Raw genomic sequence first — 60948 nt, forward strand, 5'->3', positions numbered from 1 at the left:
AAGGTGTTTTCCCATCCAGTGTGTTAGCTTTGCCTGGAGCAGATCAGATAATATGCAGATGCTTGTACACAATGGATTGAGGGTTAGCTGAGTGTTTACATAGAGAGATAACAGACCTGGCTTTCTCAGAACCTGAGATAAGCTGCTGCCAAGAGCAGTGTAATATAGTATTTGAACATAAATTCATAACAGTCGTGAAGCCATGTCATTTACCGGGATAAAAGTAGCCTATGTGTTAATCCAGGTTACAAAATATCTGTGTGCCGAATTTTATTCAAATCTGTTCAGTCGTTTTTGCGTGATTGAGGAATTAGTAGGATAGGATTAGTAGGATAGTAGGATTGGAAGTAGGATAGGATAGGATACTATGCAACTACATGTTATACTATATGACTATTATATCACATGACCATTATACTATGTAACTACATGTTATACTATATGACTATTATATCACATGACCATTATACTATGTAACTACATGAATATTAAGACTTAAACTGTATCTTATATTACATGAAAAAAAAAAGATTGTAAAATAAAAATAAAGTACATGTACCCCATAATAGTTCCACAAAAACTGCAACAGGTCCTATAAAAAACAAGCCCCACACAGCCTAAAAATAAAGAAAATAAGTTATGGCTCTTGGTATGTGACAATGAAAACATGAACTTAAAATAACTCAGTCCTGTAGCCCCAAACTAGGGTGGTCTTGGAGGGGTTATAGGAGCGCTGTCATATGTCCAGCATGTACTGGCATAAATCTACACTGCAAAAATTCTCATATTTTACCTAATATTTTAAGGATTTTTTTGCATGGTTTGGCCACACAAAAAACGTCGCCATGTATCTTCTTTGCTTTGGACAATCCATGATTGTTAGAAGGGTCCTCTCAAAATCAGTTGAACATTGGGTGTCTTTACTACCTTGACTACCCTCAATCTAAATCACCCTCAATATTCAGTTTCCCTGCAGCGCCACCCCAGGGGAGATGGAGTATTACACAGTTTCAGTTGAAATCATTAGGTTGACTATGTATGACACTGCTTGGATGGAAGATATTCCAGAACAGAGACCCCCTCCCCTTCCCTCAGTATTTCCTAATAGGGCATTTAAAAGGGATTTTTGTGGAACCAGGCATCCCCCTTAATAGCACAAGAATTAGAACCACATTACAGATTTACAGCCAGTCCTTTTTATGACAATTCAGTATCTGAATTCCAATGTAATTCCAGTGTTACCATATGAAGAAATGTACAGGGAAAGTAATAAAACTGCGCAAACATCCATGTGAACTGCCAACAAGACTGAAGCATCTCGGTAGGGTGATAAATATAGACATCTGCAAATATTACAATCCACGGACTGTAATAACACTAGAACGGAAATATATATTAAAAAGACACTTGAAAGGAGTCTGCCACCAGAAACTAGAATATCAACCCAACCCTGCAGATAGATAGGTTATAGTCACCAAAACCGAGTATACCACCCCAGTCCTGCAGATAGATAGGTTAGTGTCACCAAAACCGAGCATACCACCCCAGCCCTGCAGATAGATAAGGATATATCCAGCAGTTGATCCTATACGTAAAACTTAACTTTTATTTAAGAGATTCGGGAACAAATACATGGCAACAAAAAATGCGTCTGGCTGACGCGTTTCGGAGCTGATTAACGCTCCTTACTCATAGCTCCGGGCTGCTGTTCGGTATATAATCCCATTTTCGTTGGTACGCAAATGAGTTCTCTCGCAGCACTGGGGGTGGGGTCCAGCACTCAAACAGCACTGTGGACATCCCTAATGCTGCGAGAGAACTCTCCAGCGCCACCTCCATCTTCTTCAGGAACGGCCTCTTCACGCGTCTTCTTCCGGCACTGGCTGCAAACTTCTAGGCTACGGGCCTAGGGCAAAGCCGACTGTGCATGCCCGCCGGCCACAAGAAAATGGCCGCTTGCACAATATTGTAAGCGGCCATTTTCATGTGGCCCGCGGCCTAGAAGATTGAAGCCAGGGCCGTAGGAAGACGCGTGAAGAGGCCATTCCTGAAGAAGATGGAGGCGGCGCTGTAGAGTTCTCTTGCAGCATTGGGAACGCCCCCAGTGCTGTTTGAGTGCTGGGGACCGCCCCCAGTGCTGCAAGAGAACTCACTTGCATACCGAAAAAAAAAACAGATTATATACCGAACGGCGGCGTGGAGAAGACATCTAAAGGTAGGAGAAGAATAGTCTTTCTTAAGGGTGTTAGGGACAAAAAATTGACTTTTAATGATAGGATCCCTTTAAATTAGAATAATTTTACTGGCATATTATTAGTGATTTTTTTCTCTTTTTACATTGTGCCCCCCATAAGGTCATAAGGATTGCCATAACACAAGTTAACTTCCATTGCTCAGGAATAGGAACAGTCACGACTGATATCAGCAGTCCACATGACAATTCTGACAAGGGTTTGTGCCCAAAAATCATGGTAATCGGTTCTCGGGCACACTGCGAATTCCCTATACTGTCTCGGGACCAGCGTTGCTTCGCGTTGACAAGGGTTGGACTGTAGGAACAGATGTGTAGAGTTGCGAGTGACAGGTCTTCTCTAACACCTGCCTACAGTACAGTATATTAAATATAGGTTCTTTCATTTCAGGTATACTGACCGTGCTAGGTAACGGAGCCGTACTCGCTACAGCAGTCAAATGTTCTTCACACCTGAAGTCACCAGATCTCCTGTCTATAAACCTGGCCATAACAGACTTGGGCATGGCCGTCAGCATGTACCCTTTGGCCATTGCCTCCGCTTGGAATCACGCATGGATCGGGGGAGAACATACTTGCATGTATTACGCCCTCATGGGATTCTTCTTTGGAGTGGCGAGTATGATGTCATTAACAGCCATGGCGGTGATCCGATATCTAGTGACCAGCACGACTACAACCAACCGTGAGTAACATATCCAGCTGAGATTAGTTTTTTATTCAGTGCAGGTATGAAAAAATAAGCTACTGAGATTCAGAAAGCAAGTCATTACCCCAAAACAGTGCCCCAAGAGTGTGAAGAGCGCCCCCAACTCTGGAGGACTCGATATGACCATGTATTACATCATCTCAGCAGGTTCCCATGTAATACTACATTTCTCCTATAGTGGTCACTGCAGGGGAGTTGTGTGGCTATCAGTAGTTCAAAAATACTGCCAGTTTTTCAGACCATTGTTTTGATCCTATGATGGATCAGAACAACAGACAATGCCAGTGTGAACATTACATAGCTATGACTGTAACATTTTATATAGATTAACTCTTTGTTTACCTTCCCAGGAAATACAATAAAGAAGAAAGCAATCTACATAGTGATCATGTGCATATGGCTGTACGCACTGCTCTGGGCAATATTCCCATTGGTTGGATGGGGTCACTATGGCCCGGAACCGTTCGGCATTTCTTGCACCATTGCTTGGGCTGAGTTCCAGAATTCCATGAATGGATTGTCGTTCATTCTCAGTATGTTTATCCTGTGCACCATTACCCCGGCCATGACAATCATCACTTGTTATACAGCCATAGCCTGGAAACTTCATAAGGCCTACCAGGAGATACAGAACTACGACAAGATACCGAATGCGGCCAAAGTGGAGAAAAAGCTAACCCTGGTGAGTGATGGACCTTGTCTTATTCTTGTCTTGTTCTGTGCAAGCCCCGCACCAGTCACTCAAAATATCAATGACAGCATGACCCCGAATGGGAACCCAATGGACTCCTTTATAGCCAATGGGACCTTCTGGGCTCTGTTGGTGTCCTTCATTTTAAACTTTCGGCTATATTATATACTCACCTCTCCATTAAGCCGAGGATCCACCACAGAGTCTCCATTTTGGGGGCAGTAATACAGATGCAAACTATGGATCTGACTCCTAAGTAACAGACAAGGACACTGGGGGCATCGCCAACTAAATGGGTGGGGGGGGTACTTACTTTTCCAGTGTCCGGGAAATGGGGATATGTTATATTAAAGTTGTTTTCTTCCATTGATATAATTTCCATCTGTAATATTATACGATTAGTGTTGACCCCCCCAGGTCACAGGGCTTCAGTGTTTGCAGATGTATCTATGACAATAATTAGTCCCCCATGTAATACGATTAGTTGTCTGCAGTACAAGCATGATATCAATTAGGGCTGGAAATATTCTGAAGAATGGCAAGAAAATAGACCTCCCACCTCCCTCCACACAGACCAAAGAGTAGAGGGCTTACATGGTCTCCATAAGCAGCAGATCAGGCGGCCATGATGACGTCATAGGACAACGAAACCCCGGGAGAATTCAGAAAGTCATCTGGATCCAAACTCATGAGGATGATGGTCTGGATATGTGTTAGCTAAATATTGGGAGAGATGAATGTTGTGTAACTGAAGCTGTATGAGCCGGTATCTGTGACTATACTAAATTCAAGGTGGGCAGTGTAACTTCTAGATGGAGGAGGACAGGATCTGAGGAACAGAGGAAGAAGGATGAAGACAGTTATTGGTCTACACCTCGGGACATTTCACGTGATCAAGTCACATGATAAACCTGACCAAACAGATGTGACTTTAAGGCCGTTATGAAGTCGCTGTAGTTGGGGATTAATCGGATTGTACAGGGTAAAGCAATCCAGAGCAGCGGTGCAGCTCGAGAAAAGTCTCAGAGACTGGAGTGGGATGTGCGGATAACAGAGGATGCAAGTCTAAGGTCATTGGTAGAACGGAGAGGACGTTTAGGGTGAAAGACAGTGACTAAGGTTGAGCCGATCTTGACTTTTCAGGATCGATTTTGAAATCCGATTTCCAATCATTTTTCATTCGAACCCGATCTCGATCCCAATGCAAGTCAATGGGATTTTTTTTCTAATCAGAGATCGGATTTTAAAAACGATCCTATTCACTACACAGCATGGAATCTAACAATTGAACGCTTTAATTGTTAGAATCCATGCTGTGTAGTGATTAAAAAATCCCCCGGCTACCTAAGTCCCCCCTGTTGTCTACTTACCAGCTGCCGCTACCGATCCGCGCTGTTCTCGCTCCTCTTCTTTCTACTGCGCTTGTCTTCAGAGGATACAGTACCCGCCCACACTCTCCTAAGCCACAAGCCCCGCCTTCTTCCTAGGTCTGTAACAGTAACCTGGGAGCTAGGGGCGTGCAAGGACCGAGAAGAGGCAAGAAGAGAACAGGCGGGGAGTGGCAGCGGTAAGAGGACTTGTCTATAGACTCTTTATTGTATACTCAGCTCTGCTACATCTGAGATGTAGATCTCAGATGTAGCAGAGCTGATGAGTATAGGAATGAATGGATGCCGCCGGCACACAGAAGAGTTTCCTCCCTGCTATGCCATAGGAATGAATGGACGCAGCCAGCGCGCAGGGGGATAAGCGCTAGATGCCGGCACAGACTCTGTGCCGGCGGCATCCATTCATTCTTAACATTGTTCGCCTTTCCTACAATGCTTGCAAAGCATTGTGGGAAATAACCTCTGACCTTGATCCTGCCTAAAACGATCGGGATCGGAATTCCGATCGCGATCGTGAAATTTACTCGATCTCCGATCGGAATCCGATCTTTTCCGATCCCGATCGCTCAACCCTAACAGTGACAAGAGAGAACATATAGGGCGGTGCAGCGCTATGGATGGATTTGTGGGTCAGAGTCATCATTTTATATTGTATTTTGTGTTGATCGGGCAACCAATACATCGACTGACACAAGGTAGATGCGTCTGTGTACCGGTATGACAGAAGGATGAATCTGGCGGCCGCGTTCAGGACAGATTGTAGTGCGGAGAGTTTAGTAAGAGGAAGCCCAATTAGAAGAGAACTACAATAGTGAAGATGAGGGAGAATCAGAGCGACAATGGGGGGTTGGGTGAGTAAAGGGCAAATTCTTGAGATGTTTTTGAGGTGCAGGTGACAATAGCATGCAAATGTCTGAATGTATGGGGTCAAGGCGAGATCTGAGTCAAATACAACCCCGAGACATCGGGCATACCTCCTCTGTGTAATAGTAAGGCCACAGGCAGTGGCGTCTGCACGAGTTATGCAGAGAGGAAAGTAGTTCATGGAGTACATTTGTACGGCCAGCAGGCGGAAGACACACGGACCCTATTATAGTCTATGGGGTCCGTGTGCTTTCATAAGCTCTCTGCTTGTCAATGCCTTCGGTATTCCGTTCAGGGGGTCCACTTGGGGACTCCCCGAGCGCAGATGTGAACCAGGCCTTAGAGCAATATAGCTATTGGTTGCAAAAGTATACACCCCCCCGAATCTGAATAGTCCAAACACTTTCCCATGAGAATAAGTTCTCTTTTTATCCCCGTATTTCAAGGTCAGAATTAGTTTTATTATTTTTATGTGTCGATGATTTGCTGAATGGAAAACAAAGCCCCCGATTCAACGGAAAACACATAAAATTGTAATGTAAATGACTCGTGTCAGTGGTTAAACTTTCTGAATAGAATTATATTCGTTTAAAGAGCTCATTCATAACTGAGGCTATTTATGGGGATCATAAGTGTCCGTGACAAGTCCCACAGAGTGGTGGACATCTGACATAGGGTTCCCACAGGCATCATACATTTTCTGGGTTTCTTTCCTGTTTGGCCACGTGAAGGATAATCTAATAATCCTGAATCTCATCATCACCGGCTGTGCGGAGTCACCGGCAAGAATTCATCCAGAAACTTCTAACAATCTAGAATTTCGGCTGATCCAATAGACACGCAATTGCATAATTTAACTATTGTCAGAATCTTATCACATATTGTACGTGGTCCCAGATATCTGCTCTGCACCTTCCATATCTTCTCACGTTAATACTCTCTACTAGAGATAAGCGAGTAGTACTTGATCGAGTAGGTATTCGATGGAATACTACGGTATTCAAAATACTCGTACTCGATCGAGTACCACTCGCTATTCGAATGGAAAAGTTCGATGCAGAACCAGCGTTGCTTGGCCGAATGCTATACAGTCAGCCAATCAACGCTGGTTCTTCTCCTACCTTTAGAAGTCTTCTCCGTGCAGCGTCCCCGTGGTGTCTTCCGGCTCTGCATTCACTCTGCCAGGCATCAGGCCTGGGCAGAGCCGACTGCTCATGTCCGCTTGTAGTGCGATAGGCCCGATGCCTGGCAGAGTGAATTCAGAGCCGGAAGACGCCGCGGGGACGCTGCACGGAGAAGACTTCTCGGAGGATCCAGCCCGACCCTCACTCGTGGACTTGGTAAGTATAATTTGATCGAACGTTACCTACCCCTGAAACGAGCATTTTCCCCTCATAGACTATAATAGGGTTCTATATTCGATTCGAGTAGTCAAATATTGAGGGGCTACTCGAAACGAATATCGAACCTCGAACATTTTACTGTTCGCTCATCTCTACTCTCTACCCCATCCTTTACGGATATATATACATTTGCAACAGTTACTTTTTTTGTGTTTTTATCCCTGTCTTCTGAAAGACATAACTTTTTTAGATTTCCAATGACTTGATTTTTCCGGGACAAGTTATATTTTTTCAATGGAAACATTTTGGAGCTCATATTATGTAATAATAAAATTGCATTGGTTTAAAGAGAACTCGCCCCATTCTCTTTATATCAAGTGATGAGGAGCGCTGGTCAGTAGGGCGTATCAGATGTATGACCCCTACCAATCTCGAAAATCCCTTTACGGCCAGGGCCCCATGGGACAATACGCAGCACTTTAGACAGAAAGTTCGCAGAGTTTTCTTTTGCAGACTTTCTGTTACAATTATATATATTATAATTAACCCCATCACATGTGTTAGGCTTACTAATGTTTACCCTATCAAAGGTGGGGGACAAACTGCCATCCTTGAGCGTATTATGAAGGCACTTACTGGTGGGCGTACATCCGTGCTACAATACATGTTACAGCAGCCTTGTAATAGCTATATACCCAATAGCTGTATACAATCTTTAGAGAACACAGTGACCTCCTACAGTTCTTCCTGTCAAGCTCGGAAAGTTTCAATCTTCGGTAGTTAATGGGTCACATTCCTTGAGACGTATAAAAATGTAAATGTGTTTCTTTGCATTCTGAGGATGAGTAATGGATTAGACTATACCTAGAAGGTCACCTATAAATGCACCCAAGTCTAATGCAATCCCTAGTGCATTGTTCACACAGTAAACAATCCAAACATAGCAATATAACGTATGTAAGTGCACGCTGCCGGGGTGCAAATGCAAAAGCAAACACAATGGATGCAAAGGTCGCCTTGAAAAATGTATGCCATACTGTACTGCGTTACCTGTTGACTAAAGTCATACCAAGGGAAGGGATATGTCCCTTCATGACCCTCTTCTAGTACCCCAAGTAGAAAGTAGCTAGACAGAGAGCCCCTTGCTTTGGAGGACTTGACTTGTGCATGCATTACAGACATTGTGTAATACTTCTTTTCATCTGCGGAGGCACTGTAGGCAAGTTCAACACCTTTTATTTGATTCTCTCAGATTACAGTAGATCACTAGTTGGGTTCACTGTGATCCAATATGACATAGAAGGATCTTATTAACAAAATGGGATTGTATAAAGTGGACAACCCCTTTCACCACAGATAACGCTTCATATGGATAACGTGTGTGGTATTTTTTCTTCTTCTTCCAGATGGCGGTATTGGTGAGCTTTGGATTTCTGGTCTCTTGGACACCCTATGCAATTGTTAGCTTTTGGTCTATATTCCGTTCAAGTGCGAGCATTCCCCCAATTGTCTCTTTACTCCCCTGCCTCTTCGCCAAGTCCTCCACGGCCTTCAACCCCATCATCTATTACACGTTCAGCAAAACCTTTCGACAAAAAGTGAAGCAGCTCAAGTGGTGCTGTGGCTGGAGGATCCATTTCTTACAGCAAGAAACCTCAGGAGAAAATCCAGCTGTGTCCGTCATCTGGTCGGGTAGGGACAATGTACAGATCTCTTCGGTTCTTAAGTTCAATAAAGCTCAGTCAAGTTCAACGTTGACCCAATGAAGGGAATCTGTAACTGGACCAATCACGTTCACCGAGCGTCGGCGGTTATATCGAGAACTGGACAAATACATTGGCAGATAGTGAAGGACAATCATGGAACTTGCGTCTCATGGACATCTGCTGGTGACTCTCGATGTAGTAGTGTCTGATGACTAGTCATGGGACTGTAATATAAAGATCTGCCCCAAAATGGCTGCCTCCAGAGCATGTTGGGTATATTTAAAGGTGAACAAAATTTGTAACTGGACCAATCCCATTCACCGAGCAACAACTGGACGAATACATTGGCAGATAGTGGAAGTGCCACCATCGATCTGTAATAAGCAGAGAGGGATGTGCCTCAAAATCGCAGCCAATACACTACCTCCACAGTGTATTGGGTCATAGGATAAATTGGAAGTTGGACCTGTCACCACCTCCGTCAATTCTTTTTATCATTTTGCTGCCTCCGCTCCACTGATTCGGGCACAGTTGGAATATTTCTTTCTAGCCCCCACCGTACCTGAACAAAAAGTGTTGCTAGCTTTGGTGCCTGATGTGCTTTAATAGACTCTGGACTTTCAGCTGGGAGGTACCAGACAGAAGCAGGCTGGGGGTGTGTGTGATTCTGAACTCAGACACTGTCCACCCCTTATTGGAGCTGTCAATCCTGCCCGATTTCCTATTCCTGTCTGACACCTCCCACCTGACAGTACAGAGCAAAATAGTATATAAGGCACCAAAACTAACAGCATTGATTGCTCAGGAATGGTGGGGGCTAAAGAGAAAATTCCAACTGGGTCAAGAGCTAAGTCAAGTCCTACTCAGAAGAACCAATAGGCCTCTTCCATGGGCACCTACCCAACCTAGAGACTCACTTCAAGTAAGAATTGTTTCCAATTAATCTTATGTGACTCACATGAGGCCCCTCACACCATCTTATAGGTTGGGACAGAGGTTAGGGCAACCGGCGTCCAGTCTAGATGCCCCGCTTTTGCAGTTTTCTCCCTAGACATGAGCTACGAGACCCTTTGTGACTTTGAACCTATGCCGGTACTGTATGCTGCTTTTGCTCCTTTATTTCTCTATTCCAATTTTTGCCTTTTTTGCCAATTTTTTTCATTCATTTTCAATTTTTTTTTTTAATTCTGTTATTTTTTTACCTTATTTTATTTTTGCTTCTTTTTGTAGAAAAGTAAGACAATTATTTTTTATGACCCTTTAAAGACTGACACCAAATGAACCCCCCCAAAAAATGGTGGCACTGCCGGTAATAACATTGACACTGTATATTATAGAAGAAGAGCACAAATTCTGTAAATATTTTTCTGCTTTCACTTGTTTCGAGAGATCTCTGGGATTGATAATAAAAGATATTATACGGGCTCGGATTTTTAGTATATTGTTGTTTCGGCCATAAAGTTGTCCAAAAGGGGCTTCACCGTGATGGTTTATCATTAGAGGTGACAATTTCACTTATTTAGGAGAGGAAAATTATCAATCCCTCTTCTCCAATTTTCTGGACTAGATGGATCATATTGTGGTGCACATTTGGCCCTTTCTTGCACCAAACCCTACAACCACCATTGTGCGAATGTGGGCAGAGCTGGGCGGAAAGGGCCAGGGTATGGGTGCGGAGAGCCAGGGCTGGGAGCTAGGGGGCAGAAAATAAAGAGAAATTCGGGGCAGATGCTTTGTATGGACGTATGCGGTCCAAATAGGACCACCAGGTGAACCTCACAAAACCAATCTCACGTGGTTCACTCAACAAATACTCTTGCGGGCTCTACTTACGGATCCCAGTTCCTGGTCGTAGCCGCCTTCACTTCCGCTTTAGCCCTTCAAGGGGGCCCTGCATCTTATTCAGCAATATCCTAATGCTGTTCAGTGTCAGTAACAAGATATGGGAAGGTCAGGGCCCCCTTGAGGGCTGAAGTGGAAGAAGAGGCTACCGTGAGGAATGGGGATTGGTAAGCAAATAGGGCCTATTACCTACTGGTGAAACAAAAACAGCAGCCGCAGTGCCAATGCCAGTCTTGGTCATTGAAGAGAGGCCGAAGCTTGAGCAGGGAGTTGACCGAACCTCTGAAATTATTATACTCTGTGATATTATTATTATCTGGGGTCTCTTCACCCCCAGGGGAGGTGTAAAATATAAAAAGCATTTATACTTACCTTCCCTTACCTCTTATAGGTCTCCTTATGGCACCCGGGGTCACCGTTGAGGCCTGTGATTGGGCTACAGTGTTCACATGGGCATGCCAAGGGTCATGACATCACCCATAGTATAATACTTTACAGCGTTGCATGTATCTCTCCATCTCATATCTATGTTATCTAGACAGTTTTACATCACATACCCTCTCCGTGTTGGCAGGAGTTTACCAAGTCTTTGCAGTTTTGGCCCATTATATGTGATTGTGTAAGTTTGGGCCTCTCCCCATATACGGTCTGGCTATACACATGAATAATACTGCAATAAGAGGACGAGATATCTGGATTCTATCATATTGTCGTATTATCACAGGCCAGGCGCCTCCACGCACAGCATGCATCCGCTCATCTGGCGAGGACTAACCCCCAGCACTGCCTAAAATGGATCGAAATGTGGAAACTGAAAACATATGGAAACCGACAAAATACAGTAATTCATGTTTCCTGCTAGAAAAATTACCAAAACCGTTCATTTCCTCCCCCGATATGTAGAAGTCTGTGATTTATCTTCTATTCCTTTCAACCTTCCAATCTGTTCCATGGAAAGCTGAATAATGAACTAGTAGGTCTCCACTAAAGAGGCTACAGCAGCAGGGCATGCTGGGAGTTGTAGTTTTGCAACAGCAGGTCACATATAGGTTGGAGAACAATGCTATAGGAAAGGTGCATAGGATGGAGTTACGAGTGGGTGATGGTACATGAGGAGCCCCTCTCTATATATGGGGGCTAGATTTATAGGACATATTTATAGGATTTATCTCCAGTTAGAAACACATTTTTTTGTACACAAATAGTTCAGGTTAACATATTAAACTTTGTAATATATCTTAATAAATAAATAGGTTTCCATCTCCACTTTTCAGGCAGTTACTTTCTACATATTACTCTAGATTAGAAAAGACACTCAAATAATTGCTGCACCTACACTCTTCTACTCTGCACACTTTTAACATTGCTAGGTTGTAGATAAGAGGCTACTAGTGCACAGAGTGAAGATATAAATCAATGAACCAGCCGGCAGTAGAAGCTATTCCACCCCTCCCTTCTCCATATGTGTGAGGCTGAAGATGGAGACAGATATAATGTAAGCAAATGGTCAGATTGTAGATAAGAAGGAGAATATCTTAATAAGTGGAGACGGAAACAGATCTCCTTATAAGATATATTGCGTTTTCTATAGTCACCTGCTCTGCTTTAGCAATCTGCTACAGGAAGCCAAAAATGAAGAGGAATCGTATCCATGAAAACTTCTCGAAATAGCATGACGCTTCCAATGAAATGGGGAGAGTGGCAGCACCCAATTCTGATTTGCAGATCCATTCAAAGTGGGATGCAAAAAAGTCAGATTTTTATGATTGGTGGGCGTCCTAGTGGTCAGACCCTCACCCCTTTGGATAGGGGGTAACTTGTACAGAAGAAGTCATATTAGAATTGGATGGAGCCTTATGTATCAATTCTCTAGATTTCAATGAAATATCTGCACCAGGGCCCCACCTAAGTAACTCTGACTACAACTCCTACTCCAACTCCTTCATAAATGGCTGACAGCTATGGTCATACAGAAGCAGTACAGATGCTCATGAAAAACCTACAGCTCTGAGCATGTATGATTTTAATACCCAGGTCTTGTTATATGCCAGAGGGGTCTCAGTGTGACTGCTCCCTCTGCACCTCCTATAGCTACAATGGCCCTGATGGAAGCCATATTACCTAGACTCTACACCAGCGGTTTTTAACCAGGGTTCGATCGAACCCTAGGCACGGTTCATTTTGTGTACCAGTAAAAAAACATATACCTATTAGAGATGAGCGAACAGTAAAATATTCGAGGTTCGATATTCATTTCGAGTAGCCCCTCAATATTCGACTACTCAAATCGAATATCGAACCCTATTATAGTCTATGGGGGGAAAATGCTCGTTTCAGGGGCAGGCAACGTTCGATCAAATTATACTTACCAAGTCCATGAGTGAGGGTCGGGCTGGATCCTCCGAGAAGTCTTCTCCGTGCAGCGTCCCCGTGGCGTCTTCCGGCTCTTCATTCACTCTGCCAGGCATCGGGCCTGGGCAGAGCCGACTGCGCATGCCCGCACTACAGGCAGACATGCGCAGTCGGCTCTACCCAGGCCCGATGCCTGGCAGAGTGAATTCAGAGCCGGAAGACGCCGCGGGGAAGCTGCACGGAGAAGACTTCTAAAGGTAGGAGAAGAACCAGTGTTGATTGGTCGACTGTATAGCATTCGGCCAATCAATGCTGGTTCTGCATCAAACTTTTACATTCGAATAGCGAGTGGAACTCGATCGAGTACTACTCACTCATCTCTAATACCTATGTCTTGAATTTGGAAAAAAATCATATTTGATTTATCACTAAAGAAGGGTTTGGTGAATGTGCATATGAAAGTGGTGGGTTCGGTACCTCAAACAAGCTTAAGAACCCCTGGTCTACACCAATATATGATAGGACTCAATTGCATCTTATTGGAATCTAGAGATGATACCCTAAGCAATCATATTATTAAAAGCCTAATCTTGGAGGAGAATGGTCCACGTCCTAAAGAAGACCTTACATTGCATTTGTTAATCTGTAATTTGTTAAATGTAAATTTGAAATTTCAATTTATTGATACCGCAGCAATCTTGTGCCACTGCTACCATGTCTGTGATTGGATGGGAAGGTCCCATGTCTGTGCTGCAATGTCATCACTCGAGTCCAAAATGCAGAGATGTGGGAAGAGGCAGAATATCATCGGCAGGAGATTGGTATTAATCGGTTCATTTTTTTTAACTAAATTTTTGTACAAATTTTGGTAAAATTTTTCCCTAATCAATAACTTTAATTCCTATTTCCTGTTTTATATATAATGAAGTCCCATAATGTCGCCTCATGCTCAGGCTGATGCCAAACAATGGAATATTATAATATTTGCTTTTGATTCTTATGATGACCAAAAACGGATTTGCTTTTGTTGCTGCTCCTTGGCATTTTTTAGGTCAATTCCTAATAGTAGATTACAGGGGGATTACTAGACTGATTAGGGCACTAAGTTCAAAGAGGTGTTAAAGGGGTCACAAATTTAGTCAACCCCTTTAAGAACGTCCTTTGTACTGATGTCAGATACTCAAAACTACTCTTTAATAAGACCGGCTATTATTATATAAAATTGGCCGATACGACCGCTGTGGTTCCCGTTCCTCATAGCTTGCTATTACATATACCCCGGGAGCAGGAAAAACATAAATAGCAAAAGAGAACATTGAAATTAGCACATTCACCCGAGGACAAGGTGTGAACAGGTGGTAAGTGGGTTCACATCGGGTGACAGCATTAACAGAGCCATTTTCCATTCTTCCAGCATTTGCGAATGTCATGACGTTGATGTGATTATTGTGATAATGGAATCGTTGTGCGGCCCTTCTAGTACAGACTCTTCTGCTTAAGTGTTACATCGCTCGATAACACTTCACATTTTATAGCTGTCCTTCTTTAATATCTGACTTTTATCATCAGTTTTTAAGTTCCATATTTTGTGAATATTTTCTTAAAATATCTTTATAAATGTCAAAGTTCTGTCTTTCTCATCCAGAATTCCAAATCCCCAGCCATGAGGTCATGACTATCCCCATCTATTGGATAGGTGATAAATGTACAACTGCTGGGTATTCAATCATTGGGATTGTTGGGTATTCAATCATTGGGTATTCAATCATTGGGATCGTTGGGTATTCAATCATTGAAATCATTGGGTATTCAATCATTGGGATTGTTGAGTATTCAATCATTGGGATCATTGGGTATTCAATCATTGGGATCGTTAGGTATTCAATCATACAGGATCACTATATCTTGGCTTCCTTTCACATGCGGACACAGTATCTGCCCCTACCTACCCTTCAATTCCATTTTGTTACAATGTTCTGACTTTGTCCTTTGCATAGCATTCTACTAAGACCATTAGTAATTTTCCTCCATATTTTATGTGGTGGTCAATCATGTGCCCCCCCCCAAATATAACCATAATTGTTGCCCTATGGCCGTAATCACTAACTGACCACATTGAGAAGTTCTTACCAGAACCCAGCGTATCAACCCAGCCCCGTGGGTGTGGGGTCATACTAGACACCATGACTACATTGGCAGCCTGATACCTGGGGAAATCTCTGTATGGAACAAAGTAAAAATCTAACTTCTAAGCTATGTCATAATTCATGTTTTATAATCATCGGCGTATAAGTATATGGCAAGGGAACACATAGGCTTCTCTGGACCCAAGTACATGGACTGATAACCTTCAGAACCATCCCAATATACCTTTCTGCTGAAAGGGTTATGATTTCATCTTAATGTTTGCTATGCCTGGACTTGTAAAAACATTCCTATAGGACATATAATTTCCATAGGTTGGACAGATTACAATCTTGGTTGCATCTCCAAGAGTCTAACCATTGATGGGTTGCGACATCTGTTTGTGTGTGGGTGTGTTGGGTTCAACTAATGTGATAGGTGCGTGTGGAATCGGAGTTCCCCTTTTACACCATTGTCACATGTGCATATGTGGCTGGGGCTTCTTTGGATTCCTCCCTGGTCCAAAGAACTCACTTATTTATGGACAAAAATGGCGATATGTGCACAATGGAGGCGTCGATTCAGAAGGAGAAGACACCGCTTGATTCAGGTGACCCGAACCTCCCTATATGTGGGCTGGCTTTATATGCTGGATTCTGGTGGCACACTCCCTTTAAAACCTGAATATTTTTGGATTGCACCATAAGAAACTCGTAAAAATTTGATATTTACAAAAAAGTGTTTTATTTTAAATTAACATTGTATATATAGTGAAAATCTCGTGAACACCGCTCATCTGATCACATTTGACACCATAAGGCTAAAAGTCTTTTGAGATGGAAATCCTCTTCCCAACTATTTTGAAGAGTTCTCCACCTTCTGCAAATCACGGATTGCCAACGCAGGAGGTTACAATGTGGAGTCAAGTTACAAGGACTGTTGACGCTTCTCCAGGCTCCTTTCTATGTCATCGATGACTTGTACTGCAGCTTTGGGGATTCGGGTTCCAGGTCCGAACACGCTTGATACTCCAGAGTCGTACAAAAATTCATAGTCCTGCCGAGAGAACAGAACGTAAGAAACACAACCAAGACATTTCATGAATGGAGGAGACACGTCTCTCGTGAAAGGTTGTATCTGGGGGTTCTTGTTCAAAAAGTTACGGCAGTGCTCAACATGGAAAGACATTTGTCCTATATTATGGGGTGATCTACGATGAGGCCGAAATCATTTGACATTACAGACCTGAGGCTGCACTACTGCAGGGTTTAGCATGGCCACTTCTGTGTAAGGTCTTCAGGTAGACCTTTGGTGGATTTTTTTTATATGAATTTTCAGCACAATAAGTTATCCAATCCATCTAGTAAATTGCTTCAGGTTCCCAATTCCCAAAGTGAACGAACAAAAGAGAAATGTAAATTCCATCGATATTCGGTGTGACCCTTGCCCTTTGCCTTCCATCAGATTCTTCTCGGTACTTGCAGACAGTTTTTGAAGGACCTCTGCAAGGAGTTTGTTCCCGCCATCTTGGAGAACTAAGCACAGATCTTCTGTTGTTTTAGGCTTTGTCCAATCCGTCTGTCTCTTCATGTCCTCCCAGACAGACTGGATGATGTTGAGATCAGGGCTCTGCGGGGGCCGGATCATCACTTCCAGGACTCCGCCTCCAAAGAGCAAAGGTCACACCAAATATTGAAGGAATTAACGTGTCTCTTTTCTTCATTTTGTTAATTGACAAATATAAACTATTAACCCTTCCACTGCTGCACGCATTCTTACTTTGCAGCATAAAACTGGTGTATATATATATATATATATATATATATATATATATATATATGAGAGAATATGTGATTTCTGACAGTGTGAATGTCTCGGCTTCTATTTTGCACCTCCCGCCGTCTATGACAGGTTCTCCGGGCACTGGATGAAGCATCATGGGCTCTCTTGCCGTGGGCTCTGCTTCTCATACATAAATGCAGAGTTACATCTCACATATTAGATCCGCAGTCTCTGGCCGTGTCACAGATAGTTTAGCATGGGGTCACCTTCCTTGTCAGTGAAGCAGCAGCCACCCTGCGCCCTGCTCTCTGTAATACTGCTATACAGAGCCGCGTCCAAGCAAAGCTACATAGAGCACAAGGAAATTGTAATAATCCGGCATCTGATGGCACGTTACCCAATAATGACTGCACATATGACACAAAACCAAACAAATAGTCCAAGGGGCTCAAGTGCATTGTCTAATGGAGCCTAAGGTAGTCTTCAGGATAACTCCTGTCTTATCTGAGGTGGCTGCTCTACGCTTCCAAAAAATTGGATATTGCAGCTCGGCCTGTTCTGATTGTCTGTTCTTTATAAGCACAAGCCCACCACAAGCTAAGGTGGAAATTAGGGCATAAGCGTCTATGCCCCCCACAGTGAAGAAGTTCAGGTCGCTGCTTAGCACAAACTGAGGGCAATGATGAAATTGTCTGCTCTCCCAGGCTGATGTGTCTGAATTATTAAGAGTCAGTAGATATGGCGTGGATTATAGTAAATTTTTTGGGCCACGCTTCCTCTACCTCGGCCTGACTTGGCCTTCTCCCTACTCTACCTACTTACATAGGAGTGGTGAGGGTGGCGCAGAAGGACAATATGGCGCAGCATTAGCACAAAAACAGCCTGCCTAGCATAGATGTGCCGGTGTACACCAATGGTGTAACCCTAAATGGCGGGGCCCCATGGCAAACTTTTGACATGCCCACCCCTTCCTGACCAACACCGAAGACTTCGACCAACCCCCCGCCGCATTCCTGCACGCTCTATTATGCCCCATAGTGGCCCCTGCATACAGTATTATGCTACATAGTGGCCCCAGTACACGATATTATGTCCCATAGTGGCCCCAGTACACTGTATTATGCCCCATAGTGGCCCCAGTACACAGTATTATACCCCATAGTGGCCCCTGCACACAGTATTATCCCCCATAGTGGCCCCTGCGCACAGTATTATGCTACATAGTGGCCTCTGCACACAGTATTATGCTACATAGTGACCCCAGTACACTGTATTATGTCCCATAGTGGTCCCTGCACACAGTATTATGCCCCATAGTGGCCCCTGCACACAGTATTATGTCCCATAGTGGCCCCTGCACACAGTATTATGTCCCATAGTGGCCCCTGCACACAGTATTATGCCCCATAGTGGCCCCTGCACACAGTATTATGCCCCATAGTGGCTCCTGCACACAGTATTATGTCCCATAGTGGCCCCTGCACACAGTATTATGTCCCATAGTGGCCCCTGCACACAGTATTATGTCCCTCAGTGGCCCCTGCACACAGTATTATGCCCCATAGTGGCCCCTGCACACAGTATTATGTCCCCATAGTGGCCCCTGCACACAGTATTATGTCCCCATAGTGGCCCCTGCACACAGTATTATGTCCCCATAGTGGCCCCTGCACACAGTATTATGTCCCCATAGTGGCCCCTGCACACAGTATTATGCCCCATAGTGTCTCATGCACACACTATTATGCCCCATAATGGCCCCTGCACATAGCATTATGTCCCTCAGTGGCCCCTGCACACAGTATTATGCCCCATAGTGGTCCCTGCACACAGTATTATTCCCCATAGTGGACACCCATGAACAATTATTATACTCTGGGGTCTTTTCAGACCTCAGAGTATATTAATCGGAGACCCGGAGGGATACCAACATAAAAAAACACTGTTACTTACCTATTTCTCGCTCCGCTGCAGTCTTCGGTGGTGTCGGCCTTCTTTAATGACGTACTCACATCACATGACCCGGGACGCAGGCCACAGTCATGTGACACCAGGGACGTCACACAACTAGGCCCGAAGCCTGCCCGGAACGTGGAAAGGTAAGTAACACATTTATTATGTTCCTTTACCTTTCCGGGCCCTCTGATCATTATACTCGGGGATCTGAAAAGACCCCCGAATATAATGATAGTCTTTGTGGAGCTCGCGGTGTCACTTACCAATCCCAGCCCCTGCCAGGATCGGTAGATAAATAGGGCCCATTACCGATTGGAGTAACTCCAGCCAGTAACGGCCTATTAAATTTTTTTTTTAAAAAACACAGGGGTAGTGGCTGTCGCCAGGCCCCCTAATGTCCCAGGCCCTGTGGCAGCCGCTGCCCCAGTAGTTATGCCCCTGGTGTACACCCATCTATACCAGAAAACTAGTGTTCATGGGCTTGTAAATTCCCCCAATATGTGTAGACGCTGCTGTACAGATACCTGGGGTGGGATGACTCCTCCGCAGATCACCAGTATATCTGGTCGTCCTAAGGCACCTAGCTCTCTGATAAGCTCCGGGACGAGGGTTTTGTGCCCTGCGGCGAGTGTGCTCACGCCAACGCTGTGTACATCGGCGTCCACGGCCTGCTGTGCCACCTCTCGAGGAGTCTGTTGGAGGAAGAAGATAAAGGAAAGGGTCATTAGTGTTTATGCCTATAGGGCCTTCACCATCACAAGAACATGATGAGAAATGGAGGGGAAGGAGGTCACATGGTCCGACTTAAAGGAACATTCCATTCCGTCCTAAAATTCTAAAACTTAAAAGAACATTCCAGGCAAATCTGATCTGCCTAGTGCAGGGCCTGGGATGGGGCGGGGGTATAGCATGTAAAAAGGTTTATCAGGAGCGCAGGGTAACAACTAAGATGGCGGTCATAACAGCCATATTGGTGGTCACCAAGCATTCCTGGACAAATAAGCATATAACTAGGACAAGTGGAAAATTATGAGTGAATGACACCGGACAGAGATGAATCCGCCATTAGCACTTGCGTCACGCCATTAACCCTAACAACACCTCGTATTAAATAATAATTACAGTGTTAAAATCACAGCTGAGTCCCCCGGGGTCCGACAGCTCGTCCACCCCACGATATACACAATAAAAGATCTATTACAAACGTACGTGTGACTTTTTTAATGTTTTTATGGGAAAAATTAATTTGCACTTTCACAAATGAATGACTTTGGCATTTGCGATAATATAAAGAGCGTCTCCAGGTTCTTAGTAATTTGCGGTAAAATATTTATGAAATCAATGGTGCTCAGGTATACGTGACGCTTAATGGGACTCTTCATTTGGATGGGTCATGAATCGAAGATGGACAGGGGTCTCATGTGCTAGATCAGCTGACTTGAAACTGTAGCATTTGGATTGGTGCTGCAGCCTCTTCACTGGAGACCAAGCATTGCGCCATACATTATATAGTGGCTGTGTTTGGTATTGCAGCTCAGCCCCACTCACTTAACGGTCAATTACTTAGTCTCATTTCATACTGCATGTGCTTCTTGACCACCATGTAATGCACTTTAAAAATGTGTCTGCTTTTTGCCTGAAAAACCTCTTTAAAGTTCCTGCCACTAGGTGTCTCCCTTTTAGCTGATTTGTAGTTCACTCCCTGTTACTACTGAAGGTCTGTCCATAGATACCTTAGATAAGATGAGATCACAGTGAGTGCGTGGGGCTTGGATTTCTTCACACAGTAAATGCAGATGGGAGGGGCTGATTCTCCTTACAGACGTTACACAAATTGTTCTGTGCAAAGGACTGAACATTCTGCACATCTACATATTTGTATCTACTTCTGGCTGCTTGTGTAATTACAGATGGGATATTACTGACAGATAGTAAGCAGTTTTCCTGACTGTACTCAACTAGATTGTTCTTTTGTTCCTGTGTTTTAGCTGCTTGCTTCCATGTATTTGCAGTGCAATGTTTCTGGCTCTCTCGCATTATGGCCACTTTGGCTTTTCTCAGCTATTTGTTTGCTATAGTACAGTTACTCCTGGCATTATAGCAGAACAGTATCAGTAATGGATAGCTCCATTAATGTCTATGGGGCAGCATGCAGGCCATTAGTACAACGTCTTGCATAAGGCCGGGGAATCCTGCTGTGTGAACAAGTACATACAATAGGGACATGGAAATGACTGCAGTGTCCGAGAGGCTAAACTTCTGGATGGTGCAACTGTAATATACAACTGATACCCACTGCATTTGGTGGGGTATAGCTTATATGGCCGCAACATCTCTGTATATACTGTATACACAGCACTTTACACTAAGAGGTAAAACGTCTATCCCATAAAGGTAACCATCATGGTATATGGATGCTACATAAGTAACATCCCTCCATAGTAACTCGCTCTAGAGATGGAGTCTATGTATAATACGGATTCTCATCTCTGAATGGCTAACATGCTAATATATGAGGCCAAAAATAACTTCCCCTGGTAATAACAGCTGACTGCCGGGGGTCCGTGAATCTGGGACGGCTCCTGAAAATCTGGAAATTTATGCACCAAGATAAGAGAAGCATCAAAACTGTTCTCTGCATTAAGATATGACAAGACAAGCTGTATTATCTGTAATTTCCCTTGGGCTGTATTCCTATGTGATACAGGTATAGTATATATTATAGACTCCATGTGTATAAGCCAGGAGATATTATACAGAGTAATCGCCTGAGGAAGGTTATTACAAGGAAAGATTTCTTATTCATCACAGATGATAAGCTCGATGAGATGGATTATTCTATACATAATGAGGAAGGTAAATCCTTATCTACAATGTATCCATAGTCATACTCTATAGGTTACCAGCTATGGTTTGTACTATGCTAGAATGAAGCGTATAAAGTTCACTGAAAATTTATAATATGCATATTAACAATATGCAAATGAGCAGTCGGGAGCACCGAGGGCGGCTCCATTGCACCGTACTACCCAGGAACGACCTCTTTTCCCCTTCCCTTCTTTGAGGGCCGGGGAGCTAAGCTGAAATCTCACCTGGTCCTGTGTTCTTGCATTGACATATTAGAGCACCAGCTTACTGTGTAAGCGGCCACAAGAAAATGGCCGCTTACACCAGCTTACTGTGTAAGCGGCCAAAAGAAAATGGCCGCTTACACCAGCTTACTGTGTAAGCGGCCACAAGAAAATGGCCGCTTACACCAGCTTACTGTGTAAGCGGCCAAAAGAAAATGGCCGCTTACAACAGCTTACTGTGTAAGCAGCCATTTTCTTGTGGCCCATGCATGCGCAGTCAGCTTTGCCCGAGGCCTAGAAAATTGAAAACCCAGGACGGAAGAAGACGCAGGGAGAGGCCGTTCCAAAAGAAGATGGAGGCGGCACTGGAGAGTTCTCTCACAGCATTGGGGACGCCCCCAGTGCTGTTTGAATGCTGAAGACCGCCCCCAGTGCTGCGAGAGAACTCATTTACATACCGAAGAAAACCCGGATTTCTACCGAACGGCGGCGCAAAGAAGACATCTAAAGGTAAGAGAAGAAGGGCCTTTCTTAAGGCTATTCCTACATGTTAGTCAGAAAATAAGGGTATCCAATGATAGGATCCCTTTAAGAGTCCTAAAAAGTGTCCTCAAAGGAGCTGTATAAATGTGGTAGCGGTAAAAAAATGCTACCAAAACCACCTAGTGGTCGGCCAACCATTGATCCAACAATTCATCTATCCAGGTGGACCTTTGTTTGTCCCTGGGCTGTCATCTAAATGGGACTCTCAGCATCCCTGGTGATCAGGTGACTGAAGAGAATGCCATGCACCAGTTCCCTGGTGGTTGTATCTGGTATTACACTCCACCACTGACTGGCTCAGGGTAGAGTAGCAGGAACGGTTCCTACTGACGGTAGAGCAGCGTGCCCACCGGAGCAATGAGACCCTTTCAATCGACTGATCGTGAGGGTGCTGGGAGTCAGACTCCAGCTGATCAGATACTGATGCCCTATCAAAAAAAAATTGCAATCTTCATATACTCATCTTTCCACGGTTAGGATGAAGAAATAATGTACGCTTATGAGATGAGGCTTTGTCTCGTGCAGTTTGTAGAAAATGAATAAAAAAAAATAATAATAATTTCCCACCAATAAAGAGAATGGAGCGACTAAGTGAGTCCACATGTACAGGATTGTGTTAATGATCTGGAAGAGAGTCCATTATCACAAATGTGTCTGCACCTCCGGGGGATGGAGGGCTGCCCCGTATGTGACCTGCTATATGATCACCCTGCTAATGGCCACATCATAAGCAGCCGCAGTGTCATAATCTGCGCTCTAGATTTTCCTTCTGTTCCTGTCCAGTCTTATTATTAAATGGTCCATGTCTAAAACATATACAGTCCTATGAAAAAGTTTGGGCACCCCTATTAATCTTAATCATTTTTAGTTCTAAATATTTTGGTATTTGCAACAGCCATTTCCGTTTGATATATCTAATAACTGATGGACACAGTAATATTTCAGGATTGAAATGAGGTTTATTGTACTAACAGAAAATGTGCAATATGCATTAAACCAAAATTTGACCGATGCAAAAGTATGGGCACCTCAACAGAAAAGTGACATTAATATTTAGTAGATCCTCCTTTTGCAAAGATAACAGCCTCTAGTCGCTTCCTGTAGCTTTTAATCAGTTCCTGGATCCTGGATAAAGGTATTTTGGACAAACAATTCAAGTTCAGTTAAGTTAGATGGTCGCCGAGCATGGACAGCCCGCTTCAAATCATCCCACAGATGTTCAATGATATTCAGGTCTGGGGACTGGGATGGCCATTCCAGAACATTGTAATTTTTCCTCTGCATGAATGCCTGAGTTGATTTGGAGCGGTGTTTTGGATCATTGTCTTGCTGAAATATCCATCCCCGGCGTAACTTCAACTTCGTCACTGATTCTTGAACATTATTCTCAAGAATCTGCTGATACTGAGTGGAATCCATGCGACTCTCAACTTTAACAAGATTCCCGATGCCGGCATTGGCCACACAGCCCCAAAGCATGATGGAACCTCCACCAAATTTTACAGTGGGTAGCATGTGTTTTTCTTGGAATGCTGTTTCTTTTTGGACGCCATGCATAACGCCTTTTTTTATAACCAAACAACTCAATTTTTGTTTCCAAAATGAAGCTGCCTTGTCCAAATGTGCTTTTTCATACCTCAGGCAACTCTATTTGTGGCGTACGTGCAGAAACGGCTTCTTTCTCATCACTCTCCCATACAGCTTATCCTTGTGCAAAGTGCGCTGTATTGCTGACTGATGCACAGTGACACCATCTGCAGCAAGATGATGCTGCAGCTCTTTGGAGGTGGTCTGTGGATTGTCCTTGACTCTTCTCACCATTCTTCTTCTCTGCCTTTCTGATATTTTTCTTGGCCTGCCACTTCTGGGCTTAACAAGAACTGTCCCTGTGGTCTTCCATTTCCTTACTATGTTCCTCACAGTGGAAACTGACAGGTTAAATCTCTGAGACGTTTTGTATCCTTCCCCTGAACAACTATGTTGAACAATCTTTGTTTTCAGATCATTTGAGAGCGGGCTGTCCATGCTCGGCGACCATCTAACTTAACTGAACTTGAATTGTTTGTCCAAAATACCTTTATCCAGGATCCAGGAACTGATTAAAAGCTACAGGAAGCGACTAGAGGCTGTTATCTTTGCAAAAGGAGGATGTACTAAATATTAATGTCACTTTTCTGTTGAGGTGCCCATATTTTTGCACCGGTCAAATTTTGGTTTAATGCATATTGCACATTTTCTGTTAGTACAATAAACCTCATTTCAATCCTGAAATATTACTGTGTCCATCAGTTATTAGATATATCAAACTGAAATGGCTGTTGCAAATACCAAAATATTTAGAACTAAAAATGATTAAGATTAATAGGGGTGCCCAAACTTTTTCATAGGACTGTATGTAGCAGTGTGTGAATTCACCCTAAGGCTAAAGCCTCACACAGTCAAAACACATATTCCACCACCCCATCCAGTTTGCTACAGTTGCAAATTGGAAAAGGTTACCTCCTCTGGCAAATTTGTGGAAGCTACACACAGCGATTTTGTGCGGTGGGGTCAGCCCTGCACCTCTAATGAGGCGAGGTGAGGCGACGGCCTCAGGCGGTGCTCCGGAGGGGACGGCAGCTGAAGTGATTTTTTTTTTTTTTACTTTTTTTTCCTAAACTAGCGCAGGAGAGCGGCCGCTCTTAAAACAACCCGAGTGGCTCCTCTCCTGCACTGGTTTGGACCCTCTGCGTCTCAGTGCAGGCGGCGTCATCATGCCGCCTACGCTGAGACGCAGACATCTTACTGCCGGGTGAATAGGAGGCGGCAGCGGAAGCAGCGGCGAGGTCGGTAAGTAAATTAACTTTTTTTTTTGTTTCATAATAGGCTGCTACCTGCTGGAGTATCACCAGCAGGTAGCGGCCTATTTACCTACCTGCCCAGGCCGCGATCCCACTACCGCTATTATTATACTCGGGGGTCTTTTCAGACCCCCAAGTATAATAATCGGAGCCCCAGGGAATGTGAGGGAACATAATAAACAGTGTTACTTACGTCTCCAGGATCCGATGTTAATCCTAGCACAGGCTTCAGGCCTATATGGTAATGTCCTAGACGTCACGTGGTCTGGGATATTACCATATAGGCCCAAAGCCTGCTGAAAATCTGCATCAAAAATCAGCACTCAGCATATACTGGACATGCTGCGGACCTTAAACCTGCACCATTTTGGTGCTTATTTTTTTCTACAGCATGTAGATGAGATTTCTGATTTAGAATAATATTGTTATTATACAAATTTCACCACCTTCACCCACTCACTTATCTAATTTTTTCTGAACCCCACCATTCCTGAGAAATAAGTGCAGGTAGTTTTGTTCCAGTATTTAAGCTCTGTATTGTCAGAAGGCGGTGTCAGGCAGGGGGTGTGACTCAGAGCTCCAATCAGAGGCAGCCAGTGTCTGAGCTCAGAATCACTCCTCTTGTTTGCTTCTGCCTGACACCACCCTCTTCTCAGTACAAAGACTAAGGAGTATATCAAGCACCAAAACTAACAGCACTGATTACTCAGGAACGGTGGGGGCTAGAAAAAAAATCCCAACTGTGCCTAAATCAGTGGAATGGCAGATATTAGATAATTTGGAGGTGGTGAAAGATACTCTTTAAGATCAGAAACCCCATGTAAATGCTATTTTATACTATATTTCAGACATGTCCCACCCTCAGTTGTTTATAAGGCTCTATTTCACAGTGTTTACAGTGTACATCATAAGTATAGGTCAGGGAATATTCCCAATGTATACTTCTAATTTAACCCTTTGATCACAAGATAGAGGGGGCAGTTCTTGCAGTTACATGGGTGGTGTTAGCTTAGCCAATAGGCTCTTCTGTGCTATCAGTATAGTACTAGTGCAGGAGCCAACAGGACGCCCATCCAAACCTTCCCCAAAAATACACCCAATATTGCATTACAATGGCAGAAAAGGAACAGAAGAGGTCACTAGAACATGTCAGTACCAAACTATACAGACCACCAAGTATTAATACAAGTCACCTGGAAAAGGGGTCCGATGTCCACATCAAAGCCCAGGTCTGCAAACCCAGTGGCGATAACCTTGGCTCCTCTGTCATGGCCGTCTTGACCCATTTTGGCCACAAGCAGACGAGGTCTCCGTCCTTCTCTCTCCATGAAGCTCTGCACTCTGCAATAAACGGTCCCATGACAGTCACCATCCACGTTACATGACATTCTGAGAGCTATAACCTTTTACATTGACTGTAGATGTGTGAGGGCTTGTTTTTTGCAGGACAAAGTTTATTTTTCATTGGTGCATTGGACTTGTTCATTAAATTTTTGTATACTTTTTGATTAATAATGGCTTTTTAATTAGACTATGGGAATTATTTACTGAGATGTATTACGCTAGTTATATACTACAGGCCCTGCCTAATGCATACACTAGTGTTAGACCATGGCGGCTCATCCAGCATGTTATTGAGGTAGCTTTGGGTTGAGGGATGGAGCCCCCTGCCTCAGACTAACCACTAAGATGCATGGTCTTTGTTGACTAAAGCATCTAAGGGGTTAAACTTGTTGCAATGGAAAAGATCTGACACATAAACCAAGCCGCCCACAGGTGATAAATGGCGAACATCTGCTTCAGATTCATTCTAATTTTTTGGCCCTCGGGCTCCCCGTGGCAGAGAGCTGAAGCAGAAACTTGGCTTTCCGCCATGGCTTTCCCTAACCGATCAGACTCATAATGAATAGGGATAATGGAGAGGGAATATCGTGTCCCGGACTGCACCGCGAATCGGCTACAGACACCGCAGCGAAATCGAACAGCTGATTTTTTGATTTCTGCCTCCAATAAAAAATAATCATCGCCAAATCTGATTCCAATTTTGAGGCTGAATCCACTGCAAAATTGGCACCAGATTCCGTCATGTGAACATACCCTCAAAAGGGTTTTCTGGGACTTTTACACTGATGACCACGTTCATTGGTCACACATTGTCATTGATGTACTGCGCTGTACTTGGTAAGGGCGGGTTCACATCTGCGCACGGTCTCCGGTTTAGCCAATCCGGCTGGTTTCCGTGAAACTGGACAGCGGACGGAAACCTGACGGTCATGTTTCAAACCCATTCACTTGAATGGGTTTGCAAAGTGACCGCCCGTGTGTGTCTTCTGCCTCTCCGCAGGGAAACCGTTTTTTTTTAAATTGGACACAAAGTCCTGCATGTGCAACTAAAAAAAAACAGGACAGAGAGAAGACACACACGGGCGCTCACCTCTGCAAACCTATTCAAGTGAAAGTTGACCGCCAGGTGTCCGTCTCCTGTCCAGTTTCGCAGGGCAGAAGACGGAAACCAGGCCGGATTGGCTAAACTGGAGACGGGCGCCGATGTGAACCCGCCCTAAGTACTGAAAAGACTGCAGTGTTCAGCTGATCAGCCAAGGGTCCAGGTGTTGGACCCCTGACAATCTTAAATTGATGAGTTATCCTGAGGTTAAGTCGTTAATTATTTAGCCAGAAAACCCCTTTAAGTTAGCCATACACATTAGATTTTTATCAGCCGACATTAAGTCATGAGATTACCGCGGCGCTTGTTTGCAACGGCCGACTTTAATTTGCCTAGGAGAAGATCTGGATATTTTATATAGATTGTGGTAAGTCAGAAATATCAGTGTTTGTCTAGATTGACATCTGCATTGGGCTCTGTGTCGCTCCGGTCCGCCAGGGAACCCAAACCACAGAAAGCTGGGCCACTAAAACAGCAGTTACCTGCAGACCCCACAGACCACAAGGACTATAATGGGGTCCACCATTACAGGATTTTTCTCTCTGATGATTTCCAACAGAGACTCTGGCACAGATGTGAATTTAGCCTGACATGGAAGCCATTTTTTGGACAATCATCTGCCAATTGGTTTTTCGAACCAACCTCCTAACCGGACAGATTAGTTGTTGATGTTAATGATGGGATGGTACGTGCTAATGATCCCATTTGCCACTTGGTACACTTCACCATATGATATCTGCAAGTGAGAATACTAAGAATCCAAACTTTGCGACCTATCACTGTGACCAGAAACTGGCAATGACAAATTCAGCTCTGCTACATCTGTTTGCTGCATGTGGACAGTTTGCAGGTTGTCTCATAATAGGAATACAAAGCCTCGCTAACCAGTAGATCCCGGAGTCTGTGACCATCTCCACCCCCAGTACTTTCAGAAGGACCAGGAGGGATGTGATGAATGGACAGGCCGGCTAATGCTATACGACAGCGGCAGACATCAGAGCCGCTCCGATCACACTTATACTTAGAACTGTGAATTGCAGTACATGGCTCCAAAAATATCCACATGTCACCCCAATGTTGTCAGACAGGATTAGCTGAGTGTTTGTTTACGGGTGCTTTACGTATGTCTACAGGGATCAATGGTCTGGGGAAGTGCGGGCTCTGCTCCTAGTCATCTGAATAGGGACAGAGCTGCTTCCGGCCATATACAGTGTGTACAGCTTTAGAGCGGGGCCGAATGTCGGATCCATACTGATCAAATACTGATGACCTATCCTGTGGATAGGTTATCAGTATCCAATGTACTCGGAACTTGGAAAACCCCTTTAAGTCTATTATATTTATCCTGACATGTTACTCCAAGATCTATGCCGCCCCCTATAGGCCTGAGATTTCATTCATATGTTCAAATGGAGCGTATGGTGAAAAAATGCAACAAGTGGCAAATAAACCCCAAAGTGTCTAAAACCTATTATGTGGCTTCATGACTCCAGAATTCTGTTATAGCATCATTTGTATTTACCTCTTCAGAGCCAGGGCGATCTCTTCACTCTCCCCGTACTCCTGGCGATACGCTCCGCTCACCATTCTGTCACTGGCTTTGTGCTCGCCAAACACCTTCTTCATTGCGTCTGTGATTTCTCCCACAGTGCACCTAGGAGGAGGTCAGAGGAGCGGAAGGAAAAATGAAGAAACCATGGACCATAAATCATACCTAGACTAATACTGATATACTGGTAATAGGGATCTCTGTCCAATGTCTGTGCATCTAAGGTCCTATTCATACACTGCAGATTTCATCAATAGCTTGCCCTGGTATTTTCAAGCCAAAATCAGGAGTAGATGCAAAGAAGAGAAGAAGAAGCAATTTCTCCTCTATACTTCACATGTGTCCAGTATCCAGTACTGGTTTTGATAATGCAAAATCTGAAGAAACCTAAAGAGTGTACTAAAGAGGTCTAACAAATTACTTATAACCATAATATAACTACTATAATACTGCTCCTATGTACCATAATATAACTACTATAATACTGCTCCTATGTACAAGAATATAACTACTATAATACTGCTCCTATGTACAAGAATATAACTACTATAATACTACTCCTATGTACAAGAATATAACTACTATAATACTGCCCCTATGTACAAGAATATAACTACTATAATACTGCTCCTATGTACAAGAATATAACTACTATAATACTACTCCTATGTACAAGAATATAACTACTATAATACTGCTATTATGTACAAGAATATAACTACTATAATACTGTTCCTATGTACAAGAATATAACTACTATAATACTGCTCCTATGTACAAGAATATAACTACTATAATACTACCTCCTATATACAAGAATATAACTACTATAATACTACTCCTATGTACAAGAATATAACTACTATAATACTGCTCCTATGTACAAGAATATAACTACTATAATACTACTCCTATGTACAAGAATATAACTACTATAATACTGCTCCTATGTACAAGAATATAACTACTATAATACTGCTCCTATGTACAAGAATATAACTACTATAATACTACTCCTATGTACAAGAATATAACTACTATAATACTGCTCCTATGTACAAGAATATAACTACTATAATACTACCTCCTATGTACAAGAATATATCTACTATAATACTGCTCCTATGTACAAGAATATAACTACTATAATACTGCCCCCTATGTACAAGAATATAACTACTATAATACTACCTCCTATGTACAAGAATATATCTACTATAATACTGCCCCTATGTACAAGAATATAACTACTATAATACTGCCCCCTATGTACAAGAATATAACTACTATAATACTGCCTCTATATACAAGAATATAACTACTATAATACTGCCCCCTATGTACAAGAATATAACTACTATAATACTGCTCCTATGTACAAGAATATAACTACTATAATACTACTCCTATGTACAAGAATATAACTACTATAATACTGCTCCTATGTACAAGAATATAACTACTATAATACTGCTCCTATGTACAAGAATATAACTACTATAATACTACCTCCTATGTACCAGAATATAACTACTATAATACTACCTCCTATGTACCAGAATATAACTACTATAATACTGCTCCTATGTACATGAATATAACTACTATAATACTGATTCTATGTACAAGAATATAACTACTATAATACTACCTCCTATGTACAAGGATATAACTACTATAATACTGCTCCTATGTACAAGAATATAACTACTATAATACTACCTCCTATGTACAAGGATATAACTACTATAATACTGCTCCTATGTACAAGAATATAACTACTATAATACTGCTCCTATGTACAAGAATATAACTACTATAATACTACTCCTATGTACAAGAATATAACTACTATAATACTACCTCCTATGTACCAGAATATAACTACTATAATACTACTCCTATGTACAAGAATATAACTACTATAATACTACCTCCTATGTACCAGAATATAACTACTATAATACTACTCCTATGTACAAGAATATAACTACTATAATACTACCTCCTATGTACAAGAATATAACTACTATAATATACAATAGTAATAATAATATACGGTAATATATGGGTTCTGGTCTTTCAGCACTAGTCAGGTAATGACTGATAACATTATCCTTTACATCCCAGTTCAGACACAGGTGCTGTCAGTGTGCTCTGGTGCTGGGACTGATAGATAACACTCTATTCATCACACTGGCCCCTGTGACATTTCTTATCTCTCACAGGGCAGTGTAGATAAGACTATCCCTGTCATAAGTTCTTTCATAGATGGATTTCAATATGAAAGGTTTTTTTTATTACTGTCCTGACCAGATGACACTTCATTGTGATTTCCGTAACTACAAAGCTTGGCTTATGGAGTGGGAAATGCAAGAGCACTGCACGCTATATATAGGGGCCCAGCGCGCTCCATATAGGGGCCCAGCACGTTCCATGTAGGGGCCCAGCACATTCCATGTAGGGGCCCAGCACGCTCCATATAGGGGCCCAGCACGTTCCATATAGGGGCCCAGCGCGCTCCATGTAGAGGCCCAGCACGTTCCATATAGGGGCCCAGCATGCTCCATATAGGGGCCCAGCACGCTCCATATAGGGGCCCAGCACGCTCAATGTAGAGGCCCAGCACGTTCCATATAGGGGCCCAGCACGCTCCATATAGGGGCCAAGCACGTTCCATGTAGGGGCCCAGCACGCTCCATATAGGGGCCAAGCACGTTCCATATAGGGGCCCAGCATGCTCCATATAGGGGCCCAGCTTTGGGGTATCCATCTGAATGGTGAATAGTTACGGGTCCTGCTTCTGGGACCCACATTTCTTACTAAGCATAGTAGTAGTCTTAGCTACACATCACAGAGTGACTATCCTATGTGCAATGGGGAGGAGAGCAGTATGATAAATGGAGAAAGAAGCATTTTTTCACTAATAGCATATATGACAACATTTCCTATACTCACCTCTACATAAGCTTTCACAGGACCATAGGATGGAAATATTTACCATTTGCTCAAACCCAGCTTTCCCACACCCCAGAATGGCAGAAATGCCTTGACAGATGCTATGAAAGCTAAGCTTTAGTGTTGTAAAGTGTAGTCTTTAGTGTTGGATATTTTTTTATTTCCCTTTATGCTGCACTGACGTCACACAGCTTTTCCTGACCCCTGAATGGCATAAACACCTCAATCTGTAGATAGACTGGCCACTTAGTACTCTAGGAGAGATGTAGCTGAGTCCATGGCAGTCATATCCAGCTTTCTCAAAAACAGAGATAATTTTTTTCTATGTATGTTGCCATATGGTCTGTCATTCCAGCTTTCCCAGACTTCTGCAAGGTAAAAGTGCCCTGACACGTGGTGATACCAAACCAGTACTGGTGATTATCAGGCAGATTTATCAGTCAGGATACTTAGAAAGCCGTACATAATAGCTGTCACTCAGCTTTCCCAGACACAAATGTGAAGAAGATGGTTAAATCGAATCTCCATCAATGTGACATCAGAGGACGACACAAGGACTTCTATCTGCAGGGGATCTTTTTAGTGATGCGGGTGCGATCACGCCATATTACAGCCTGGTGCCTACGATCTGTATACACGGGGATGACAAGACGCATGGCGGTGACATTAGGTACAGCTGTGTATATCCCATAGGGGTCACTCTGGTCATCCGGAGATATCGTCACCCGTCACTCACTGCCTGTCCGATTACTCCGCTCACAGAGAAGTGTCACAGAGACAGAAGAGACTGCGCCGACCCAGGGGTCTATAATGAGACGTCATATAACTGCGAAGCGGCCATAGTGCAAGAAATAGTTATAGGTTTATGGGGGAATTGTAGTTTATGGCATATACAAGGACTGATGTAAAGTTGGTTATACACACTAGATAGCTAGCTCTCCTGATAAGCGGCGCCATAGGACCAGGCTCTGCTTCTCAATCTCCATCTATATACACCCATCAATACCTGCCCCGGTCTATATCTGGACCAATAAAATTACAGAAGGGAACGGAAACCTCTACCCAGTGAATTTCCAACGTGCACATGCCAATTCAGGAATCGTCAACCTCCATCAGCGTAAAATATTATGACCATGTGACAGTGATATATCCACTACTATAGTAAGGGCAGGCTGCGATATAAAATGATATTACACACCAAATCGTGTATCATTGATTAAAATATATAAAAGGGTCACCTTGCACGGGCGGCTTCAACCGCGAGTCCCAGGAGGTTTCCCTGGCCAGTGGCAGAACCTTCAGTGATAGCAGCCAAACAGCGTTCCGCAGCAGCACTGTCTCTACTAGCTTTGACCTGCAAGGAAGACATGACAGACCATGAGGAGCAGCGCGTATATTCTAGACACTAAATGGCCAGAAACATATAAAAGGCCTGCCCCGTAAATCACACGTCATTAAAGGGATCTTATCATTGGATTCCCTTTTTTTCTGAGTAACAAGTAAGAATAGCCTTAAGAAAGGCTATCCTTCTCCTATTTTTAGATGTCTTCTCCGCGCCGCCGTTCCTTAGAAATCCAGAATTTCTTCGGTATGCAAACTAGTTCTCTCGCAGCACTGGGGGCGGTCCTCAGCGCTCAAACAGCACTGGGGGCGTCTCCAATGCTGCAAGAGAAATCTCCATTACTGCCTCCATCTTCTTCTGGAATACCCTCTCCTTGTGTCTTCTGTCCTGGCTTTCAATCTTCTAGGCCTCGGGCAGAGCTGACTGCGCATACCCGGGCCACAAGAAAATGGCCGCTTACACAGTAAGCTGGTGTAAGTGGCCATTTTTCATGTCAGCTCTGCCCGAGGCCTAGGAGATTGAAACCCAGGATGGAAGAAGACACAGGGAGAGGGCGTTCCAGAAAAAGATGGAGGTGGTGCTGGAGAATTCTCTTGCAGCATTGGGGGCACCCCGAGTGCTGTTTAAGTGCTGAAGACCGCCCCCAATGCTGCAAGAGAACTCATTTGCATACCGAAGAAAACCCGGATTTCTACCGAACAGCGGCACGGAAAAGACATCTAAAGGTAGGAGAAGAATAGCCTTTCTTAAGGCTATTCCTACATGTTACTCAGAAAAAAGGGTATCCAATGATAGGATCCCCTTAAAGGGGGTTATCAACTTTATAATAATGATGGTCTATCCTTAATATAGATCATTCAACTTAGCTCTGTGAGGGTCCGACACCCAGGACTCCCACAGATCAGCTGCAAGTCCTGGTACATATGCGGCTCAGTCGTCATACAAAGTGTAGTGAAGTCTATGGGGAGGCGCTACACTATACTTTGTATGGTATGTAAACATTATTGGGAGCTGCGCTGTCCTGCATCAGCTGATCTGTGGGGTCCTGATAGTTGAACCATCGCAGATCTAAGATGCAGGACCTATTCTAAGGACAGGCCTTGAATATTAGAAAATATTATACCCCTTTGTCCATAAAAAAGATAGCTGAGTACAGGATTGTGACTATAGGGATTGTGCGTGCGGACTGTCGCTCCATTCCCAGGACCATCTTGTGAATGGTGGAGGTATAAGCGGCATCCTATGGTCAGACACTTATGGCTGTGGCACAAAGTACTAGGACACAACCTCCACTTCTGTATGCAGTATACAGGTTATACCTTCTTCAGCTTCTCAATCTGCCGGTTGCGGACAGCTGTGTTATCGATGGCGAGGACCTCCACAGTCTCTTCTTTCTCCAGCTGGTACTTGTTCACACCGACAATCACTTCAGAACCTGCAGATTTAAATTAACAATAACATTACATTACAGACTGATCCATGACTAGACTCTATGTTTATAATAAATCCTCAGACACCGGGTTCAGGAGTAGAATGCCAGAACTACAGTGAAGACTGACACACACACACAGAGCAGCTATGAGAATGTTACTGTAGAGAACAATGTAGATTCATGTACTAGGGTCTGGTACTGGCATGTGATTGGTTAAAAAGGGAGAAACTGGCAGCACTATATATTAGCACACCTACTGTATGTAATACCATGTAATGTAACCAGATCCTTGATTTACAGGGGTTTTCCAGGACTTCCTTATTGATGGGGGTCTGACACCCAGGACCCCCACTGATCAGCTGGCCTGAATAGTGACTGTGCCTGGCGTTGCAGCTTAGCCCTAATCAATTGAATGAGACTGAGCTGCAGCTTTGACGTCATCGGTACAGGGCAGCAGTACTCTGGATTGTCGTAGATTCTACCAAGAGCTGATTGGTGGGGGGGCCTGGGTGTCGAACCCCACTGATCACATATTGTGACCTATCCTAAGGAAATATAAGTTGTGGTAAACCTCTTTAGAGTCACATTAAAATTGCAAAAACCTTACCGAAATTGTCACCCTTTTATTTTAGATTTTTAATTTATGGCTGAAATTTATATTTCTGGTAGGGTTGAGTGATCGTGTTTGGAAAAAATCGGATTCCGAACACGATCTTTTTAGGTGGGATCGAGATCGGTGATTATTTCCCACAATGCTTTGCTACTGGCCAAGCATTGTGGGAAAAGCTAATAATGTTAGCCTTCACACTGAGTATACGCTCCGCTCATTCTGAGCGGAGTGTATACTCAGTGTGAAGGCTCCACTGTGGTTTCCATATGAATGAATGGAAGCAGCGGGCACACAGCCTTAACCCCCTGCGCGCCGGCTGCGTCCATTCATTCTAATGGGAGACTAGCTAGTAGCTACTTACCTGCAGAGATGGCTGGTCCGGTGCCCGGTGTTCTTGCTCTTCTTCGCCTCGCTGCCCCCCGCCTCCCAGGTTAGTGTTAAAGAGCTAGGAAGAAGGCGGGGCTTGTGGCTTAGGAGAGTGGGGCGGGTACAGGGCGGGGAGACGTGACATCTCTTCTCCCAGTACCCGCCCACACTCTCCTAACCCGCCCAAGGATTAAAAAAAAATCCTCTGGCTACTTAGTGATTCACTACAGAGCGTGGATTCTAACAATTAAAGTGTTCAATTGTTAGATTCCATGCTGTATAGTGAATAGGATTGCTTTTAAAATCCGATCTCCGATTAATAAAAAAATCCCATTGACTTGCATTGGGATCGGAATTGGGATCAAGATCGGGTTCGAATGAAAAATGATCGGAAATCGGATTTCAAAATCGATCCTGAAAAGTCAAGATCGGCTCAACCCCAATTCCTGGCTCATAATTTGCTGCTTTATGTGGATTTTAACCCTTTAGTGATCCAACATATTTTCGGCTTCTACCAGTAACATTGTATCCCTCTCTACATTCTGACTTCCAGATCTTTTCCAGGCCTTGTATTTTGTGGGTACAGAAGACTTTTTTGATCGGTTTTTATGACTTTTTTTTGTTTTTGAAAGGTCACATGATCAGAAATCATCAATTCTGGAGTCTGAATTTTAATGTTCATGGAGTTTATCATGTAGAATAAATAACACACTGATTTTAGTTTAGGAGTTGTTAAAGACGTAGTAACAATTGTGTGATTTTTTAAAACTTTTTTTCATTAACAAGGGGAAAAAAAAAATCAATTTTTACTTTTTTTTTTTCTGTAAAATGACTTAGGGCCGACAGTCAGCACTGACCGCAGTATAAAATAATAGAAAATAAAATAGATATCGTATTTTTCGCACTATAAGATGCACTTTTTTACTTTTTTTCCTCCAAATATGGGGGGAAAAGGGGGGTGCGTCTTATAGTCCGAATGCAGCAGGTAAATCACTGTGCGCTGCGCTGCTGTGAGGACGACGAGGCAAGTTCACGAGTAGATAGATATTACTATACATTGACTTGTGTATGTACAGTAATATGTATCTACTCGTGAACTTCGCTCAACTTACCTGCTGCCGCTGCCCTCTGCTGGTCCGGTCCTCTGTCCTTCATGTGACTTCAGAGCGCCCCGTCCCCGCCTCCCTAGTCTAGTATTATAGAGAAGGAGGGGCTTAGGAGAGTGTGGGCGGGTACTGGGAGGGGAGACCTGACTGATGCACTCACGTCTCCCCGCCCACACTCTCCAGCCGCACCAAGCCCCGTCTACTCCCTGCATCTCTACAATACTAGTCTAGGGAGGTGGTGGTGGTGGTGGGGCGCAGGGCGCTCTGAAGACATGTGGAGAATAGAGGACCGGAGGGGGGGGGGGGGGGTGTCTTAAAGATGGCGGCCGATAGCCGACCCGATAGCTATGTCAATCGCTCTGCAAGAGTGGCCGACCTGTTACTGTGCCACGCGGAATATATAGTTCAAATCACCCCCATATCCCTAGAATACATATAAAACAAAACCATTACTGTTGAAACACATACACATTTGGTATCCCTGTGTCCGAAAACCCCCGGTTCTGTTCACATTGGTGAAATATTATATTATTATGTTATTAAATATTTTACAATTTTTTTTTTCCTATTTTCCTCCTCTAAAACCTTAGTGCGTCTTATGGTCCGGTGCATCCGAAAAACATGGTAATACACATAAATAAAAATAATAAAAAAAATTGCACAATATATATATATATATACAGTCCTATGAAAAAGTTTGGGCACCCCTATTAATCTTAATCATTTTTTGTTCTAAATATTTTGGTGTTTGCAACAGCCATTTCAGTTTGATATATCTAATAACTGATGGACACAGTAATATTTCAGGATTGAAATGAGGTTTATTGAACTAACAGAAAATGTGCAATATGCATTAAACCAAAATTTGACCGGTGCAAAAGTATGGGCACCCTTATCATTTTATTGATTTGAATTCCCCTAACTACTTTTTACTGACTTACTGAAGCACAAAATTGGTTTTGTAACCTCAGTGAGCTTTGAACTTCATAGCCAGATGTATCCAATCATAAGAAAAGGTATTTAAGGTGGCCAATTGAAAGTTGATCTCCTATTTGAATCTCCTCTGAAGAGTGGCATCATGGGCTACTCAAAACAACTCTCAAATGATCTGAAAACAAAGATTGTTCAACATAGTTGTTCAGGGGAAGGATACAAAAAGTTGTCTCAGAGATTTAACCTGTCAGTTTCCACTGTGAGGAACATAGTAAGGAAATGGAAGACCACAGGGACAGTTCTTGTTAAGCCCAGAAGTGGCAGGCCAAGAAAAATATCAGAAAGGCAGAGAAGAAGAATGGTGAGAACAGTCAAGGACAATCCACAGACCACCTCCAAAGAGCTGCAGCATCATCTTGCTGCAGATGGTGTCACTGTGCATCGGTCAACAATACAGCGCACTTTGCACAAGGAGAAGCTGTATGGGAGAGTGATGAGAAAGAAGCCGTTTCTGCACGTACGCCACAAATAGAGTTGCCTGAGGTATGAAAAAGCACATTTGGACAAGGCAGCTTCATTTTGGAAACAAAAATTGAGTTGTTTGGTTATAAAAAAAAGGCGTTATGCATGGCGTCCAAAAAGAAACAGCATTCCAAGAAAAACACTTGCTACCCACTGTAAAATTTGGTGGAGGTTCCATCATGCTTTGGGGCTGTGTGGCCAATGCCGGCATCGGGAATCTTGTTAAAGTTGAGAGTCGCATGGATTCCACTCAGTATCAGCAGATTCTTGAGAATAATGTTCAAGAATCAGTGACGAAGTTGAAGTTACGCCGGGGATGGATATTTCAGCAAGACAATGATCCAAAACACCGCTCCAAATCCTCAGGCATTCATGCAGAGGAACAATGACAATGTTCTGGAATGGCCATCCCAGTCCCCAGACCTGAATATCATTGAACATCTGTGGGATGATTTGAAGCGGGCTGTCCATGCTCGGCCACCATCTAACTGAACTGAACTTGAATTGTTTGTCCAAAATACCTTTATCCAGGATCCAGGAACTGATTAAAAGCTACAGGAAGCGACTAGAGGCTGTTATCTTTGCAAAAGGAGGATCTACTAAATATTAATGTCACTTTTCTGTTGAGGTGCCCATACTTTTGCACCGGTCAAATTTTGGTTTAATGCATATTGCGCATTTTCTGTTAGTACAATAAACCTCATTTCAATCCTGAAATATTACTGTGTCCATCAGTTATTAGATATATCAAACTGAAATGGCTGTTATAAACACCAAAATATTTAGAACAAAAAATGATTAAGATTAATAGGGGGGCCCAAACTTTTTCATAGGACTGTATATATATATATATATATATATATATATATATATATATATATAGATAGATATAGATCTATATATCACATCTCAGGTATCAATAAAAAAAATAAATAAAATAATATTATATGGCAAGTATGCTTCTTATTAATAATGTGGGATGATATTATGCACAAAACTCCATGTTACCCCCTCTCCTGTGGTTATCCGAAGTGACAGACAGGAGAATACTAAGATCATTTTCTCCCGTCCCTGCGCTGTCTGCTGCTCGTGTTCTCCTGCGCACTGGTTATAGTGACGCTACGGGCATATACAGCTCTGCTTTAGCAGATGATATCTCTAAATCTATGGGGGCCTCAAGTGCTGAGTCCTGCTCGCCCAGCACTATGGCGGAGTTAAAGGCATAACTTTAGTTCTGGAGTTTGAGCGCTTTGAGCCACAGCTGTACAGATTAGACAAACCCAACCTTCCTAAGACATCCCTGCCCCCGTCTATCACTCCAGATCACGCAGATGTAGCAGAGCAGGTGGCCACTAGAACCCTGCCTGCATTTCACACTGTTATGCTGCCATCTACTGGTCAAAATACATATTTACATAAATAGATTGCACAGGGAGGAAACCTGATAGAGGTAAATGAGATCTTTACAGACGGCACCTGACACTGGGGAGCGCCTGCTGTCACTAAGGCTGGTAGAAACTGACAAAAATCTGGACAATGGGGTCCACGTGTAACCGCTGTTTTAGCGGCCCAGTTCTCCGTCTAGCGTCAGAATGGAATTAAAGGGGTTTTCCAGGACATTAATTGATGACCTATGCTTAGTACAGGTTGTCAATGGGCAGGGTTCTGAGCCATGCCCCTATTTAAAGGGGCTTTGGTATTCAGGTGGTTGATGCCGCCTCTGAACTACTTACCAAGCACAGCGCTGTCCATTGTATAGTGGCTGAGACAGGTATCACATCTCAGCCCCATTCTCTTGATTGGGACTGAGCTGCAGTCAGGTTATATGACTGAGAAATGTGATGTCACGTGGAAGCCACTGTCACTTCAAGCAGGTGCTCCGCAGGGGTCCTAAGTGTCAGACCCCCATAGATTTTCAATCAATGATCTATGCAAAGGATAAGTCATCAATTAAAAAGTCCTGGACAACCCCAATAAAGCGGTATCCCCATCTGACACTTATATGTACTTGCATCTATCTCCAGAACGGGGGTCCCCAAAACTTCTTGACTGGTACCATGGCTGCAGAGAATGGAGAGGAAAGGGCTCATGGGAAACTCTCTCCATTCACTTCTAGGTTTCAGACATGTTATCCTTAATATATTAGAATAATTTCTCACCTGAATCAATCCTGGCTTGTCTCCGGGCCGCGCACTCCTCGATACGTAGTTTTGGGATTCCCTCAGCCACGGCTCGGGCCATTCCACCCATCTCTTCTATCTCATTGATAAGCTGAGCCAGGACACGGAGAACATCAATGAATGGAGGAGAGAAGACAAACGAGGGGTTAATGCCTACCACGGTGCGACACCTAAGCCGGTCACTGACATCAGATAACTAATGGGTTAAATAAAGCTGCAGCAATGGAAGGCGTGGCGTTCAGCTCTGCTACATCAGCACACAGACACAACACATGGCGGCCTCACCTTCAGGGCAGCCTGGTAGACGTCCTCTGTAAGATTCTCCATCATGTAGGACCCACCCCAGGGGTCCGCCACCTTGGGGATGCCGGACTCCTCCTGAATTATAATTTGGGTGTTGCGAGCAATCCGCGCGCTCTTCACAGTGGGCAGTCCTAAAGCCTCATCAAATGAGTTAGTGTGAAGCGACTGGGTGCCTCCGAAAACAGCGGCCATGGCCTCAATCACGGTGCGGACGACATTGTTATAGGGGTCCTGCCAAACAAAAAAAGGAGTAAAGTGACCAGGACAGAATATGGGATATTAGTGACCCTTTACTTCCCATCAAGAATTACATGATAATATTTCAGACGCCACCAGGGGGCGCACTGCTTCAAACTCACAGAGCTGAGGCAGTGCTATTCTACACATGGCGCTCCTGAGGTGTCCTCACCTGTTCTGTAAGTGACCATCCAGACGTCTGACAGTGTGCTCGGAGTAACAGAGACTTCTTATTCTTGGGCTGGAAGTTCTTCTCTATCAGGTGAGCCCACAGCCTCCGTCCTGCTCTCATTTTGGCTATTTCCATATAGAAATTCATCCCAATACCCCAGAAGAAGGACAACCTGAAGGAGCGCAAATCACAAGACCAAATATTAATAATATAATAATATAATAATAATTTTATATAGCGCCAACATATTCCGCAGCGCTGTACAATTTGTAGGGTTCAAATACATACAGAAAGATACATTACAAAGAAAGTCATTTCACACAATGGGACTGAGGGCCCTGCTCACAAGAGCTTACAATCTATGAGGTAGAGGGGGTGACACGAGAGGTAGCAGGGGCAGCATTGCTTATACAGAGGTCAGACACTTTTGTAATAGAGGTGACTGTCATTACACAAACATAAGACTTTATGAGCCATCACTAGTGGTGTCCTTTAACATGTGGATGGAGCTTGGACCTATAAAGTTAGCCTGAAGTGGCATCATATCATGTGGGGTAATGTGGGAGCGGGGACAGAGGAGGGTTATATTTTGGGGATTCTAATTATAGTACGGAAGGGTTTACATTAGGAATTGTGATAGGCCTGTCTGATAAGATGTGTCTTCAGTTTGCGCTTAAAGCTGTAGAAACTGGGAGTTAATCTGATTGTCCGGGGTAGAGCATTCCAGAGAAGTGGTGCAGCTCGAGAGAAGTCTTGTATACGAGCGTGGGAGGGTCTGATAATAGAGGAGGTAAGTGTTAGGTCATTGAGTGAGCGGAGAACATGGGTTGGGCGGTAGACAGAGATGAGGGAGGAAATGTAGGGAGGTGCGGCATTATGGAGAGCCTTGTGGGGGAGGGTGATAACTTTATATTTTATTCTATAATGAATAGGCAGAATGAGAATGGACAGTTTGAAGTGCAGTGGGTAAGGGGATCATTGCTATGGTAGGTATGGGAATCAGTGCCACTGGGGGATTGGGCAATTATTTCCTGACGGGTCTCATCAATTTTATCATGGAAATAAATATTAAGAGCTGGACCTACCGTAGAAAGGCGAAGTCTAGTGTGTGAATATTTATCCTTACGCAGAGTATTTACATTAAAGATAACTTACATTACTTACCCTGCAGTGCTCCTGAGTTATATTCTGTGCAATATTCCAGAGCTGCGCTCACTATTCTGCTGGTACAGTCACTGTGTACATACATTACATTACTTATCTAGTACTGATCCTGAGTTACATCCTGTATTATACTCCAGAGCTGCACTCACTATTCTGCTGGTGCAGTCACTGTGTACATACATTACATTACTTATCCTGTACTGATCCTGAGTTACATTCTGTATTATACTCCAGAGCTGCGCTCACTATTCTGCTGGTGCAGTCACTGTGTACATACATTACATTACTTATCCTGTATTATACTCCAGAGTTACATTCTGTATTATACTCCAGAGCTGCGCTCACTATTCTGCTGGTACATCACTGTGTACATACATTACATTACTTATACTGTACTGATCCTGAGTTACATCCTGTATTATACTCCAGAGCTGCGCTCACTATTCTGCTGGTACAGTCACTGTGTACATACATTACTTATCCTGTATTATACTCCAGAGCTGCACTCACTATTCTGCTGGTACAGTCATTGTGTACATACATTACTTATACTGTACTGATCCTGAGATACATCCTGTATTATACTCCAGAGCTGCGCTCACTATTCTGCTGGTACAGTCACTGTGTACATACATTACTTATCCTGTATTATACTCCAGAGCTGCACTCACTATTCTGCTGGTACAGTCATTGTGTACATACATTACTTATCCTGTATTATACTCCAGAGCTGCGCTCACTATTCTGCTGGTACAGTCACTGTGTACATACATTACATTACTTATCCTGTACTGGTCCTGAGTTACATCCTGTATTATACTCCAGAGCTGCGCTCACTATTCTGCTGGTGCAGTCACTGTGTACATACATTACACTACTTATCCTGTATTATACTCCAGAGCTGCGCAAACTATTCTGCTGGTACAGTCATTGTGTACATACATTACATTACTTATCTAGTACTGATCCTGAGTTACATCCTGTATTATACTCCAGAGCTGCGCTCACTATTCTGCTGGTACAGTCACTGTGTACATACATTACATTACTTATCCTGTACTGATCCTGAGTTACATCCTATATTATACTCCAGAGCTGCGCTCACTATTCTGCTGGTACAGTCACTGTGTACATACATTACATTACTTATCCTGTACTGATCCTGAGTTACATTCTGTATTATACTCCAGAGCTGCGCTCACTATTCTGCTGGTACAGTCACTGTGTACATACATTACATTACTTATACTGTACTGATCCTGAGTTACATCCTGTATTATACTCCAGAGATGCGCTCACTATTCTGCTGGTACAGTCACTGTGTACATACATTACTTATCCTGTATTATACTCCAGAGCTGCACTCACTATTCTGCTGGTACAGTCATTGTGTACATACATTACTTATACTGTACTGATCCTGAGATACATCCTGTATTATACTCCAGAGCTGCGCTCACTATTCTGCTGGTACAGTCACTGTGTACATACATTACTTATCCTGTATTATACTCCAGAGCTGCACTCACTATTCTGCTGGTACAGTCTTTGTGTACATACATTACTTATCCTGTATTATACTCCAGAGCTGCACTCACTATTCTGCTGGTACAGTCACTGTGTACATACATTACATTACTTATCCTGTACTGGTCCTGAGTTACATCCTGTATTATACTCCAGAGCTGCGCTCACTATTCTGCTGGTACAGTCACTGTGTACATACATTACATTACTTATCCTGTATTATACTCCAGAGCTGCGCTCACTATTCTGCTGGTACAGTCACTGTGTACATACATTACATTACTTATCCTGTATTATACTCCAGAGCTGCGCTCACTATTCTGCTGGTACAGTCACTGTATACATACATTACTTATCCTGTATTATACTCACTATTCTGCTGGTGCAGTCACTGTATACATGCATTACATTACTTATCCTGTACTGATTCTGAGTTACATCCTGTATTATACTCCAGAGCTGCGCTCACTATTCTGCTGGTGCAGTCACTGTGTACATACATTACATTACTTATCCTGTACTGATCCTGAGTTACATCCTGTATTATACTCCAGAGCTGTGCTCACTATTCTGCTGGTGCAGTCACTGTGTACATACATTACATTACTTATCCTGTACTGATCCTGAGTTACATCCTGTATTATACTCCAGAGCTGCGCTCACTATTCTGCTGGTGCAGTCACTGTGTACATACATTACATTACTTATCATGTACTGATCCTGAGTTACATCCTGTATTATACTCCAGAGCTGCACTCACTATTCTGTAAGGTGTACATACATTACAGCTGATGATAAACCGAGCACCCATTGTTCTTACCTGGGTGCAAATTCATCAATGGTCAGCCCAGCTTTCAGCCCTGTTCGGCAATACTCCAGACCATCAGCCACAGTGTAGGCCAGCTCCAGGACGGCATCGGCTCCGGCTTCCTGCATGTGATACCCGCTGATCGAGATGGAGTTAAATTTTGGCATGTTCTGGAAAGAGGTTAAAAATAAGCAGTAAAGTATTACCGCATGTAATCTACTGTAATACCTCTATAATCTTCATATTACACTATGAGAATGAAGGGAAAGCACATTTTAAGATATCAATTCAATCACTGATAGTATAAGTGTGACCTCACATTTTTGGCCATATTGTATAGGGAGGGATTTGCGGAACATTTATCTCATAGACCTCATTAACCTATATATGGAAGTTCTACAGATCTCCACATAATAACTAATAGCCCTGCTATGGAGATCTGTCCTGTATTCACTTGTACTGCCAGTATATACAGATACAGCAAATGCCAAAGGAGTGTCACTTCCAATAGTTGTATCTCTGGTTTTACAAAGCTTTGAGAAGTGTTTCTTGAGATTCTCAGCTTTCAAATGCTGCCATCATTGCAGCTCTAGCTATAACAGAAACAGAAAAATCACTAGTTGAAAACAGGTCGGGATATAGATTTTTATGTGCTGCAGCCAGGACCTTCCACCTCAATGACATCACCATACACCGAGTTCCTGCCAGGACCTTCCATCTCAATGACATCACCATACACCAAGTTCCTGCCAGGATCTTCCACCTCAATGACATCACCATACATCGAGTTCGTGCCGGGACCTTCCACCTCAATGACATCACCATACATCGTGTTCCTGCCAGGACCTTCCACCTCAATGACTTCACCATATACCGAGATCCTGCCAGAACCTTCCACCTCATAGACATCACCATACACCGAGTTCCTGCCAGGACCTTCCACGTCAATGACATCACCATACACCGAGATCCTACCGGGACCTTGCACCTAAATGACATCACCATACACCGAGATCCTGCCAAGACCTTCCACCTCAATGACATCACCATACACCGAGTTCCTGCCAGGACCTTCCATCTCAATGACATCACCATACACCAAGTTCCTGCCAGGATCTTCCACCTCAATGACATCACCATACATCGAGTTCGTGTCGGGACCTTCCACCTCAATGACATCACCATACATCGTGTTCCTGCCAGGACCTTCCACCTCAATGACTTCACCATATACCGAGATCCTGCCAGAACCTTCCACTTCATAGACATCACCATACACCGAGTTCCTGCCAGGACCTTCCAAGTCAATGACATCACCATACACCGAGATCCTGCCGGGACCTTGCACCTAAATGACATCACCATACACCGAGATCCTGCCAAGATCTTCCACCTAAATGACATCATCATACACCGAGATCCTGCTAGGACCTTCCACCTAAATGACATCACCATACACCGAGTCCCTGCCAGGACCTTCCACCTCAATGACATCACCATACACCGAGTTCCTGCCAGGACCTTCCATCTCAATGACATCACCATACACCGAGTTCCTGCCAGGACCTTCCACCTCAATGACAACACCATAAACAGAGTTCCTGCCAGGATCTTCCACCTCAATGACATCACCATTCACCATATTCCTGCCAGAACCTTCCATCTCAATGACATCACCATACACCAAGTTCCTGCCAGGACCTTCCACCTCAATGACATCACCATACACCGAGATCCTTCCAGGACCTTCCACCTAAATGACATCACTATACAAATACAGTGCTGAGATCTACTTGTGTAGTGTATGGAAAAGGGATGGCAACCACATTAAGAGACATAAGCATGAGAGGAGAGAGTTAGGACAGCCCAGGTAACAGCCTACATGCAGCCATATAGGTATGAAGACCGGGAGACCAGACTGCAAGCAAAATATTAAGTCTGACTATAAGAAATTGGTGCTTGTAAATTTAGAAAGCAACATTACATGAATCTACCTACTTCAATATGACTAAGTGTCTTAAAGGGGTTGACCAGTATTGGCTGCTTACTTTCATAACAGCACCACACCTGTCCATGGGTTGAGTCTGGTATTGCAGCACAGCTCCATTGAAGTGAAAGCAATTACAACCTGTAGACAGGTGTGTCATTGTTTTCCAAAAAAAGTGGCCATGTTTTTCTAATCCAGGATTTGAAGGACAAGTAGAGGTCTCACCTGTGATGTGTACTGGAATATATCAGCAATGATTCTCATGGAGGGCTCTGGAGGGAATATGTAGGTGTTCCTGACCATGAACTCCTTCAGTATATCGTTCTGGATGGTCCCGGTCAGATTCTCCTGAGGACAGCCCTGCTCCTGCCCGGTGACGATGAACATGGCCAGGATAGGGATGACGGCACCATTCATGGTCATGGATACAGACATCTTCTCCAAAGGAATTCCATCGAAGAGCATCTTAGTGTCTTCTACGGTGTCGATAGCCACCCCTGCCATGCCCACGTCTCCATGCACCCGGGGGTTGTCAGAGTCATATCCTCGATGGGTGGCCAGGTCAAAAGCCACTGATAATCCCTGCTGACCGGCTGCAAGCAAATAAGATGTCATTAGGGATAAGGGAGGCAGCGGCTGTGCAGAACCCCATAGATGCAGCAGTGGCTATGGATGCAGCATCTAAGGGGTTAAACACTCTGGATCAGCGTTTTCCCTGATGTGGAACGTTGCCGTAGGGTGCAGTTATGCGGCACTGTTGATGCCGCCATCTCTGCTCCAAAAAAATCCTACATTATAAGATCCCATTATACCCCCATATTCATGTATTTGCTGAAATTCGGAAAACACCCATCACTTTGCGTGAGACTAAAAAAAAATATACCAAAGAGTAGATGGCTGCTAAACTGAAAAAGGTAGAAGCCAAAATAAATTGTTATGTTTCTCAGGGCCCACTGGACATAGTATAATGCTCCCAACTGCCCCTGCACACAGTATAATGCCCCTCCACACAGTATAGCTACTCATTAGCCCTAATCTGCAGTATAATCGTCCCCAGGCCCCCCCACAGTATAACTACCTATCAGCCCTAATTTGCAGTATAATGCTCACCAGGCCCTCCCACAGTATAGCTACTCATTAGCCCTAATCTGCAGTATAATGCTCCCCAGGTCACCCACGGTATAACTACCCATTAGCCCTAATCTGCAGTATAATGCTCCCCAGGCCCCCCCACAGTATAACTACCTATTAGCCCTAATCTGCAGTATAATGCTCCCCAGGCCCCCCCACAGTATAACTACCTATTAGCCCTAATCTGCAGTATAATGCTCCCCAGGCCCCCCACAGTATAGCTACTCATTAGCCCTAATCTGCAGTATAACGCCCCCAGGCCACCCACGGTATAACTACCCATTAGCCCTAATCTGCAGTATAATGCTCCCCAGGCCCCTCCACAGTATAACTACCTATTAGCCCTAATCTGCAGTATAATGCTCCCCATGCTTCCCCACAGTATAACTCCCTATTAGCCCTAATCTGCAGTATAATGCTCCTCAGGGCCCCCCACAGTATAGCTACTCATTAGCCCTAATCTGCAGTATAATGCTCCCCAGGCCCCCACAGTATAACTCCCTATTAGTCCTAATCTGCAGTATAATGCTCCTTAGGGCCCCCCCACAGTATAGCTACTCATTAGCCCTAATCTGCAGTATAATGCTCCCCAGGCCCCCACAGTATAACTCCCTATTAGCCCTAATCTGCAGTATAATGCTTCTCAGGGCCCCCCACAGTATAACTACCCATTAGCCCTAATCTGCAGTATAATGCTCCCCAGGCCCCCACAGTACAACTACCTATTAGCCCTAATCTGCAGTATAACGCTCCCCAGGCCCCCCCACAGTATAATTACCTATTAGCCCTAATCTGCAGTATAATGCTCCCCATGCTTCCCCACAGTATAACTCCCTATTAGCCCTAATCTGCAGTATAATGCTCCTCAGGGCCCCCCACAGTATAGCTACTCATTAGCCCTAATCTGCAGTATAATGCTCCCCAGGCCCTCCACAGTATAACTCCCTATTAGCCCTAATCTGCAGTATAATGCTCCTCAGGGCCCCCCACAGTATAACTACCTATTAGCCCTAATCTGCAGTATACTGCTCCCCAGGCCCCCACAGTATAACTACCTATTAGCCCTAATCTGCAGTATAATGCTCCCCAGGCCCCCACAGTATAACTACCTATTAGCCCTAATCTGCAGTATAATGCTCCCCCGGCCCCCACAGTATAACTACCCATTAGCCCTAATCTGCAATATAATGCTCCCAGGCCCCCTACTGTATAACAACCCATTAGCCCTAATCTGCAGTATAAAGCTCCCCAGGCCCCCCACAGTATAACTAACCATTAGCCCATCCCACACAGCATAATGTTCCCAGGGGGCCCTCACATCCTCCATATAAATAAAACATAACACTTACCAAGCCCCTTTCCTACAGAGCTCTCTGCTGCACCGAGCTGCAGACATCACTAGCAGCTGCCTGAATGGTGGAGCAGGAAGCTAAACACTTCCTGCTCCACCACTATATTCACACCTACATTGACACATGCATCCAACACCTTCACACAGTTACGTGTGCTGTGTCCATCTGCTCGGTTTCTTAAATAGACACCAATTTTTCAGACAACTTAATAGATCATGTGATCTGGACCAAAATGTAATTCACTTTTATTTATAAATGTTGCTGCTTTCTGCCTAAGAAACCTCTCTAAAATCCCTACCACTAGGTTTCTCCCTTCTAGCTAATTTGCAGTCCACTCCATTAATAGGACCGTTCCATCCATAGACAAACTTCCCAGTAAGTGGAAGTTGGCAGGGACTGTTCTCTCTTCACGCAGTGAATGAAGATGGGAGGGATTGATTCTCCTTAGAGTCTCCGCATATGTCTGCAAGCTGCTTTCTCTGTGCACTGGACAGAACATTCTGCACATCTCAAAGCTTACAGTGTAACAAAAGTCTTCTATGTAGTCGTATCTACTTCTGGCTGCTTTGTTTGATCACACATGGGGTATTAGTCACAGACTGTGCTCATAGATTGCTCTTCCCCTGCATGTATGTGTCCTATATTTGCCGTCCAGTGCCCCTGAATCTCCTATCTGATGGCAACTTGCACTTTTCTCAGCTATTTCCTATTGTACAGTTATTCTTGGCAGAATTACATGTAAATAAACCAGTAGTAGTAATAATAGATGGGGCAGACTGTCATAGCCACAGCCTCAGAGACAAATAGAAAATGTGCTGCAGCCATAATGTGATTATCACCAGCAGAAAAACTGATAGGACATCATGAATGAAGACTTGATGACTACAGTCGTAAAACAGACTACCCAACTTTTCATGAAAACTCAAGTACCCTTTAAAAACGCAGAATGGCTAGCTGCAAATGGTATCAAGACTAAAAAATCTTGGTACCATTTCCAAAATTTTTTGTTGACTTAGGGATCATTTTGGTCTCCATCTGCAGCCCTGCAGCATATTACACTCATTTGGTGCCTTTGTACAGTGTGAGATCAGAGGCACAGCCTTACCCTTTATGTTGTCCCTATAGAACTTGTTGCTCTCCTCCACGGTGCTGAATCCGGCGTACTGTCGGATAGTCCAGGGTCTGTGTGTGTACATTGTGGGGTATGGTCCTCGGGTGAATGGACTGACTCCTGGGAGTTCCTCGGGCAGCTCTGTGGTGTCCCTCTTGGTGTACAGAGGCTTTATCACTATACCCTCTGGAGTGTGCCATCTCAGACTCTCTGGATCTTTCCCTTTTAGCTGTTTCTTGGCCAGGGCTGCCCATTCTGGGTGTAAGGTTTGGTGGCTCCGTACGGAGGGCAGGCGGCCGCTGCTGAGCCTGAGGAGGGCAGGAAGCTTGGTCGGACCAGGATGTTGGTTTCCGCAGATCTTCCCCAGCAGCAGATGCTGCACTCTCGCTCTCAGCATGATCTGAAGATGACCAGAAGTCTGAGCAGGAGGAGCTGGCAATGCAATGCAGAAGATATTAACCCTTACAAAGATCAAGAATTAACACAAACAATTCTGTTTTCAAAGACTAGCTATAGTATTATATCATTATTAGTTAATCAATATGTACACACATTACATATATTTATTACTAGAGGGAGGACCCGGCTTCGCACGGGTATATTACATGTTATGTTTGTGTAGTGGCCCCATAAGAATTGTCCAATTTTGCACTGGTGTATTTTGTATGTGGTTTGTGTGTATGTCCATAAGCGTCATGTGATTATGTGTATCTCATTTTGGATATCAGTGAAAAACCTGTGATCAGTTGTTATGGATACCTGGAGTAAAGCTGTATCTAATCCTTCCCCATACAGTACTGTGTTTAGACGCAAGTATCTAATCCTTGTTGGTGTGGTACTGTGTACAGATGTGTGTATCTAATCCTCCGGTAAATGAAACTGTGTGCAGAACTGCATATCTAATCTTACAGCATGTGGTACTATGTGCAGACGCGTGTATCTAATCCTCTGGCGTGTGGTACTGTGTGCAGACAGGTGTATCTAATCCCTGGCGTGAGGTACTGTGTGCAGATGCGCGTATCTAATCCTCCCCGTGTGGTACTGTGTGCTGAGATGCGTATCTAATTATCTGGCATGTGGTACTGTGTGCAGAGGCATGTATCTAATCCTCCAAAGTGTGGTACTGTATTCAGACGCATGTATCTAATCCTCCCCTGTGTGGTATTGTGTGAAGAGGCGCGTATCTAATCCTTTGGCGTGTGGAACTGTGTGTAGACGCGCATATCTAATCCTACAGCATGTGGTACTGTGTGCAGATGTGTGTATCTAATCTTATGGTGTGTATAACTGTGTGCAGACGTGCGTATCTAATCCTCTGGAATGTGGAACTGTATGTAGATGCGTGTATCTAATCCTACGGCATGTGGTACTCTGTGCAGACGTGTGTATCTAATCCTATGGCGTGTACAACTGTGTGAAGGCACGTGTATCTAATCCTCCCCTGTGTGGTATTGTGTGAAGAGGTGCGTATCTAATCCTATGGCGTGTGGAACAGTGTGTAGATGCGCGTATCCAATCCCCCGGCATGTGGTACTGTGTGTAGACGTGCGTATCCAATCCCCCGGCATGTGGTACTGTGTGTAGACGCACGTATCTAATCCTCCCCCGTGTGGTACTGTGTGCAGACGCGCGGATCTTATCCTCCCCGTGTGATACTGTGTGCGGAAACGCGTATCTAATCCTTCCTTGTGTGGTATTGTGTGAAGAGGTGCGTATCTAATCCTTCGGCGTGTGGAACTATGTGTAGACGGGCGTATCTAATCCTATGGCATGTGGTACTGTGTGTAGACGCGCGTATCTAAACCTCCCCCGTGTGATACTGTGTGCTGAGACGCGTATCTAATTCTCTGGCTTGTGGTACTGTGTGCAGAGGCATGCATCTAATCCTCCAAACTGTGGTACTGTGTTCACACACACGTATCTAATCCTTCCCTGTGTGGTATTGTGTGAAGAGGCGCGTATCTAATCCTTCCGCTTGTGGAACTATGTGTAGACGCGCGTATCTAATCCTACTGCATGTGGTACTGTGTGCAGACGCGTGTATCTAATCCTATGGCGTGGACAACTGTGTGCAGACGCGCGTATTTAATCCTCTGGAGTGTGAAACTGTATGTAGACGCGTGTATCTAATCCTATGGCATGTGGTACTCTGTGCAGACGTGTGTATCTAATCCTATGGTGTGTACAAATGTGTGCAGATGCGCGTATCTAATCCTCTGGAGTGTGGAACTGTGTGTAGATGCGCATATCTAATCCTACGGCAAGTGGTACTGTGTGCAGACACGCGTATCTAATGCTACGACATGTGGTACTGTGTGTAGACGCGCGTATCTAATCCTACGGCATGTGTTACTGTGTGCAGACGCTTGTATCTAATCCTATGGCGTGTACAACTGTGTGAAGACACGTGTAACTAATCCTCCCCTGTGTGGTATTGTGTGAAGAGGCGCGTATCTAATCCTATGGCATGTGGAACTGTGTGTAGACGCACGTATCCAAGCCCCCGGCATGTGGTACTGTGTGCAGACGCGTGTATCTAATCCTATGGCATGTGGTACTGTGTGTAGACGCGCGTATCTAATCCTCCCCCGTGTGGTACTGTGTGCAGACGCGCGTATCTAATCCTCCCCCGTGTGATACTGACGCGTATCTAATTCTCTGGCTTGTGGTACTGTGTGCAGAGGCATGTATCTAATCCTCCAAACTGTGGTACTGTGTGCACACACACGTATCTAATCCTCCCTTGTGTGGTATTGTGTGAAGAGACGCGTATCTAATCCTTCGGCGTGTGGAACTATGTGTAGACGCGCGTATCTAATCCTACTGCATGTGGTACTGTGTGCAGACGCATGTATCTAATCCTATGGTGTGTACAACTGTGTGCAGATGCGCGTATCTAATCCTCTGGAGTGTGGAACTGTATGTAGACGCCTGTATCTAATCCTTCGGCATGTGGAACTGTGTGCAGATGCACGTATCAAATCCTTCAGTGTGTGGAACTGTGTGCAGAAGCGTGTATTTAATCCTCTGGTTTGTGGGACTGTGTGCAGACGTGTGTATCTAATCCTCTGGCGTGTGATACTGTGTACTGATCTGTGTATCTAATCCTCTGATGTGTGTATCTCAGTTTGGATATCAGTGTTGTATTGTGCATGTGGAGTGACCGTGTGTATTGCAGTTGGAGTATGAGTGAAAGTCTTGCAGGTTTGTATTGGCTAAGGGGGGGGGGGGCACTGTGTTTGGAATGCTGTATCTCAGCAACGGTGCGTCCGAGCGAGTTGGAGTCTCGTCTTAAACCTTCCCGGGTACCTGAAGTGTCTCTGTACCAAATTTGGTGCAGATCGGTCCAGTCGTTTGGTTCGCATTAGAGCACAGACAGACAGACAGACAGACAGACAGAAATTCATTTTTATAATATAGGGAGATTAAAGGGATCCTATTACTCACACATAGGAATAGCCTTAAGAAAGGCTATTCTTCTCCTACTTTTCATCGTCTTCTCCGCCCCGCCGTTTGTCTACAATCCCGGTTTCTCTCGGTATGCAAATTAGCTCTCTTGCAGCACTGGGGGCGGGCCCCAGCACTTAAACAGCACTGGGGGGCGTCCCCAATGCTGCGAAAGAACTCTCTCCAGCGCCGCTTCCATCTTCATCAGCAGCGCCCTTTTCTTCCAGTGCTGGCTTGTAACTTCTAAGCCTCGGGCCGAGCAGACTGCGCATGCCCACAGTCCACGAGAAAATGGCCGCTTGCACAGTATTGTAAGTGGCCATTTTCTCGTGAACTGTGCACATGCACAGTCTGCTCAGCCCAAGGCCCGAGGCCTAAAGGTTACCAGCCACCGCCGGAAGAAGAGGATGAAGAGGACACTGCTGATGAAGATGGAGGAAGCGCTGGAGAGAGTTCTCTCGCAGCATTGGGGACGCCCCCAGTGCTGCGAGGGAGCTAATTTGCATACAGACGAAAACCGGGATTGTAGGCGAACGGCGGCGCAGAGAAAACGATTCCGACGTGGCACCTAGAAAAAATTGTGTGTGAGTGATAGGATCCCTTTAACCTTATATAATAGTTTATAGGGAAAACAGCTTTCAACACCAACTTACATATAGTGTACTCCAGAGCTGCACTCACTATTCTGCTGGTACAGTCACTGTGTACATACATTACATTACTTATCCTGTACTGATCCTGAGTTACATCCTGTATTATACCCCAGAGCTGCGCTCACTATTCTGCTGGTGCAGTCACTGTGTACATACATTACATTACTTATCCTGTACTGATCCTGAGTTACATCCTGTATTATACTCCAGAGCTGCGCTCACTATTCTGCTGGTACAGTCACTGTGTACATACATTACATTACTTATCCTGTACTGATCCTGAGTTACATCCTGTATTATACTCCAGAGCTGCACTCACTATTTTGCTGGTACAGTCACTGTGTACATACATTACATTACTTATCCTGTACTGATCCTGAGTTACATCCTGTATTATACTCCAGAGCTGCACTCACTATTTTGCTGGTACAGTCACTGTGTACATACATTACTTATCCTGTACTGATCCTGAGTTACATCCTGTATTATACTCCAGAGCTGCGCTCACTATTCTGCTGGTGCAGTCACTGTGTACATACATTACATTACTTATCCTGTACTGATCCTGAGTTACATCCTGTATTATACTCCAGAGCTGCACTCACTATTCTGCTGGTACTGTGTACATACATTACACATGTCTACAGGTTATTATTCAGTAAAGCTGAGCTGCAGTAACAGATCAGGAGGAAGGGGGGGCGCAGTGTGTTCTAAATGGTGCATTATCCAGACTGCTCCATACATTGACTTAACTGTATATAGAAGATGTCGCCTTTGACTTCCCAGCATACAGTATATCCCTCTCCTGCTGATTCCAGACATTACAATCTTTCGCTCTTTTTCACTGCCATCGCTTTTTGTAGTGATGATTCTGGATGGATTTTTGGGACACAGGATCCATTCACAGCAGTCACAACCATTCACTACTGACAAGGACAAGAGGTAGGGGGCAGCCTCACGCCTCACCTGCAGCAGCAGCTGGACACATAGACGGTCTGGGGACCTTGGGAGGATCCTTGTGACCCAGACGTAGAGTCCTGAAGATCATCTGCCATGAGTAATACTGGGCGGCGAGGAGCCTGGCATCACTACTACACGCAGACTCCTCCTTATACACCGAGTAAGGGGAGAACACAGAAATCTGCCCCCTTAGGAAGTCATCCAAGAACCATCCCAATACTGACTGCACCAAGACTATAGGGGCGCATGCACATGTGGCAGATGTGCCAATCTGATATGTATTTACTAGAATACCCATGGCAGAAATGGCAAGGATAACACTGAGACCTCTACCATGACTGTGCAGTGAATGTTCCACGGATCCACACAAGACTGGGGATGTTACCTGTAAGTACAATGCTATAGCAGTACATGTGGACCTACCCTAAGGCCATGTTCACACATATCAGACTCGAGCATGGGTCTGCACTGAAATCCACAATCTTTATCGCTATTTATGACCGCAGCAGGAGATAAAATCCATCATGGAAATAAGGATACATTCACATGGCAGATATAAAACTAACAGTGACCGACTGGCACAGTGGGGTAGAGGGCCCTGCCCGCGAGGGCTTACCATATATACACTATGTGATCAAAAGTATCCGGACACCTGGCTGAAAATGACTCAAGTTGGTGGCGCCCTCTAACGGTAATGCTGGATACAATATGGTGTTGGCCCACCCTTAGCCTTGATGACAGCTTCCACTCTCGCAGCCATACGTTCAATCAGGTGCTGGAAGGTTTCTTGGGGAATGGCAGTCCATTCTTCATGGAGTGCTGCACTGAGGAGAGGGATCGATGTAGGTCGGTGAGGTCTGGCACCAAGTCCAAAACATCCCAAAGGTGTTCTATAGGATTCCAGTCAGGACTCTGTGCAGGCCAGTCCATAACAGAGATGTTATTGTGGTGTAACCACTCCGCCACAGGCCGTGCAGTATGAACAGGTGCTCCATCGTGTTGTAAGATGCAATCGCCATCCCCGAATTGCTCTTCAACAGTGGGAAGCAAGGAGGTGTTTAATACATCAATGTAGGCCTGTGCTGTGATAGTGCCACGCAAAACAACAAGGGGTGCAAGCCCCCTCATGAAAAACACCACCACACCACCACCTCCGAATTTTACCGTTGGCAGATGATGTTCACCGGGCATTCGCCATACCCACACCCTGCCATCGGATCGCCACATTGTGTACCGTGATTCGTCGCTCCACACAACGTTTTTCCACTGTTCAGTCGTCCAATGTTTACGCTCCTTACACCAAGCGAGGCGACGTTTGGCATTGACCTGCGTGATGTGTGGCACCCAATCACCTGACCACGTTCGAAGTCCGTGAGTCCCGCAGAGTGCCCCATTCTGCTCTCTCCCGATGTCTAATGTCTACGGAGGTTGCTGATATGGAGTACCTGGCAGTAGGTGGCAGCACAATGCACCGAATATGAAAAACGTATGTTTTGGGGGTGTCTGGATACTTTTGATCACACAGTGTATATAGCGCCGTCATATTCTGTAGTGTTTTACAGATATTGTCAACACTGTCCCATATAGGGCTCACAAGTAGGGTTGAGCTGATCTTGAGATTTCAGGATCGATTTTAAAATCCGATTTGCAATCATTTTCCAGCCGATCCCGATCGTGAAATGTGCCCGATCGCCAATCGGGATCCGATCTTTCCCTACTCACAATCTACTATACATCCCCTATCAGTAAGTCTTTGGAGTATGGAAGGAAACCGGAGAACCCAGGGGAAACCCTGCAAACATGGGAAAACATACAAACTCCTTGCAGATACTGACAGCAAGCAGAGATCTAGAAAACCGAGAGGAAATACTGAAAGTATATTGGAAAATTGTTGAGCTTGAGAAAGTGCTACCAGCACGAAACGGCTGTCGCTCTCCCAGGGGTGAACCATGGGTTTCTGCCGCCTGAGGCGGACGTCAGAAAGCCACCCCCCCACCCCGGAGGAGGGGGCGGCAGGGGCGGGGTGGAGCGAGCGTCTTTAGCAGGCAGAAAGAGGACCTGCTCTCTGCCTGAGCGTGAGGAGAGGCCGCTGGAGCAGCGCTGCTCCAGCGGCCTCCCCAATCCACCACTCAGTGACGGTGACCCTAAGCCAGTCCAGGACAGCTTGTCCTGGACTGGCTTAGGTCAGCAAAAATGCCGCCCTCCCTGAGGCCCTGGCCGGTCGCTTCAGGTCGCCTCATGGGAGGTGCAGTGCTGCGCTCTCCTCTCCCAGGCGTGCCTCCTCCCGTATTGTATTTTACAAGGATGTTTGAAATATTTTTATACTCTTCCAACGATGAGTGCCCAGCTTTTTCTATTTTCTGGACTTTTTTTACTTGCTGTGAGCACCACCAGTGAAGTATATGGAATTTACCCCTGACCTCCCATAGCATTTGGTTGTATGCATGCAGTAGTGCCACCTCATCCTTTTCATTTTTTAGACTGGAAAATTGTACAACTTTTTATTATACAAACAATAAGATTTGTCTCTCAATATTGGTGTGAAAGTGGACAACCCCTTTAAGCTTACCAGACCTGCATGCAGTTTATTTTTCATTGATGTGTTAACTGCACCGTGTGAATACATCCTAGGTCATGTGAGCAAAAAAATGCCCGCGCGCAGGTGCAGTTGGCTTCTGCCCAAGGCCCACTGGCATTGAAAGTCAGGCCGGAAGACGACACGTAGAGGCCGATTCCTGAAGAAGATGGAGGCCCTGGAGAGTTCTCTCGCAGCATTGGGACCGCCCCCAGTGCTGTGAGACAACTCATTTGTATAAAGACGGAAAACGGAATATCTACCGAACAGCGGCGCGGAGAAAACATCTAAAGATAGGAGAAGAATGGTCTTTCTTAAGGCTATTCCTATGTGTTATGGAGAAAAAAAAAGGGATTCTAATGATAGGATCCCTTTAAGAAAAGGTGTGAACACTGCCTGAACATGAATAAAGGGGTTTCCAATCACTGACAGCAAATGGTGAGAGACTGAAACACAAAGTAGAGGAGAAAGTTTCTGAACTTTTAATTCTGCATAGATTTAGTGACAAAAAAAAACTGGACAATCCCTTTAAATGTTTGTCATTAGGACGGGTGACAACCTGGACACAAGAGCTTGCAATCAGGTCACCCTGATCACGTGACATTATGCAGTCCCCCCTACTAATGTGGAAATAAGCAGCTGCACGGTCACACATCACCATGTTTACTGGTAGACACATGACTACACAATCACCAGAGGAATGAACAGGTGTCTATCCGATCACATAAGGACAGGGACATGGCGCTCATACTGTCCTGTCTCCTAATAAGAGGACACTCAGGACTCCCATAACACTCTGACACTCTCACCTTATGTCCTGACAGCCGGATAGCGTCGGGAAATAGGATTGGACTACAAATCCCGGCGTGCTCTAGTGCAGCAACACGTCACTTCCTGTGTCCGGCCTACCTGCTCCTCCCGGAGCACCGAGACTGCTGATTGGGTTCCGCCTGACACGCCCCCTCCTGCCAGTGCTGTCAGTCTGTATAGAGGTGTATGATTGTTGTGTAAGCGGCTGCTCGGGTGTCACGTGGTATCAGCTCAGCCATAGCTTGTGTGCACAGGCTGGGTATGCTGCAGGCTATACTTTAGTTTTGATTGGGCAGTTTATTGGATGGGGATAGTATACTGAGTGGGGCGTCAATAAAAGAGTAGTACACTCTGTGAGGACCAATAAAAGTTGCAACATACTGTGTGAGGGGATCAGTATACTGTGCAGGGGCTAATAAGGTGTACAATATACTGTACAGTGGCCAGTAAAAGGGGTAACATACAGAAAGGGGCCAGTAAAGGGATCGGTATACTGTGTAGGGCTAATAAGGTGTACAATATACAGTGGCCAGTAAAGGGGGTAATATACAGGGCGGGGGCCAGTAAAGGGATCAGTATACTGTGTAGGGCTAATAAGGTGTACAATATACAGTGGCCAGTAAAGGGTGTAATATACAGGGCGGGGGCCAGTAAAGGGATCAGTATACTGTGTAGGGCTAATAAGCTGTACAATATACAGTGGCCAGTAAAGGGGGTAATATACAGGGCGGGGGCCAGTAAAGGGATCAGTATACTGTGTAGGGCTAATAAGGTGTACAATATACAGTGGCCAGTAAAGGGTGTAATATACAGGGCGGGGGCCAGTAAAGGGATCAGTATACTGTGTAGGGCTAATAAGCTGTACAATATACAGTGGCCAGTAAAGGGGGTAATATACAGGGCGGGGGCCAGTAAAGGGATCAGTATACTGTGTAGGGCTAATAAGGTGTACAATATACAGTGGCCAGTAAAGGGGGTAATATACAGGGCGGGGGCCAGTAAAGGGATCAGTATACTATGTAGGGGCTAATAAGGTGTACAATATACTATACAGTGGCCAGTAAAGGGGGTAATATACAGAAAGGGGCAAGTAAAGGGATCAGTATACTGTGTAGGGGCTAATAAGGTGTACAATATACTATATGGTGGCCAGTAAAGGGGGTAATATACAGGGCGGGGGCCAGTAAAGGGATCAGTATACTATGTAGGGGCTAATAAGGTGTACAATATACTATATGGTGGCCAGTAAAGGGGGTAATATACAGGGCGGGGGCCAGTAAAGGGATCAGTATACTGTGTAGGGCTAATAAGGTGTACAATATACAGTGGCCAGTAAAGGGGGTAATATACAGGGCGGGGGCCAGTAAAGGGATCAGTATACTATGTAGGGGCTAATAAGGTGTACAATATACTATACAGTGGCCAGTAAAGGGGGTAATATACAGAAAGGGGCAAGTAAAGGGATCAGTATACTGTGTAGGGGCTAATAAGGTGTACAATATACTATATGGTGGCCAGTAAAGGGGGTAATATACAGGGCGGGGGCCAGTAAAGGGATCAGTATACTGTGTAGGGGCTAATAAGGTGTACAATATACTATATGGTGGCCAGTAAAGGGGGTAATATACAGAAAGGGGCCAGTAAAGGGATCAGTATACTATGTAGGGGCTAATAAGGTGTACAATATACTATACAGTGGCCAGTAAAGGGGGTAATATACAGGACGGGGGCCAGTAAAGGGATCAGTATACTGTGTAGGGGCTAATAAGGTGTACAATATACTATACGGTGGCCAGTAAAGGGGG

General features: G+C 44.4%; 2 protein-coding genes across 2 annotated transcripts in view; one reads left to right on the forward strand and one right to left on the reverse strand.

Annotated features, from left to right (window-relative positions):
* Positions 1-9283, forward strand: part of LOC142196847 (opsin-5-like) — a 16320-nt gene extending 7037 nt beyond the window's left edge. The window contains exons 2-4 of the mRNA XM_075266830.1: positions 2643-2936; positions 3311-3642; positions 8653-9283. Coding sequence (XP_075122931.1) covers positions 2643-2936; positions 3311-3642; positions 8653-9012 — 986 coding nt within the window. The 3' untranslated portion in view covers positions 9013-9283. The remainder of the gene's footprint in view (positions 1-2642; positions 2937-3310; positions 3643-8652) is intronic.
* Positions 9284-15990: 6707 nt separating this feature from the next.
* On the reverse strand, positions 15991-59197 carry MMUT (methylmalonyl-CoA mutase). Its single transcript, XM_075269219.1, has 13 exons — positions 59143-59197; positions 50693-51130; positions 47330-47697; positions 45130-45287; positions 41619-41790; positions 41192-41440; positions 40886-40997; positions 35077-35192; positions 33654-33769; positions 29431-29562; positions 26656-26803; positions 19533-19700; positions 15991-16326 (listed from the first exon to the last, which is right to left on the reverse strand). The coding sequence occupies exons 2-13, from the start codon at positions 51093-51095 to the stop codon at positions 16198-16200; spliced, it is 2271 nt and encodes a 756-aa protein (XP_075125320.1). The 5' UTR covers positions 51096-51130; positions 59143-59197; the 3' UTR covers positions 15991-16197.
* Between the last annotated feature and the right edge of the window lie 1751 nt (positions 59198-60948).

This window comes from Leptodactylus fuscus, chromosome 3 (assembly GCF_031893055.1).
Source record: "Leptodactylus fuscus isolate aLepFus1 chromosome 3, aLepFus1.hap2, whole genome shotgun sequence".
NCBI lineage: Eukaryota > Metazoa > Chordata > Amphibia > Anura > Leptodactylidae > Leptodactylus > Leptodactylus fuscus.

What these genes read in the sequence shown, in the direction of transcription:
- MMUT (XM_075269219.1), bottom strand. Translation starts at nt 51,095, where the DNA reads ATGCTGAGAGCGAGAGTGCAGCATCTGCTGCTGGGGAAGATCTGCGGA. An exon ending in ATTGATGAATTTGCACCCAG is followed by an intron (nt 41,791 to 45,129) that starts GTAAGAACAATG and finishes GCGCTCCTTCAG; the next exon opens with GTTGTCCTTCTTCTGGGGTA. An exon ending in ATCGCCCTGGCTCTGAAGAG is followed by an intron (nt 26,804 to 29,430) that starts GTAAATACAAAT and finishes CGTTTATTGCAG; the next exon opens with AGTGCAGAGCTTCATGGAGA.